At 39.6% G+C, this 72,089-nt stretch overlaps 1 pseudogene; it reads right to left on the reverse strand.

Moving 5' to 3' along the window:
• Nucleotides 1-47,740: 47,740 nt before the first annotated feature.
• LOC134292558 (kinesin-like protein KIF2A) lies at nt 47,741-55,476 on the reverse strand (annotated as a pseudogene).
• Between the last annotated feature and the right edge of the window lie 16,613 nt (nt 55,477-72,089).

Raw genomic sequence — 72,089 nt, forward strand, 5'->3', positions numbered from 1 at the left:
TCGCTACTGTAACATCCCAAGAAATGAGAGATTTTGTGTCTGGGGAGATCAAATAGTGGAAGATATCGAACATTTTTTGATTGACTGCCCAGCATATGCCGAACTTCGACACAGTTATTTACATCCATTACTATCTAATTTTAGGTCCCCAACAGAAATGATCTTCTGACAGTCCTCTTGCAAGGACAAGAAAGATCCACCATAATTAGAGTAAGCCTTTTTATCCTGAAGGCTATCAAGAAAAGAGCACATTTCCTGAAAGAAAAATCAGGAAAATAAGATTTTGTCGGCAAACAGATGGTCAGCTGCCTGTCCTCCCATCCTTTTGCCTTATTTTTTATTTATGTTGCACTTTGAAATGGTCATATGACTGGTCAAACAAATAAATTATTATTATTATTAATCATGGGAGATGCAGCACTCTTTTGGTAGAGAAGGCCAAAGGCCTTGTAAAGCTACAACTTCCATGACTCCATCACATTGAGCCATGGTAGTTGAAACTGCATTAACTCTACAGCAGGCATGGGCAAACTTCAGCCCTCCAGGTGTCTTGGATTTCAACTCCCACAATTCCTAACAGCCTTAGGCCCCTTCCTTTTCCCCCTCAGCCCACTTAAGGGCCTGAGGCTGTTAGGAATTGTGGGAGTTGAAGTCCAAAACACCCAGAGGGCCCAAGTTTGCCCATGACTGTTCTACAGTGTAGATGCATCCCTGTTCTCCACTTACAGTATTGTTTCTTTGTGATGTAGTGATTTGAAGTGACAGACTATATTTCTAGGCACAAAGATTACTCCAGATGCAGACTGCAGCCAGGAAATCAGAAGATGTTTACTTCTTGGGAGGAGAGTAATGACCAACCTCGATAAAATAGTTAAGAGTAGAGACATCACGCTGGCAACAAAGGTCCGCATATTTAAAGCAATGGTATTCTCCATAGTAACCTATGGATGCAAGAGAGAGCTGGACCGTAACGAAGGCTGAGCGAAGGAAGATAGACACTTTTGAACTGTGGTGCTGGAGGAAAATCCTGAGAGTGCCTTGGACCGCAAGAAGATCGAACCAGTCCATCCTCCAGGAGATAGTGTCCAACTGCTCACGGGAGGGAAGGATACTAGAGGCAAAGCTGAAGTATTTTGGCCACATCATGAGAAAACAGGAAAGCTTGGAAAGGATCACGATGCTGGGGAAAATGGAAGGAAAAAGGAAGAGAGGCCGACCAAGGGCGAGATGGATGGACGGTATCCTTGAAGTGCCTGGCTTAACCTTGAAGGAGCTGGGGATGGCCATGGCCGATATAGAGCTCTGGCATGGACTGCTCCAAGAGGTCATGAAGAGTCAGAAGCGACTGAATGAATAAACATGGTTTGAATGTAGAATTATGGACTCTGTGAGACCAGGGTTTGAATCCCTGTTAGGGTGTGAGAAATCTATAGGATACCTTGAGCAAGTTCCACTTTCTCAACCTCAAAGAGAGGCAATTACAAACCCACTCTGAATCAATATGGCAGAGAACCTGAGGTAAGCAGTAGCCAACTTGAAGGCTCACAACATCATCACCATCAGTCACAATTGTTATATAATAACTAGCTGTGCCCGGCTACGCATTGCTGTGGCAAAGTGGTGGTAGTATTGGTTAAACATTGTTGTGTAATTTTTATTTGACGTTATTTGCATTTTTTTTATTAATTTTATTGTAAATTATATTTTTATTTATTATATTTTATTATTTTCTTGTATTATTTTTAGTTATTTTCTGTTATTATAGTATTTTATTGTATTAATTTTTTAGTGTTTTTTATTATTATTATTTGGGTTGCTAGGAGACCAAGTTGGAGGAGCTTAGCCTTCTAACTGGCAGCAATTGGATAAAAGCAATTATTCCTCTCTATCTAATTAGGACTTTATTTTTCTTTTCTTTTTGTTGTATCAACCTAGAGGCGTGGATGATGGGTTGTGTTGTCAAATTTCGAGGTTGGGGGGCCTGTAGGTTTGTTGTTTTGTGGGTCACCGTGATGCCATCACTCTTTTATATATATAGATTTTAGAACACAATGGCAATTCTTGGTAGCTTCCAGAGCTGGAAATAAACATTTTGAAAGAGAAGTGAGAATAAGGAGGCAAGGGAGTCCTTGGGTGCTTTAGTAGTGTTATTCCTAAATATATGATTGACATGAAATCACGCAAAAGTCCAGAGTTAACTCTGTACGTGCAAAAAGAGAAAGCATAGAAACATAGGTGCTTTTTAGAGGTTGCCAAATAATACATTGGCCCAGGGACAAATTCCTCTCCCAGTTCCATGACAGCTCTCTTCTCTATTTACATCCTGACAGTATTCCCAAGTCTAACCTCTGGGCAACCTGCCTAATGTGAGTTAAAAAGTATTTTATTGTTCATTCAGATGATCTTTCTGGCATGTTGTTGCTTCAGATGAAGGTAACCCACCTTCTTTAGAACAAGATCTTCCATCTGGGAATGTAAACCTTTGTAAAAGGCATTCTCATTTTGTACTGAAATGCTTTTAGTGTAAGGCACTTTGAGTCTCCTTGTGGAGAGAAAGGCTTTTGTGGCCGGAATCACTGAGTTGCTGTGACTTTTCTGGGCTGTCTGACCATGTTCCAGAAGCATTATCTCCTGACTTTTCACCCACATCTATGGCAGGCATCCTCAGAAGTTGTGCGGTCCTCATAATCTCTTCCAGCAGGTCATTCTACAATTTCGGGGCAACAAAGGAAAAAGCCACCTGATTAACAATATCCAACTTTGTTCCTGGATAACTAGAGTATATGTTCACCAGAAGAGCTGAATGAGATAATTTATATATCCCATTGGGCCAGGCTGTAGCACAGCAGGTTGAACCATCAGCTGCAGTAAACCTTGTCAATCAAAAGGTTGACAGCTCGAAGCCCAGGTCAGGGTGAGCTCCTGACCTTTAGCCCAGCTTCCGCCAACCTAGCGGTTTGAAAGCAAAATGTGAGTAGATAAATAGGTACTGCTTAAAAGCGGGGAGGTATATTATGGCAGTCATAAGGAAATGCCAGAAAATGCTGGCGATTCAATCAAGGAAGAAGTTTATGAACAAAACTTTTTGTCAAGGAGATGGAGCGACAGCACTCCCTATGGCTGATACTGAACACAAGCCTCCAAGATGCCAAAGATGGGAAAAGCCTATATATACCTTTATCTACGTACAATTGTCTGTCTTGTCAGTATATAAATGGCATTGAATGTTTTCTGCATATGTATGTACCCTGAGTCTCCTTCAGGGTGAGAAGGACGAAGTAGAAATTCTGTAAATAAATAAATAAATATTTAGGAGAAGGCAATCCCATAGGCAAACTGAATCAAGCCATTTAGAAGTCTAAAGGTAACAAGTCTAAAGGGAACAAGGGAGAGGGCCTTTTCTGCTGTGGCCCCCTGACTGTGGAATTCACTGCCCATTGAGATTAGGCAGGCCCCCACTTTGCTAGCCTTTAAGAAAGACTTAAAAACATGGCTCTTCCAGTGTGCCTTTGGAGAGTAACTGTCATATCTTTCTTTGGTTATTCCCTTGGGATATCTATCCCCTAGACTGTTCCACTATTTTATGTCCTTGCTCCCCGTGGTTTTACTCATATGTCTTTCTCACCAAGTTTTAACTTAGTGTTCATGTAGCCTGCCCTGGTTTTTATTGCTTTTTTTGAATTTTGGGTTGTAATGTATGTTATTATTTATTGTATTGTTAAATTGTGTTATGATATGTTGTTTTTTATTCTGTCATATTGTCTGGTTTTGGGCATGGCCCCATGTAAGCCACCCCGAGTCCCCGTTGGGGAGATGGTGGCGGGGTATAAATAAAGTGTTATTATTATTATTATTATTATTATTATTATTATTATTATTATTATTATTATTACCAATACATGATACCTTGATTGGTAACTACTTGGAAGCAAGTGGGGTGATTTTAATATAGGTGTAAAATGATCACTCCTAGATACACCAGTTACCAATCTGGCTACCATGTTTTATTAGAAGTGTCCGAATGAACAGCGCATTGTAGAAATCCAGTCTTGGGAAGCTACTGAGATATGAACTACCATCTTTTGGTCTTCCACTTCTAGGAAGGGAAAGAGCTGACATATCAGCCAAATCCGATAGTAAGCGTTCCTGGCCAATGTGTTGAAATCTTGGAAGCAGCTACAGGAGAGTTACGCTTAGCTTGGTAGCCCATATAGTCTGTGTTTTCAATAATAGGGAGTGGTGCTTGAACTGGTGGCCTGCAGACTAGTGCTGGTCCTTGAATCATCTGGAGTTGTTTCAGACAGGTTTCCATGCATCTATGCCAATAGGATTACAATGTGGTACAGAGAGATACGCTTCCCTAGAATATGAAATATGCCACCCCGTTGCATCAGATAAATGAAGGAAGACTGGTCTAGAGCATCTGTTCGGCATTTTGCTTCACCTGGCAATGTTTTCATTATGAGTAATCTCTAGGACATCTGGTACTCGGCAACAGCTATGGCTGTGACCTTTACTATTCCCCCTTCTTTCCCAATCCTGCCTCTTTTATTCCCATTTGTACTCTGAGTCTAGAGATCCCTCCTCACCCATTGTTTCTCTGAAACACACGTATTCAGCAATACAATGTTATGGTTTTACTAATGGCTCATCTAGAATTGAACAAAGAAGGTAAATACGTGCTATAAATGTCTGAAATGCAACTGCAAATTTGGCGGTGCCAATCGGCTCTCACTCTTGGTCCATGCATCCCTGCTGGCACTTTTCCTCTCTCTCTCCCATGCCCATTCCTTTTGCAATATTTTTCAATGGTTTCTTCATTCTTTGTTTCTTTTTGGGAAACCTGCCGGAAGTGTATGGCCTGCTTGTCTTCTTGGAAAGAAGCTGGCTTTAATTGAGCCAAACTGAGCCAAGCGCAAATCAAGTTGAAATCAAAGTTAGTAGCTTGACACCACTTTAACTACCATGGCTCAATGCTCCGGAATCCTGGGAGCTGTAGTTTTGCAAGGTCTATAGTCTGCCAAAGAGTGGTGGCAGGTTTCACCAAACTACAGCTCCCAAGAATCTATAGCATGAGCCATGGTGGTTAAAGTGGGATCAAATGGCATTCATTCTACAGCACCCAAAGCTAGCTTTCCATATCCATGCATTCTGCATCCTAATGGCAGGCTTTCCAATCTGCTTATTTATTAAAACATTTTGCAACGAGGAATGCCCAGTGGCTGTGTCTGCAAACCCAATTAATTAAGTGGAATCAAAATGCATGGTTCAGGTTAACAAGCGATTTGTATTTCTTGAAGCCACTGTGAATATGCTGTCAAACACAGTGGTCAAAGATCTGCAATGAGTTTTTGTAGTACAAATCTACATTCATGCAACTGTGGGATTGTTATATAGGGTGGAGCCTCCAGTGGCATAGCAGATTAAATCACTGAGCTGGTGAACTTGCTGATGGTTCAAACCCGGGGAGCGGGGTGAGCTCCCACTGTTAGCCCCAGCTTCAGCCAACCTATAAGTTCAAAAACATGCAAATGGACTAGGAGGTGTCTGTGGACAATGCTGGCTCTTTGGCTTAGAAATGGAGATGAGCACCAACCCCCAGAGTTAGACACAATTAGATTTAATTTCAGGGGAAACCTTTACCTTTACCTTATTTTATATGACATTTCTGCCAAATACCATATTAGGCAACCAGCAATTGTGTCTTAAACAATAGCTTATGTTTTGCTGCATTGAACAATGACGACGCACCCCATGGAAGTAAGAAATCACAAATTAAAAAATTACTAGTTTGATTCCACTTAAAATGATCTTAGAGAACACTTTTTGAAGAATTTCAAGGTCCTCCAACACTTTAATCAAATCCATAAATAATCAAATCTGCAAAAGTCAAACTCATAAACCCATAAATGTGGAGAGATGATCCTACACCATTAGGTCTATTTGAGCATTGGGCAATGATGATACATTGAAAATGCTGACAAAAATAACTTCACAGTATCTAAAAATGTACAACTGCGGGTGAAACAGTTATTTTGAAAACACATTGAAATAGTTCCCTTTGTGGATATCTGCTTCTGCAACCAGGGTTGTGTGTCTGATTTATAGCCCACAATTTGATGTTTTTTCCCCCTCGCACATTTAAAACGTCCATCATATAGAGCACGTTCTTTACATTTATCAGTGGGAAAATATTCCATCTCTACGAAACCCAAACATTCTTGTGTTGCCATTTCAAACGGATGGAACCTTTGGGGTTTCCGAGCATCCATCCAAGATTCATTTGCTCAAAACATCATTTTCAATCTGTCATCAATTCTGGAGACTGTCTTCCAAGAATCTTTCTAATGATTCAGGAGGAAAAAAGTTCAACCATGCCTTAACCCTGCAATCTCTCCTGCATCAAAGTACTTCCCATACATTGCAGAAAGATTAGTTTTGTGAGTTTTTTCCGAAAATTGTGAATTTCTCCTCGAGGAATAGACTTCATTACAGCTCGACTGGCCTTATGGGATGGCTATTGGAATTGCTCCGAGCGTACAGTCCCACTTTTTATGGACACCGCATTTTATCAACTGCTTATCATTCGGCAATCTCCTGCTTTAATTCAGATTTATGCAGCAACGCAACTGTGCTTGCAGAGCGCTCGCTGTTACAGGACAAATTGTACCAAGCAATGCTAATATTTATGTAATACGCCCGGTGGTATTATCTCAAGCCCAGCTTTCTTCTAATCTCCCTCTTCAGTCCTCCAATCTCCCCATTTATATCTTGTCTGCATTAAACACCCCATACCTCTTTTAGCCATTACGGACACATCTGACGAGGGAACATGATTCACCGACTGAGTCTAGTATTAGTTTGTTTTGAGAGGCATTAATGCTTCATCATTTGGAGAGGAGGAAGGGAGCTTTGCAAAAGCAGGACTTCTGCTTTCTATTTATTGGTTTAGGAACAAATTGAGGAGGAAGAGCTTTAGAAATATATACACAGGCTGGAGAGCGCTAAGCCCTTGCTTTCACCTTTTCTGCTGTCACTCCATGAACTCAACCAGTAATGGCTTGCTACCAAAATTAGTCATACTGTACATAGAACGAGGTGCATCTGCACTATAGAATGAATGCAGTTTGACTACAATTTAACTGCCATGGCTCAATGCTTTGGAATCATGGAAGTTCCAGTATGACTTTTTTATCTTTCTTTGCTGGAGTACTGGTTCCCTGCCAAACTACAAACCCAACAAACACCAGGTAGTTGATGGGGTATAATACATAACTGACTTTATTCAGTATTATTTAACATGTTTATAAAGTTGTTGTTGTTGTCACATGATGTCACATTAGTTTTGATTCATGGCAAGCCTGTGAAGAAGAGACCTTCCAGAGCTCTAGTCATCCACAACAAGGATGTGGCTTCCTTGACCATGGTCCTCCTCTATTCCTATTGCCATTACCCAACATTGACATATTGTCCAAAGAGCAATGTCATCTCTCAATGTGTCCAAGATATGATACCATCATTGTAGTCATTTCTACTTGTGTGTAGACAAATTAGACTCAATGTATTGATTGATTGATTTAGGGCCCATTAGTTTATCCTTTTGGGAGTCCATTGCATCTGCAAAGCTCTTCTCCATCACCGCATTTCAAATTTATTTATTTAATTTTACATCATTTTTACCCCGCCCTTCTCACCCGTAGGGACTCAGGGCGGCTTACAACAGTCAGCAAAATTCCATTGCCCCAAAACACATTCAATAAAAGAGTAACAAAATCAATAAAACAATAAACAACATCAAGTCAATTAAAAACTATATTAAACTCTGTTAAAACACCAATTATAAAGTGTTAAAATGCATGTGTAGTTAGATTCATCCACTGACACCTTTCGTGTATGCCTTGATTCAAGCCATATCACCTCAGATATTTATTCCTCAAACGCTTGAGCATCAGTGCTTTGTGATGTGTGTCATTGCCATTCCCAGAGAGTCTACCTAAAATAAAATAAATAAAATAAATAAAATAAATAAAATAAATAAAATAAACCAGTCACTTCAAAGATAACATCCATCCATCTTGCCCTTGGTCGGCTCCTCTTCCTTTTTCCTTCCTTTTCCCCAAACATCATTATCTACTCCAAGCTACACCATCCAACTACAATTATCTATATGTAGAAACTGTGATAGAAATACTATCACATGGATGATACATGCACACACACGAAGGATGTGTTAAGGTATACAGAAAACAGGGTGAGTTTTGCAAGAGTCAACACCAAGGTTGGAGGATAGATAGATAGATAGATAGATAGATAGATAGATAGATAGATAGATAGATGTGTTAGGGAAAAAATCTCATTCTGGTGGTCATTATATGCAGGTTCTCATTAAGCAAGTTTGGGCCACACATGGTGGAGTATAACTGGGTGTGCTTTGGGATACCATGGTGCTCGCTCACTTGCTCACTCTCTGGGGATGATGGGAGTTGAAGAAACCATGCTCTCTGTGTTCATGTGATGCATACAAGGACTATGTAAGTTTTATTATTCTGAAGGATTTATTCTTGATGCAATGCCACAAATTGATGTTCTTGACTGCTGAAAACAAATACATTTTTGTTTCCTCTTTCATCTGTTTTTTATGGACTATATTCCACTTAAACCACGATGATGAGATCCTAAAATATTTGAGGAGTTCATCCTTCGTAGATGCCCTCTTGACCACATTCCTCACTTTGGAGACTGATCCAAGTTAAGTACATCTTCTGTTGCCATTATTTTTTCATGTTTATTTACTTTCATACTAAAGGATAAAAACTTTTGGGGGATGCCATTGTGGGGAGACGAAAGAAAGAAGAATCCCAAAGACTGAATGTCAAGAGTGCTGGGAATATGTCATCTAATTGGAGGTTTTATTTTTCTAACTGCACCTTTGTGTGGCATTCTGGCTGGGTGTTTCTTGGGACTGTCATCTACTGAAACAACCTTTCCAGCCTCCTGTCTGAAAGGTAAGGATTCAACTTTATTCTCTCTAGCAATGGAGGCATTTTTATAGAATTTAAGCATCCACCACTTAACAGCATTGATTTGCCGTTCAAGTAACAGTATGACCAAATCAAATCTTCACAGGGTTCGAAAACGGCAGAATACTGAGTCAGCTAAGGAGATCCTGCAAATTAAACTTAATTCCATCTGTATGCGCCAGGAAAGTTTTGTGCTAATTTGAAGAAAAGTGCCTTGAAATGATCAGCAACTGGGGAAACCTTAAAATGGAATGTTGTGATAGCTCTGCTGCATAACAGATTGAAAAAGAGATACTGTCAGCACTCAACATTTGCAGATGCATTTCACTTTTGCAGATTAGATTATTTGCGGACTTGAGTAATATGTTCTCTCTAGAGCCTGCCATTTAATGAGATTTGAAACCACATTATGTGGCAGTGTAGGTGGGGTTGAGGTGATCCGGTGTGCTTTTATGCTTATTTTACACTATCAAAGTGTACTAGACATTCCTAAAAGAAACACTTCAGGCATTTGTGGATCCTCCAGTGTGATTCTGTGGTCAACCTTTGGAAGATGACTGGCCATATAATGGAACTGTAGAACCTAGATGTTCTTAAAGAGGTGTTTTCACAAAAATAACATTTTATTTATGTTTTTCTCACTTTTGCAAGGGTCCTGTGCCGTTAACCTCGGAGAATGTGGAGTATGACTATACTCCATCTGTGAGCACTTCCAACAACAAAAACATTCCTACTTTTGCAGTCAGTTTCTGTCATTTAGGTCTAGATATGACACAATACATATAGGAGATCTGTTCTACACATGGTTCGTACAAGGATGTTCAGTCCAAAGACATCAGAAGTGAATAGAGTTGTATCTGGATGCCTGAGCTCTCAGAAGTAATTCTGTAGACCAGGGGTCCCCAAACTAAGGCCCAGGGGCCGGATGCGGCCCTCCAAGGTCATTTACCTGGCCCCCGCCCTCAGTTTTATAATATAATATTTTATATCAGTTTTAATAATATAATATATTGTATATACATATAATATTGATGATAATCATATGTTATACAATATAATACTAGTAGTAATACCATATAATAATATTAATTATATGTTATATATTACATATTATTAGTAGTATAGTGGTATAGTTCAATATAGTAATATATAATGCTAATATTGTGTTACACTTTCCATTGAAATTCTAATAGGTTTATGTTGGTTAAAATTGTTTTCATTTTTAAATATTGTATTGTTCTTTCATTGTTGTTGTTGCACTACCATTGTGCAGTATGCATAGGAATTTGTTTGTATTTTTTTTTTCAAATGATAATTCAGCCCCTCAACAGTCTGAAGGATTGTGGACCGGCCCTCGGCTTAAAAAGTTTGGGGACCCCTGCTGTAGACTCTTCAGATACTTAGATGTAGGCATTATTGTATTGATTGTATGACTTCTTTTCATGTTTGATTTTACAATGTGTAATTTGTCACTGTTTTATTATTGTTGTGAGCCGCCCCGAGTCCCCTCGGGGAGATGGGGCGGGATATAAGAATAAATTTATTATTATTATTATTATTATTATTATTATTATTATTATTATTATTGGGTTGCTGTGAGTTTTCCAGGCTGTATGGCCATTTCTCAGAAGTATTCTCTCCTGATGTTTCATCCATATCTATGGCAGGCATTCTTAGAGGTTGTGAGGTCTGTTGGGATTTATATATCTGTGGAATGTCCAGGGTGAGAAAGAGAACTCTTGTCTATTTGAGGCAAGTGTGCATGTTGCAATAGGCCACCTTGAGATTGAAAGGCTATTCAATGCTAATCAAGGTGGCCAATTACAACATTCACAACAAACAAGAGTTCTTTCTCCCACCCTTGACATTCCACAGATATATAAACCCCACTTGCCTAGTTTCCATCCAACAGACCTCACAACCTCTAAGGATGCCTGTTTGAAGCAAGTGTGAATGTTGTAATTGGCCACCTTGTTTAGTATTGAATGGCCTTGCAGTTTCAAAGCCTGACTGATTCCTGCCTCGGGCAATCCTTTGTTGGGAGGTGTAAGCTGGTCCTGATTCTAGAGTTTCCTGTCTGGAATTCCCATTTTTGAGTGTTGCTTTTTATTTACTATCCTGATCTTAAGAGTTTTTTTTAAAAAAAAAATACTGGTAGCCAGATTTTCTTCATTTTCATGGTTTTCTCCTTTCTGTTGAAATTGTCCACATGCTTGTGGATTTCAATGGCTTCTCTGTGTCGTCTGACATGGCAGTTGTTTGAGTGGAGCAACATTTATGTGTTCTTAAATAATAAGCTGTATCCAGGTTGGCTCATCAAGTGCTCTGTAGACTTGTCCACAGCTTCATGGCATACGGTAGACTCCTGAAGAGGTGAGAAGATCCCTCTTGTCCTTTCCTGAACATAGCATTTGTTAGATTTTCTTGGTGGGTCTGTAGATCATTTGTATGTTGTGTGTCTTCATCAGCTTCCCTTGATATATGATAAGAACGCTTTTCCTCTGGGGAAGGCAACAACAGGAGCAGCAGCAACAATGGCAAAGAATTTAACTTTATGTTGCAAACATATATTTAAATGACTTGGGCTAGGAGATATTAGTGTCACCAAATTATGTTATGAAAATCTTGCATTATATGAGTTTTTCCTTCTCAGTGTTCCTGGAGCTTCTGCAATATAAAAAGGTAAAGGTTTTCCCCTGACATTAAGTCTAGTTGTGCATGACTTTGGAGGTTGGTGCTCATCTCCATTTCTAAGCTGAAGAGCCAGCGTTGTCCGTAGGCACCTCCAATGTCATGTAACCAGCATGACTGCATGGAGTGCCGTTACATTCCCTGCTGGAGTGGTACCTATTGATCTACTCACATTTGCATGTTTTCAAACTGCTAGATTGGCAGAAGCTGGGGCTAACAGCGGGAGCTCACCCCATTTCCCAGATTTGAACCATTGACTTTTTAGTCAGCAAGTTCAGCAGCTCAGCAGTTTAACCCGCTGTGCCCCCAGGGGCCTCCCCAACAAGAATATCTATCTATACAGTAGAGTCTCATTTATCCAAGCTAAACGGGCTGACAGAAGCTTGGATAAGTGGATATCTTGGATAATAAGGAGGGATTAAGGAAAAGCCTATTAAACATCAAATTAGGTTATGATTTTACAAATTAAGCACCAAAACATCATGTTATACAACAAATTTGACAGAAAAAGCAGTTCAATACACAGTAATGTTATGTTGTAATTACTGTATTTACGACTTTAGCACCAAAATATCACGATATATTGAAAACATTGACTAGAAAAATGGCTTGGATTATCCAGAGGCTTGGAAAAGCGAGACTTGGATAAGTGAGACTCTACTGTAATTTCAAATCTTAGTCTCTAATAGTGTCCTTGTGCCACGCTTTTGGGGAAAAAATGATGCAAAACACTCATACAATATTGGTTGCCTTGTGTGTCAGGTTGTAAAATTCTGCAAAAACCTCAACTCCTTTTAAAATGGGGAAAACCACAACCTGCTCCGAAGCCATGCCCCAATAAACACATGCAAGAAGCTCACAATGAGAGCAATTTGTTGTTAACAATTATGTCGCCTCCCAGTATATTGTGCTCTTACCAATATCTTTGTGACAGAGAGAGAGCTCTCTAGGGGAGCGCTTGGCTATTGCCGTGCATTAGCAATTTACATTTCATAACCATTAATGAGCCATTCAGCGATATTTGACTGCTCTGCTATGGTTCCCCATCCCATCATGTGGAGGAGGGCGGCTGCATTGATTCTTGACACTTTGCATTGGAAGGAGCCGCGGAAACTCTCGCTGGTTGTTCTGTATGTAAATAAGGAAAGTTAAGGAGTGTGAGCAGATGGAGCCGGAGCACTGAAAACTGGGGTGACAAGGAGTTTGCACAGAATAGCGAATCACTTTATTGGCCTTTGAAAGCAGATGCTCATTGTTGAGCAGATCCAAGGGGGTGGCAATTATTGATCACCCTGGAGGTTTGAGCTGATGAGGAACCTGCTAACAAACCCATTACCAAAGATGCTGGAAGAAAGGCTTGTATTTCTTTTCATTTCTTTTGCCTTCATGTACTGGCTTGATTCGGCAGGAAGAAAAGAAGTTTCACAGCAACAAAAAAGGTCAAGAACTGGAGTGGAGCCATCTTTTTTCTGTACCGTTGGAGGTTGTTGGCCTTTTGAAGATAGAATCTGCTCTAATTCCAGGACTCCAAAAGACATGAGACCCTGTTGCTTTCTTTGCTCTTGATCTCTCTTCATGTATCACATGATGTACTGATTTATCATCAATTATTTTAAATATATACATTCATGTTTAAGTCTAAAAATGGGTTGACATATCCATGGGCTGATGTTAAGTAATAAAAAAGCCATCTCTCTGAGTAGAATAGGATAAGACAAGAGTTTAGTCCATTTCTGGGGAGCTTAAAATAAATACCAGTCCTCTACTCTGGTGCAGCAGTGTTGCACTCTACCACTGAAACATCTTTTCACCCAGCACCACACCACAGTCCAGTAATTCTATCTAAAAATGTTTATTGAAGGAAGCAGGTAAAAGGGGGAAAGGGCATTTCCAAAAGGATCAGAATAGCAAATACAAAATAGCAGTAAACCAAAAATGCCCAAGTATATCAAGTCAAGAGAACCAAAATCCACAGCAGTACTTCAAACATAAATCCATATACAGGAAAACAGGAACGTTTCCAAGGTAAACGCTTCAAGGAAACAAAGGCATGGACCAGAACAGGAAACTTGAGAATACTTGAATCATGAACTTGAGAGCAGAGACAGGAGAGCCATCCCATATGACAACGTTGCCTCCTCTGAGAGGTGTGAAGCTAACACCACCTAATTTAAGCCCGTCCAAGTAGCTATGAGATCATGCTGAACACACTTGGATGTCAAGATCTTATCACGAATTCTCAGAACATTGAATGTGTCTATTTTTCACTCCCTCCATTCTCAGGCCTAATCTGGCTTCTCAGGAAAACTCTTCATCAGCTGAAGGCCATTTCTCAAGAGAACTGGAACTTTCACTTTCTCTAGTTGCCTGGGAATGGGCACAGGAATCTAAAACATCAGACTCATCTGCCTGAAAAATCTTCTACCACTTGCTGAGCTACAACAAGCACCACTACTGTCTGGCTTTTTTTTTTAATGTCTGTAACAAAAATGGTAAAAGCAGCAACAAAGGGTAACTTGCCATAATTTTGACCGCCAAAGCTGCTCTCAACTTATACATGAGGTCGATTTATACTCTGATATATACAGTACTGAAACGGGTCCATAATTTTGGCCCTAAGTCACCCTTCACTTATACATAGGGTGGACTTCCTCACAGATCAAAGTAGTTTATTTTGAAGCAGATCTGCCAGTCTTGATTCTGGTCTTTTTTGTTTGGGAAATAAAATGGAGCTTCTCCATCTTCTGCTTCTAATAAAGTAGTCTATTTGATTTCTGTATTGGCTATCTGATGATGATAATGTATCCTTGGTTACCTAAACAATGTGTCTGAAACTAATGAACTCTCGGTCTTACAAAATTCAATCCACCACTCTTGTTTCAGTTTTAAGCTAAATTTTGCTCTTTCCAACGGGGTGCATCTCCACTGTAGAATTAATGCAGTTTGAACTCCCATGTTTCAATGCTATGGAATCATGGGAGTTATGGTTCTACAAGAGTCTTCTCTTCCAGTTAGTGCTGGTGCCACAACAAACTACTACTCCTGTGATTCCATAGGACTGAGTCATGGCAGTTGGAAGTGCCATCATACTGCATTAATACTATAGTATAGATGCATCTTGAGACAAAGCTTTCCATTGAAAACTTTAAAACTTAGGTAGTCTCATTTAGGGAGATATTTATTTATTTATTTATTTACAGTATTTATATTCTGCCCTTCTCACCCTGAAGGGGACTCAGGGCGAATCACATTACACATATAAGGCAAACATTCAATGCCTTAACATAGAACAAAGACAAGACAAACACGGGGCTCCGAGCTGGGCTCGAACTCATGACCTCTTGGTCAGAGTGATTTGTTGCAGCTGGTTGCTCAACAGCCTGCGCCACAGCCCGGTCTTTCAAGCCTTATAGGGTTTCAAAAATCATAACCAGCCTTTTGAATTCTGTCCTGAGATAGACCAGTTGCCAGTGAGGCTGTTTTCCAGCACGTGGATTTGGGATACAGGCAGAGAGTGCAAGCCGCAGAAAGACAACAGCTTTACATCAGATACTAAAGAGGCTGTTTTTTCCAAGCTCCTTTCCTTTGGGGAGAGCAAGAAGGAATTAAGATGCACATTTAACTATTCTCATTAGGTCCAGGCTAATGAGTCATTCCTGCTTCCCATTTTAAATTTATATAATCCACGGTGTAGGCAGGCAATCGAGGAAGGAGGCGATGCAGCTCTCGCATGCTGATCAAAAGCATTCAGGCCCTCTGATTCATGCCAGCCCTGCGATTCACTTGTCTCGCTGAAAAGAAATCAAAAGTTCCAATCTTTTTGAGATTAAAAGGGGGTGGGGTGTCTCAGGTTGGAACAAACAAAGGCAGAGAAGTCGTGTTGAGAAATGCAGCCGCTGTAACACATGCATAGCTGTGTATGATCGTGGCTGCAATCCAGGTCGGACATGTTGGAGATGTTCCCAGCAATGCACTGGTCTTGTGTCTGCCATGGATAGCTCTTGAATGGCTTCATAAATAGGTTTGGAATTGGATGGCCAAAATATTATGTACACAAGAGGTGTCTGTTTAGGCTGTGAGATTTGGAGGTCAAAGGCTGAGACCTATGGATTGACCCTAGTGATGTCATCAAGTGTTAGATACATGAAACTTGGAAGAGATCCCCAAAGTCATCTAGTCCAATCCTATTCTGCAAAGGAGGAATACATCATCAAAGCACTCCTGACAGATGGCCACCCACCCAACCTCTGCTGAAGAACCTGCAGAGAAGGAGACTTGGTCATCATAAGCTGAAGCCAACCTAGAATCTTAAGAGTTGGAAGAAATCACAAGGGCCATCCAATCCAACCTCCGTCATGTAGGAACACACAACCAAAGCATTTACGACAAATGGCCATCCAGACTCATAAAATAAAAAAGCATAACCAAGTTATCTAGGACTGCATCTACATTGTAGAATGAATGCAGTTTGACACCACTTACAACTGCTATGGAATCCTGTAGGTTGTACCTTTATAAGGTCCAGTCTTCTCTGCCAAAGAGTGCTGGTGCTTCACCAAACTACAAGTCACAAGATTCCACAGCATTGAGTCAAAGCAGTTATAGTGTCGTCAAGCTGCATTATTTCTTCTATAGTGTAGATAAACCTTTGGTAGACCAACCTTGTAACTCTTTGAGTCAATGACTTCACTGGGCTTCCAGAAACAAGAGATGGATCCAAGTGTAGAGGACAATCCCTGGTACCGGAGTTTACATTTAAACTCTTCTGATAAAACATGTTATTCTCTGGGCATTTTCTAGGTCTTCCAAGCGATTCTATGGTATTTTTTGTCAGATTGGAGGACCTAGCGATGTCTAGAGAAGGATGTTTTTTTGGGCATTTCCTAGTCCTCCAACATGCTTCCAACAGAAATAATTTGTTCAATAGGGTTCATTATTGCCTGCCATTTTGGGTATCCACATAAAGTCCTAGAGCATATACCCTTTGGATAGTCATACTATACTCTAAAATTATATTTTCTAGAGAAAGTGGAAACTTCCCCAGGCCATTTAGCCATTTCCCAGATTTGGAAACCCCTAATTCAGAGCATCTCAGATGCCAAGGGAAATACAGCACCAGCACATTGATGGGTCCCTGTTCCAAGCACCATGCAAATTTGTGGAATGACACGTTCTGAATTGTATCTTCTATGGCTGTGAACTGCAGTTTATGTTGTTTGCCTTAATGATTACAGAATGAAGTGTTCCAAGCTGCCACTTTCCTCAATAAACTTGTCATTTGTTCTAATTAGCCAAATTATATGTTCCAAATCTCCTTGCTTATTAAATTTGTCATTTTTTGTTGATGTGGTTCATTTTGGTGGTGTCTTTTAAATAGGATCTGTGGCTACATAAGGCCCAGGCAGCATGTTATACTATTTTTATCTATAAGCTAAAAGCATCAAAACTAATTATTCAACACAAACGTGTTTGACAGAAATCTGAATTAATAGGAAAAAGTGTGAGCATTCATTTTGCTAGGGCTGCCTCTACACTGTGGAATTAATACTGTTTGGCACCGCTTTAACTGCTATTGCTCAATGCTAAAGAATCCTAAGAGTTAGGCAATGAGAAGACCTTGTAAAACTACAACTTTCAGGATTCCATAGCATATTGTTGATTTATTGTTGTAAATTTGTGTTTTTGTTTTGATTTTATATTGTGATGTTGGGCAAGGCCCCATGTGAGCCGCCCCGAGTCCCTTCGGGGAGATGGGGCGGGGTACAAGAATAAATTATTATTATTATTATTATTATTATTATTATTATTATTATTATTATTATTATTATTATTTGGCTATGGCAGCTGAAGTGGAGTCAAACTTGCACCCATAGTTATTAGCTTCTATGGCTTCGTGGAAAGGCAAAACCTGTGCCAAGATTGCAAAGTCACCGTTGAAGATATGATGCCAAAGCTTTTGCATTTCTATTCTCTCTGCATCTGATTCCCTGCCATTTGGGATTCATTCACGGCACAATATTTATGGCAGCTGTCGGCTTGAGCTGAAGCCGATGTGGGGAAGTACTAAAGCTCTTTAATGAACTCTGCTCCTTGCAAAATGATTGCCTGTAATAAATAAAGCACTAAATGGGAGCTTGCTTGCAATTTCTCAGCATTGGGAGATATACGGTGGAGTGGAAATGTTACCTCCACCTCCAGCCGCCCACTAAGTGCAGGAATCCAGAGAGAATTTCAGAAGACGGAACATGAGGAAAGTTCATCATTGTTTCCGAAAGGCCTGTTATAGCAGTGGAAAAGGCGTTAAAAGGATCATTTCGTATCTGTCTGCTTTCCTTTTATCACTAGTATCTTCTTTTAATCCAAAATGAATGGAAAAACTTAAAAGAATTCTACAATTCTATATATTTAAAACAACAGTGGGTAAAATATGACTTTGTGCTCCACTTCTCAGTCCCCAAAGTCCTTTAAAATGGTGAATTTTATTTATTTATTTATTTATTTATTTACATCACTTTTACCCCGCCTTTCTCTCCGAGGGGACTCAAAGCAGCTAAATAGGCAAAAATTCAATGCCTAAAAACAATGTAAAAACAACAATTCATATAAAACAATCTACAAAACAACAATTCATATAAAACAGATAGACCAATGTATTTATTTAATACATTTATATCCTGCCCTTCTCACCCCGAAGGGGACTCAGAGCGGCTTACAAATTAAATTTACATACAATATTATATTATTAGCATAGCACAATACTGGCAATAAATTACTATATTGTACTATATCAATGTATTGTAATATTATTATTATTTACAGATGATTCGTACCCTCAAGAGTTGTCACATGTTCCCAAGAACATGTGAAAATGTGGAAAAACACTCCCAACTACCATCCATTTACTTCTATATTCATTATAGTCCCTCTGAAAATGGTGTCAGTTTATTATTGTTGTTATTGTATTTATTTGTATGCCACTTTTATTTGTTGACTGGGACTCATAGTATTAAAAACAATACATGTTAAAATCTACTTCATACCAATATCAAAATAATTAAACAGCTGGTCTATTAAAACACTTAAAAAACATTAAAATAATCTTATATGACCATTTTTGAAGCACTCCAGAGATATTGATATTTTGGTAGGGTTACAAGCTTGGTAGATGCAGGGAATGCTGTAGATGTAGCATATCTTGATTTCAGTAAGGTCTTCGACAGTCCCCCATGACCTTCTTGCAAGCAAAGTAGTCAAATGTGGACTAGGCAATGCTACTATTAAGTGAATTTGTAATTGGTTGAGCAACCAAACTCAAAGGGTGATTCTCCCTGATGGTTCCACTTCATCCTGGAAAGAAGTGACTTGTGGAGTGCCATAAGGAGGGTTTGGTCCTGGGCCCAGTTCTGTTCAACGTCTTTATTAATGACTTGGATGAAGATTTAGAGCAGGGGTCCCCAAACGTTTTAAACAGGGGGCTAGTTCATGGTCTCTCAGTCCATTGGAGGGCCGGACTATAGTTGAAAAAAAACAAAACCCTATAAACAAATTCCAATGCAGACTGCACATCTCTTATTGTGAAGTAAAAAAAAAAAATCAAATGGGAAGAAATACAGCCTCAATGATGATGATAATAATAATAATAACAACAACAACAACAACAATAATAATAATAAATTTGGAAACAATAGACATTGGCAAAATCACGATCTGCCAACTGCAAAAGGCCACCCTACTGGGATCTGCATGCATCATCCGAAAATACATCACACAGTCCTAGACACTTGGGAAGTGTTCGACTTGTGATTTTGTGATACGAAATCCAGCATATCTAATATCTATCTTGTTTGCTGTGTCAATAATAATAATAATAATAATAATAATAATAATAATAATAATAATAATAATAAGGGTTGGAAGAGACCCCTTGGGCCATTGAGTCCAACCCCCTTCTACCTTTGTCCACCAAAAGCACAAGCAAAACACCCCTAACAGATGGTCACCTAGCCTCAATGTTAATAATAATAATAATAACCATCATCATCATCATCATCATCATCATACACATCGCACAGTCCTAAACACTGGGAAAGTGTTCAACTTGTAATTTTGTGATACGAAATCCAGCATATATATAGATATAGATATAGATTGATAGTTTGCTGTGTTATACTGTGTCTTTGTGTCAATAATAATAATAATAATAATAATAATAATAAAATAATAATAATAATAATAATAATAATAATAAGGATTGGAAAAGACCCCTTGGGCCATTTCGTATATATATATTGTTTGCTGTGTTATACTGTGTCTTTGTGTCAATAATAATAATAATAATAATAATAATAATAATAATAATAATAATAATAATAGGGATTGGAAAAGACCCCTTGGGCCATTTCGTCCAACCCCCTTTTGCCTTTGTGCACCAAAATCACTGCCAAAGCAACCCTTAATAATTAATTATTAATTAAATAATAATTAAAATACCCTTATAAACAAGCAGAGCTTTGGAAGGCGCACCACGGGGGCCGGATAAATGGCTTTGATGGGCCGCATGTGGCCCCCGGGCCTTAGTTTGGGGACCCCTGGTTTAGAGGATGTGATTATCAAGTTTGCTGATGGGACCAAGTTAGGAGGGAGAACTAATACTCCAGAGGACAGGATCAGAACTCAAAACGAGAGTTGGGCCAAGACTAACAAAATGAATTTCAACAAGGAGAAGCGTAAGATACTTCAGTTAGGCAGGAAAAAAATGATATGCAAAGATACAGAATGGGTGATGCCTGGCTTGACCACAGAGTCACATATGAAAAAGACCTTGGAGTTTTAGTGAACAACGAGTTGAACACGAGCCAAGAGTGTGATGCAGCAGCTAAAAAAAGCCAATGGATTCTAGGCTGCATCCAAAGGAATCTAGTGTCTAGACTGAGGGAAGGAATGGGGCTGCTTTATTCTGCTTTGGTTAGACCTCTTTACCTGGAAGATTGTGACCAATTCTGGACCGCACAGTTGAGAAGAGATATTAACAAGATGGATGGAGTCCAGAGGAAGAGGGAGACTCTAAGGATCAAAGGTCTGGAGACCATGAATTATTATGAGAAGTGTCTTAAAGAGCAGGGTATGTTTAGCTGCAGAAAAGAAGGTTGGGAGGAGACATGAGAGTGTGAAAGGATGCCATAAGGAAGAAGGAGCAGACTTGCTTTCTGTTGCCCTGGAAACTAGGACTCAACGGAGCCATGGGTTCAAGTAACAGGAAAGGAAATTCCACCTGAACATTAGGAAGAACCTCATGAATGTAAGAAGAGCTGTTCAGCAGTGAAACTATCTCAGAGTGTGGTGGAAGCTCCTTTCATGGAGGCTTTTAAAGAGAGGCTGGATGACCATCTGTCAGGGATGTTTTGATAGGAGCCCCCGGTGGCCAAGGGGATAAAAGCCTTGTGACTTGAAGGTTGGGTTGCTGACCTGAAAGCTGCCAGGTTCGAATCCCACCTGGGGAGAGTGCGGATGAGCTCCCTCTATCAGCTCCAGCTCCATGCGGGGACATGAGAGAAGCCTCCCACAAGGATGGTAAAACATCAAAACATCCGGGCGTCCCCTGGGCAACGTCCTTGCAGACGGCCAATTCTCTCACTCCAGAAGCAACTCCGGTTGCTCCTGACACGAAAAAAAAAGGGATGTTTTGATTGTGCTTTTCCCGCATGGCAGGGGCTGGACTGGATGGCCCTTCAGATCTCTTCCAACTCTATGATTCTATATTTTGGCATTTGGCCTTCAAAAGAGATCTGATAAGAAGAAGTGGCCATGGATTTGATGCAGTTGCAAAAAACTTAAAATACAATTTTAAGCAAAAAAAAGGAAGTCAGGGTTTAATTTTCAGTGTGGCAGAATGGAAACTGGTTGCAATGTGAGACTTTTTGTATGAGTTCACTGCATCTAGACTGTAGAATTAAACCAGTTTGGCAACACTTGAACTGTCATGGCTCAGTGCTACAGAATCCTGGGATTTATAGTTTGGTGATACACCAGCACTTTGGCAGAGAAGGCTAAACACCTTGCCAAACGACAACTCCTATGATTCCATAGCATTGGTCCAAGCCAGTTCAAGTGGTGTCAAACTGCAAGAATTCTATAGTGTAGACAAACCCTTCTGTCAACCTTCCTCAATTGGATGCCTTTTAGTTATTTCGGACTGCAGTTTCCATCAGCCCTGGTTGACATTGCCAATGGCAAATAATATATCTGTAGGATAATAGTTTGGGAAGGTGCATCTATATACTAAACGTTATGGAAGCGAGAACCTATAAAATCACATTTAACACATAACTGTAGCTTAAGGATGTTTAACTCCACTCTTTACTATCACCTGTATTTCTACGAATCCACAAGTTCAACATTTCTCCTGTATAAGTCATCCATTCTCTTTTATTTGCTTGCTTCTTGCAATCCTTCTGAAAAGGGAAATACTGGGATGAGAAAGTTAAGTGCCAATTTGCAAAAAATATGCCCAGCCAGGCTTCTCGGGCTATTCCTTTCAAAGCACTTGAATGTGTAGCAGCTAATGACAGAAATGGAAAACAAACTCTTCTGGGTTAGAGGACATTATCACAAGGCCTTTGAATGTGGGGAAATTGGTTCAGTTGCAGCGTTGCCATTAGCAAAAGAGTCAATATAATCAAGTGCGTGTTGGGTAAAAAGAGTGTTTCATTAAAAAAAGGATGGGAAAGGTTGAGGTCACATTGTACCTTTACAGACAAGCTGGACACACAAAAAGGCAAAGTATGAGTGCTGAATGCAAGTTCAAAGGACACCTATACATCTGCACTATACCTGGAAATACAGGTCTTTCGTAGCAAACACTGTTACTGTGTGTTCTAGGAATGGAAAATATATTTGTTATTATAGTACAGCTCCATTTCCAGATTTTCCAGTTAGCAAAAATCATGGACCATAGTGAAACTTATTGAACAAATGACTTCTGGCATAAGTGTGCCATAGAGTTACACAGAGAATATATATGTTCAATACAGGTAAATTATACTAAAGTTAAAGGTAAAGGTTTTCCCCTGACAAGAAGTCCTGTTGTGTCTGACTCTGGGGGTTGGTGCTGATCTCCATTTCTAAGCCAAAGAGCTGGTGTTGTTCATAGACACCTTCAAGGTCATGTGGCTTTGCATGGCTGCATGGAGTGTCTTTACCTTCCGGCTGGAGCAGTACCTATTTATCTACTCATATTTGCATGTTTTTAACTGCTTTTTTGTGTCAGGAGTGACTTGAGAAACTGGCTGTCTGCAAGGACATTGCTCAGGGGATGCCTGGATGTTTTTTAAAAATGTTTTTACCATCCTTGTGGGAGGCTTCTCTCATGTCTCTGTATGGGGAGCTGGAGCTTCCAGAGGGAGCTCATCCATGCTCTCCCCGGGTTGGATTCGAACAGCAACCTTCAGGTCAGCAACCGAACTTTCAAGTCAGCAGTCTTGCAGGCACAAGGGATTAACTTATTGTGCCACCGAGGTTGCAATGCTAGCTTGCCAGAAGCTGGGGCTAACTGCAGGAACTCACCCCACTCCCTGGATTCAAACCACTGACCTTTCAGTCAGCAAGTTCAGCAGCTCAGCAGTTTGACCCGCTAGTTCCTGAAGAACATCTTCTATTTGAGGAGGAAGCTGGTCTCTGGAACCAGAAACCTCTCCAAATCCAATTACAGCAGGTGAGTTATGATACATAGGAGGCCTGGGATTTGTAATCCAGAGGCGAGTATCTTGTGGGATACAAGAATAAAGTTTATTATTGTTGTTGTTGTTATTGCTGTTGTTATTGTTATTATTATTACTATTCAGGGACCTACAAAAAAGGAATTTTCAAGGTATTTTTCCCGGAGAAGTATACGACAAAGACCCACCGTGGGATACAAGAATAAAGTTTATTATTATTATTATTATTATTATTATTATTATTATTATTATTATTGACACAACAACATAGTATGACACAGTAAACAAGAGAGATATGCTGGATTTCGTATCACAAAATCACAAGTCGAACACTACCCAAGCGTTTAGCACTGTGTGATGTATTTTCGGATGATGCACGCAGATCCCAGTAAGGTGGCCTTTTGCAGTTGACAGATCGTAACTTTGTCAATGTTTATTGTTTCCAAATGCCGGCTGAGATCTTTTGGCATGGCACCCAATGTGCCAATCACCACCGGGACCACCTGCACTGGTTTCTGCCAGAGTCTTTGAAGTTCAATCTTGAGGTCCTGATAGCGGCTGAGTTTTTCCTGTTGTTTTTTGTCAATCTGACTGTCACCTGGGATGGCAACATCAATGATCCAAACCTTTTTCTTTTCCACAACTGTGATGTCTGGTGTGTTGTGTTCCAGAACTTTGTCAGTCTGGATTCGGAAGTTCCACAGTATCTTTGTGTGTTGATTTTCCATTACCTTTGCAGGTTTGTGATCAGTTCTTTACTGCTGGGAGGTGGTACTTGAGGCATAAGTTACAATGATTCATGTGGGCCACATAGTTGTGCCTCTGTTTGTAGTCCGTCTGTGCGATTTTCTTACAGCAGCTGAGGAGATGATCAATGGTTTCGTCAGATTATTATTATTACTACTACTATTACCACTACTACTACTACTATTACTATGGGACCTACAGAAGGGGATTTTTCAGCTTATTTTCCTGGAGAAGTATACGACGAAGACCCACCTGCAACCAGAATTTACAGTCCAGGAACCCTTTCAATCTACAAAATTACAGTGCTATAATTCCACTTTAACTAGTAGTTAAAGTGTCCAGAATTTTCCACCAAGGGAGCCCTTGAACCTCGTTCAACTACAAATCCATAGGATGTTGCTATGGCAGTTAAAGTGGAATAATAGGATATAATTGGGCCATGTGGTCAGAACCCAAGAAAAAACCTCTTACCTCCTAAATATTAAATTATTTATTATTTATTTATTTACAGTATTTATATTCTGCCCTTCTCACCCCGAAGGGGACTCAGGGCGGATCACATTATAACACACATAGGGCAAACATTCAATGCCCATAAACACATCAAACAGAGACTGAGAGACACACGCAGAGGCAAGTTAACCTTCTTCTGAGGGGATGTTCGATTCTGGCCACAGGGGGGAGCAGCTGCTTCATCATCCACACTGACGGCACTTCCTCATTCCAGGTCGTAAATTAGTTAATCTTGGGTAAATTAGTTAAAGTTGGGTCTAATAATTTAGCTACAGAAGTTTAGATCTCTGTGTACTAGGTATTTGTTTTTTGGCCTGTTGTCGAGGCTTTCTTTGGTAAAAATATGCTTTGAAATTAATTGTAAACAGCTTGCTTTTTGAACTCAATTTCATCCCTACAAGGGCGACAACGCTGCCAAGTGCTGATTTAGATTCACAAAGACAGAGACAAAGGCTGCCTAAAAGGCATCTTCTCAACCAGTGAGCGTCAAATGTGCCAAAGGCAAGGAAGCACCAAGATGTGGAAAAACCTTGATGAAATATCAGACGAGAGATGTCTCCAGGCAATGGCAGGAACTAAGAGTATTTTGCTTTTAATCAGTTAACGGCACAGAGGAAGGAAAGAAATCTAGGACTATGAAATACGCTTCCTGGCAACAGGTTGGAGGTTTTTAAGTAGGTTGGATGACCATCTGTCAGAAATGCTTGGTTGTGTTTTCCTGGATGTATTTCTTGGGATTGTCAAATGCTCAAACCATTAAAACAGTCTCTATAATGAGGCATGGGCCAACTTGGGCCCTCCGGGTGTTTTGGACTTCAACTCCCACAATTCCTAACAGCCGGTAGGCTGTTAGGAATTGTGGGAGTTGAAGTCCAAAACACCCGGACAGCCCAAGTTGGCCCATGCCTGCTTTATAACCTTAAGATTTAAATACATGGCACTAGGCTATCACAGTCTGCACATTTTATTTGAAGATAAGATAGGAGTCTTGCTGAGGCTTTGGGAAAAAGATAAGGTGTTTCACAGCATGAAAAGTGCCTTGTACAAGGAGATTGAGGATATGATCTGCGTTAAGAAGAAAAACTCAAGCTGAGCTGGAGGCTTGGATGGATTTTTCAAACGGAAAAGAAAATACAAGGTACTTTGCAAACTCTGAAACCTTGATTCCTAGAACGAGCTAAAAAAAAAGGCATATGGGATTGTCAAACCAGAATCCTAGAATGAGATTTAAAAAGCAGTGTAAGATTCCTGTGGTGCAGAGTGAAATGCCCCAGAATCAGAGCTTGAAAGGTAGCCATTTCTGACAAACCAACCCTAGGAGTTTTGATGCATTTTTAATGTTTTAATGACACAAATGGATCAATTCTTTTGTTAGATTTTATATTTATATCTTAGAGTATTTGCATCGCTTTTGGAGCCCACAAAGGCACAGTGGATTAAACCGCTGAGCTGCTGAACTTGCTGAATGAAAAGTCGGCAGTTTGAATCTGGGGAGCGGGATGAGCTCCTGCTGTTAGCCCCAGCTTCTGCCAACCTAGCAGTTCGTAAACACGCAAATGTGAGTAGATCAATAGGTACTGTAGGGGCAAAGATGTAAAAATACTCCTCTTAATCCAAAGTCAAAAGCAGGAGGCCCCTTTTCTGTGAAGAAGGTGAGGAAGGACACCACGAAAGTTGGATCTTCAAACTGCAAAAGAACTATTTATTGCATGGCCATAGCAATGTGACAATGCATGCATACATGCAATCAAAGGATTCATCAAATTTTCAAAATGGTTACAAGGGGTGTTGTCACTTCCACAGAAAATAGCAAGCATATCCTTATTGGCTTACAAAGATCATTTACCCCATTCGTCTGATGTTGGCTACATCACAAACATCTTAACCATCATGCAATTCCATTGGTTTTCTATGCTGTAACAACATGTGACTCTTTAGACCAGGGGTCCCCAAACTAAGGCCCGGGGGCCGGATGCGGCCCTCCAAGGTCATTTACCTGGCCCCCGCCCTCATTTATAATATAATATTTTTATATCAGTTTTAATAATATAATATATTGTATATACATATGATACTGATAATAATATTATCATTTATACAATATAATACTAATAATAATACCATATAATAATATTAATTATATGTTATATATTACATATACTATTACAGTATAGTGATATAGTTCAATATAGTAATATATAATGCTAATATTGTGCTATGCTAATAATATAATATATTGTATGTACATACAGCTGCTCTGAGTTCCCTTTGGGGTGAGAAGGGTGGGATATAAATGTAGTAAATAAATGTAGTAAATGAATAAATAAATAATTTTGGACTTAGGCTCACCCAAAGTCTGAAATGACTTGAAGGCACACAACAACAACAATCCTAATTAACCTGACTATCTCATTGGCCCAGAAGCAGGCTCACACTTCCTATTGAAATCCTGATAGGTTTGGGTTGGTTAAAATTATTTTCATTTTTAAATATTGTATTGGTCTTTCATTGTTATTGTTGTTGTTTTGCACTACAAATAAGATATGTGCAGTGTGCATAGGAATTTGTTCGGTTTTTTTTTAAAAAAAAAAATGATATTTGGCCCCTCAACAGTCTGAAGGATTGTGGACCGGCCCTCTGCTTTAAAAGTTTGAGGACCCCTGCTTTAGACAATGGTGCTTTCATGTTATTGGCCCTGATCTCGGTATCTCCTTATCTAGTCCTTGTTGCAAATATAGGTTCAAAACCGTATGAGAATCCTAGGGAGTAGTGGGTAAGGTTCTGACTTGATGTTATTGTTATTATTTGAAAGTACAGTAGAGTCTCGCTTATCCAACATAAACGGGCCGGCAGAAAGTTGGATAAGCGAATATGTTGGATAATAAGGAGGGATTAAGGAAAACCCTATTAAACATCAAATTAGGTTATGATTTTACAAATGAAGCACCAAAACATCATGTTATACAACAAATTTGACAGAAAAAGAAGTTCAATACGCAGTAATGCTATGTAGTAATTACTGTGTTTACGAATTTAGTACCAAAATATCACGATGTATTGAAAACATTGACTACAAAAATGCATTAGATAATCCAGAACGTTGGATAAGTGAGACTCTACTGTAACTTCTTTTCTCTGGAACCACTCTTTCCCCAAACATCAGCATTTTCTCTCAAGTGCAGGCCTTTCTCAAACATAGGCCTTTTGCAGCTTAGGTCAATCAAAACATATGGGACTTGTAGTCATTACAAATATCTTTGAAAATTCTCTTTTTAAACCCACGTCCCTCTCAGTACCACTCCAGCGGAAAGGTAATGGCGCTCCATAGCAGGACTGCATTTTGAGGGGACCCTTGGTCCTTCTCTTGTCCCCTTGGAGGCTCCCTGGGCCTCGAGCCCCGTTGGAAGGGCCTTTTTCACAGTGCCAACTGCTCCTGGAGGAAGGCCTGCTTGGCAGGAGCCTAACTCCCTGGGGAGTACCCCCCCCCCTTTAGCAGGGTGGCCATTTTGATTTTGGGCCTAAGCACATGTCCAGCAAGAAGCCTGCCTAGGAGTACGGCGGCCATTTTTGTCCATACCTTTGCTTGGCAGGGCAGCCATTTTGATTTTGCGCCTAACCACATGGCTAGCAAGAAGCCTGCCTAGGAGTGTGGTGGTCATTTTGTCCTTCATACCTTTGCTTGGCAGGGTGACCATTTTGATTTTGGGCCTACCTCATGGCCAGCAGAGACCCTGTTTGGTAGTAGGGCGGCCATTTTGTTGTAGCTTTTTAAAGTCTGATTTTACGGCAGCCATTTTGTGCCATTGAACTCAACTTTTTCCATTGCATTGGCAGATAGTGCCATTAGGGCATAGGCTATCATTTAGAAATTGACATCTTTATCTCCCTTTTCCTAGTGTAGTATGGCTTCCAGGAAGGGACAGGGAGGACCGAAGGGTAAAGGGCCTGCCAGGAGGGCCCTGCCCCAACAGCCTCTTCCACAGGAGACTACACTTGAGGAGGACACGGCTAACAGTGAGGGGGCCCTTACATTATCACCAGTGGAGGAATTTGAAAGGAGGCCTGGTATCCCTCCTCAGGCTTGGAGCCAGGCGTCAGATTTAACATTGGTAGAAGCATTTAACAATGTGCTTTTCTCTTGCCTAGGGGCCCTAGTGGATTGCTGGAGACGGCATCCATTACCAGCGCCGTCATTGGTGGTGGAGAACATGCCAGATTATGATTCAGGTGTCACTGTTCCATCAACTTCCGGTGTTTCTTCCCAGCCTCGGCAGGCAGTGCCTTCATTGGTCAGTGTGGGGGTTACTCCTCAACCCGTGGAACAGTCCACGTTATCAACAGGTAGGGAACATCAGGGAACCCTGGGGCCACTGGGATTGTCACACCTAGAGGGGGAACCTCTCGTCCAGGAGGCCCCCTCGGGGACTGCAATAGTTTCTGATCTACAGGAAGCTCTTGTGCTCCAGCAGTTGAGCAATGCTGTGAGGGGAGCAGCTTCCAAGGGGAGCCCTGTTGTACAGCAAGTGGCCACTACTGCCTCTGGAGCAATGGCTGGGCAGCAGGGGGCTCCACAGGTTCAGCAGGAGGCTGCAATGGGGGCTGCACTGGTACCCCAGCCGCCTGCATAGATGTTCCAACCCGGCATTCAGCAGAGTATGGGTGCAGCCACACTTTCTCAGCCACAGTCCTTGGCAGAGACAGCAATATTAAGCCCTCCATTGTCCTCTTAGCTTTTACCCCCCCCTCCCCGAGAGCTGTAGCAGGGGCTTGGCCTTGGGGAAGTGTGCAGGCACCTGCAGCCTCTGCAGTGCTATCGCTGTTGCCTTAGGCTCCTGCTTATTCTCAGGTGGCACCTCCAGTGCCTCAGGCTCTTGTCTTCTCCCCTACAGTACTACCAGCAATGCTTCAGCCTCCTTCCTATTTTCAGGTAGCACCCAGGCTCCTGCCATATCTAGCACTATGGCTTCCTCAGTACTATCTACAGACTTCTACCTATTCTCAGGTAGCACCAATGGGGCTTCAGGCACCTGCCTTTCCTGGAGCAGTGGCCCCTGCAGGAGTTTCTCCAATGCCTCAGGTTGCACCAGCGGTGCCCTATGTGCCTGCCTTTATGGTTACAATGACCTCTGCAACAGCATTATCAGTGCCCCAGGCCCCTACATATTCTCAGACGGCATTGTCTATGCCCAGGCCCCTCCTTATGTAGGTGTTACGCCCTCGGTTTCTACAGCAATAGGCACACAACCAAGCTTAGTAGTAGGACCTGGGTCACTTTCTGTCGGAAATGCTCTGGCAGCTTTGACATCAACAGTTTCATTAAGTGGCGCCAGTGCACACATCAAGAGCTTGGTGGGGCAACAGCCCACCTTGCAAGCCTACTCGGTCATCCCACCAGGTGATCTGACTATGGAGTTAGATCACCTTACTCAGGGAACCATTGATAAAATCTTGAAGGGTGAGTATGTTGATATATTTTCATTATTACATAGGGAAATTGAGAAAAAAGATTGGGAACTGGATGACAAAGAAAGGCAAATGATGAAGAAACAAAAAGTTACGCAGACTATCAAAGCCCCGCATGGCTCTCGTATGATGAGGCTTTCCATATGAAGGCAGCCTCCTTTCCTACGTTGCTGTGGAATAGGCCATTTTCTGAGATGTGGATGAGGATCATGAACCCTGCCCGCCCCATGCTAGGGGACAGGTCACACAGTGGCCATTTGTTGGCAAAGACTAGTTTTCCCCCTAATAACACTAGCTTGAAACAAGGGGAACAGAATAAACGCTGCTGGGAATTTGGGATTCAGGGTAGTTGCAATAGAAAGATGTGCCGATTTAAGCACGAGTGTTCATTGTGCAAAGGACCACATTCCTTTGATAACTGCTCAAAAGGACGTGGCCATAGTTTGTTGTTCTGGGCGGAGAGAAATGTCTGACGAAGTTACTTTGGGACCCAGTTGGGTTTGAGTGACCAGGTTATAGTTGAGGAGAGGGGGGGACCTCCTCCTGATATGGTAATTGTACATTTGGGTGGCAATGATTTGGGTCTCTTCCTCAAGCCCAAAAAGATTTCAATCACTTCAGGCAACGGTGGCCTGGAGTTCTGATTGTCTGGTCGGCACTGTTGCCACGAGTGCGGTGGCTAAGGGATTGTGATCCCAAGAAGCTTGATGTGGCCAGGAGGAAGGTCAATCGGGAGATGAAAACTGCCATGGGGCAGAGTGGGGGCTGTTGAGAAACGGCCAGAGTTGTTTAGGGCCGATTGAATGTTTTTTTTGGTCAGAGGGAGTGACACCTGGACCCAGGACAAGGCTCACTAGGTGGCCATTCACCCATGATTTACATTTTTGTGCTTTTACAGATTTTCCCTCTACAGGTTATTACCAGTTCTTTCAATAAATAGGTCAGAGAATGGCCCTTTAGATACATTTTCTTGTGTCTGCATCTTTATTTCATGGTGGGAGTTCAATTTTAGGTCCTTTCCTGCATCCCTCCCTTCCCCGCACTCCATCATAAAATGCCTCCTTATTTTATACTCCTTCCTTTCCCCACTTTCACAAGAAGGGTCTTGTGCACCAAACTGTTGCAAATGTGGGGAGTCTTTCAGAAATATATGTCTTTAGACAGTCAGAAATAGGTTTGGAAATGTATACCTTTAATTATATATTGTACCGCAGTGAGTAGAAAGCTACAAATTACAGTGTCGGTGGTATCTGACTGTACAGAGTTGATTAAGATCCACCCAAGTGTTACAGATAATTGCTGGAGACAGGCAGCAACAGAGGCAGATAAGAGACTTTTCGTTTTCTGTTTTGGAAGGAATGGGAAAAAATTGACAAGGTTACATTTTTCACTGGATCCATTCATAATTATTATGTTATGCTATGTGAAAGAGATAATGGAATCAAAAGATGTAGAATTAATTGCCCACATATTAAAATATGTACAAATAGGTATTTCTAACAGACAAGAAAAATATATAACCCCAACAAAGCAGAATGAGTGTTTGGATATGGAATAATGGCTTACATGATCAAACTGAAACACTTTATTTATTGACTCTGGGCGGATCACAGAACATACATATTCAGCAAATATTCAATTCCATTTGTACACTGACAGGACAGACAACTGAACATAGAAAGAGGTATATAAGGCAAGATTTGTGCTCGGTTCCGGCCACGGGGGGTGGTGGTGGTGGGGGGGGGGGGTGCTGTCACGCCATCTCCCTGCCGAAGAGCTTTGTAAGTTTCTTCCTTGGTCAAATCACCAGCATTTTCTAGCATTGCCTTATGGGTACCTTAAAATACCCCTCACACACTTTAAAGTGTTATCTGCTCACATATTGCTTTTGAACCGGAAGTTGGGCTGAAGGCCAGGAGCTCACCCTGACCCAGACTTCGAACTATCTAACTTTTGGTTGACAAGATTTACTGCAGCTGATAGTTTAACCTGCTATGCTAAAGCAGCAAGTTAGGTAGTAAAACAGCAGCCTAAATCCTAGTCAATCCCATCTAAGTCCCCATCTACACTTCCATATAAAATCCAGATTATCTGCTTTGAACTGGATTATTTGACAGTGTAAACTCAAGTAATCCAGCTCAAATCAGATAATCTGGATTTTAAGGGTTGTGTACATAGGGCCTAAGTGAAACCTACTGAATCAATCGGATTGACGTATGTGTTGACTCAGCATTCAACACTTAACTCAAGGGGCCTAATCTTGAAGTCCAGTCAATTTATTTTATAACGTACAAGATTAAAAATAAAACTGGTCGCCATGTTGCCTTTGCAGATGATATAAGCAATACATTTGAAGATTTTTTTATCATGTCAGAAGTGACTTGAGAACATACTGCAAGTCGCTTCTGATGTGAGAGAATTGGGTGTCTACAGAGACATTACCCAGGGGACACCCGGATGTGTTATCATCCTGTGGGAGGCTTCTCTCATGCCCCGCAACTTAGATCTGACAGATGGGAGCTCAGCCTGTCTAGCAGATTCGAGCTGGCAACCTTCAGGTCAGCAGTCCAGCTGGCAAAAGGGTTTAACCCACTGCGCCATCGCAATGGGAATCTAAGCCTGTCTTAACAACAAAAGTTGCTCTTTATCTTCATAAAGGTATATTTGGCTACCAGTTGGCCTCCTCACTTTTTCTTTCTGTATATGTATATGTTATGTATATTTTTATTTGGACTAGATGTATACTGTTTGTTGTGTTTAGATTGTGTATTTTGATAAAGCCAATTGGCTGATTAATAAAATCGTTTCGTTTTCGAAAACATTATATTTGTAGAAATGTTAAGTGATTTCAGCTTCCTCAAGAACCACAGGTTCGGAGCTTGGCATGTCGAGCTTTCTAGAAGGTCAAATGAGACACAGATTGGTTGAAGGCAAAATCAGAGGCTTTATTCTCAATAGCCAAAGAGGATGTCAGCAGAGACAGCACTACAAAGAACTGACATACCGTAATTGTGAACATACATTTTATTGTATTGTCAAAGGCTTTCAAATCCAGAATCACTGGGGTGTTGTGTGGTTTCCAGCTACATGGCTGTGTTCTAGAAATGTTTTCTCCTGACATTTCACTTGCATCTGTGGCTGGCATGTTTGGAAGATGCCAGCCACAAATGCAGGTGAAACCTCAATACTGCTAGAACATTTTATTCAAAGCACTTGTCCAGAGATATAACACATTCAAGTAATAGAACACAGAACATGACCATGCAAAATCCATAAATAATAATGCATTCAGCTGGCAGGTGAGAGTATTTCAGAGGTCCCGATTAGTTCTAACTGAATCTGAGGTCAAACATCTATATAGAAAACAGAAGCAAATACAACAAAGGAGTCAGAAGCTATGGAAGTCATACCACCAACCACACCCCCCCTTACTTCATTTTTCTTTCTTCTTTGACCTTTTTTTTCCTTTTTCCTTTTTCTTTCTCCTTTCTCATTCTCGCTATTTTCTCTTTTTCCTCTAATTCTCCTATTGGATTCTATCCCTCTAGTCTGTCTTATATATGTAAATATGTACATTTATATATGGATACCTAATAAAAAGTATTTTAAAGAGAAGCTATGGGGCAATTTCATAAAGTGTTTTCAAACTTATGATGTCCTTAAGACAAACTTTCCATTGTGTTTTCTGGAGCGGTGTGTGACTCTCCCAAGGTCAGCCAGTGGGTTTCCATGACCAACTGGGGATTTGAACTCTGATCTCCAGGGCCATAGCCTAATGCTGGCTTCCCATGAACAGAGAGGTTGGACTGATAGATTTCATGGAGCAAACTTTTACATTGCATTACTTAGCATTTTAACAGAGGTCTCAGCTGTACCTTTTGCCTTTAGGCCATAGAAACATAAAACCTCAACTGCAGTATTTCCTGTAATGAATACGTAGCCAGATAATCTTTTTTTTAGGCAAACAATTCCTTCAGTGTGCAAATGAGGAACTGCCGTAGCTGGGAAAACAAGAGATAATGGCTGTAAACATGATTCATAATTAGCCTTGAACTCCTGATACTCTCAATTTTGCAGTGGTAAATGACTCTTTGTAGATAAACAACCTGTTGAAGTCTTTTCTAAAACTGAATCAAGGGGCATGGGATCAAAGTTGTTCATTTTCCTCAATGCAAAGATCAAAGGCTGTTAACTGGAGAGTCCCAACAAATCCCTCAATAGTCTCAGAACTTCGGTCTAAATCAGGGGAGGTCTGGGGTGGCCTTGCAGATGGGGTTGTACTGCAATGAGTAGACCAGCACAGCTCAGCCCACTCTGGGTTTTATCCCAGATAATAAAGCAGCCACTAAAGATGCTGAATCTATTTTTATGAAAAAGGTTCAGAAAGTTGGAGAGCTCTTTTTAAAAATTATGTTGAAATCTAGAACAGATTTGACACACGTTTGGTTTTTTTTCATGTCATGGGCGACTTGAGAAACTGCCAAGTCGCTTCTGGTGTAAGAGAATTGGCCAACTGCCCGGATGTTTGATGTTTTACCATCCTTGTGGGAGGCTTTTCTCATATCCCCGCATAGAGCTGGAGCTGACAGAAGGAGCTCATCTGTGCTCTTCCCGGGTTGGATTCGAACCAGCAACTTTCAAGTCATTAGTCTGCCGGCACAAGGGTTGAAGCCACTGCGCCATGGGGGGCTCCAGGCTATCTGATGATAGTTAATTTACCTCACCTTTGGATTAATCTACACTGAATTCACAGTTTGTTTGGTGATACTCTGACACTATTGGACAGAACAGGCTAACAGCCTTGTAAAAACTAGACCTCCCGTAAGCTTGTCATTGCTTCTTGAGGCTGAGTGTAGGTGACTAGTGTAGGTGATTACTCAATGAGTTGTCATAGCTGAGCAGGGACTGGGACCAAAGCCTCCCAAAATCCAAGACCACAGTTGTTATATTATGTAATTATTATTATTATTATTATTATTATTATTATTATTATTAATGTTTATAAAGCACTATTTTCAAAGTGTTCAAAGTGCTCCACATACATTGATCATCCTTACAATAGCCCTATATGTCAGGCTCTCTTGCATCATTTTTACTATGTTTTAAATACGTCTTTTAAATAGACTTCTACTTAACTGTCCCTTAATGTATGTAACTAGCATAGTCTCTCAGTCTTACTTTAACTCATTGCAAGCTAGAAGAAGGCAGGGTGTTCATTAAACAAATAAGCAAATAAAGTAATTGTGGAATTATCTTTCCTTAGCCTTGAGTCACAAAAGTATAAGAAAATCTGGAGCGCTCGCTGTGAAGCACATAGAAGCAAAGCCGTTGCATCTCCAAGTGACACCTGTCTCTTCCTTGCACTGAAATCATGAAAGCTTTTTCTGAGTTCGAAGAAACCTGAATCCTAGGCATAACACCTGCCCCTTCCAATTCTAGCAGATCTGGTTCTCCTTCTGTATGTATGCAATGCCAGTATGTGAAAAACCAGGTATTATTCCCCCTCTCTCCTAATCTCCTTCTCAATTCCCTCCTGCCTAAAATAAGCATCCTTTTTATTTCGTTAATTTCAGAAAGCCTTAACAAAGCAGGTGCCTCATTTAATGAGAAGTCACCCTGACTGAGAGCTGCAAACTGGAGCTGGTCAAAGACAAAACCGCAACGCAGGACTAATCCATGCAGCCGGGCACCGTAATTGGCTTTTAGCTTAGCATCTGCTTGTTGAAAAGCCGAGCCCTTTCAGAAACGGGGCACCTGGCTGACAAACAGGACTGGGAGGAGAACAGTTACTCAATGAAGATGGGAAGCAGTGTGGGTCAGGGAGACCTAGGCTTTGGTTTGCTGCGATGTGCCAAAAAACAAGCTCAGTTTTCATGGGATCCATTAAATATCTACCTGGTAACGGTTAAAGCATGGGATTGTTTACAGCAGAGGGAAAAGTTCACCGTGAGGGTTTGTAAGCCTTCCAGTTTCTCAATGGGTCCAAATGCAAATATAATAATAGTAATAATAATAAAATTAAAATAAATGCTTATATTAGGTGCATCGACACCAGAACGTTTCAAAAATTTCATATCAACATGCATCATTTCACAACACAGTGATTTCATTTTACAAGAAAACTAGAAGTTAACTTTTTATATGAATAGGAATAATTACTACGAGCCAATACAATTTAAAGCCCGAAAAACATACAAACATTTAAAATAGAATTAAATATTAACAATATTAACAATAAACAGTTAAAACACTTAAAATTGATTAAAAACCTACTCATATCTATAAGTTGAAATAACGCATCTATTGTTTATTTCTTATTTCACGTAGTCTCAGAGGTTTCTCATTTGCATGGTGCACTTACACACCGCAGCCGACACAACAATATATCACAACACAGTTTTGGAAAGCTCTGGTCTACACTGTAGAATGAATGCATTCTGATGCCACTTTAACTGCTCTAAGTCAGTGATATAGAATCCTTAGAATTGAAGCTTTACAAGGTCTTTAGCCCTCTTTGCAAAATAATATTGGACCCTCAGCAAACTACTAACTCCCATCATTTCATAGCATAGAGCCATGGCAGTTAAAGTGGTATCAAACCAAATTTATTCCAGTGGAGAAGCACCTGAGACCCTTCAGTATGATTCTGTAGTCAACTTTTGGCAGCACAACCCTGCAGATGCATTCCTGAATTACCTACAAAGAGGAAGCAGTTGATAATAGAGAATCCTATTAAAATCAATGGATTCTTTAGGAAATTACCACAGAACGGACCTGGATGGTCGGGACACCTTCTTGCCTCCACATCAACCAAAGGGCTGATGGTCAAAACCATTCTAGGGGTTGATGTTGAATTTGACACTCCAGAGCAGCTTTGAAATAACGTGACAGTGTAGACATGTCCGAAGATATTCCTGTGTCCCAGTTTACATTTTGATGGCAAAACAAAATACTTCTCTACATCAGGCATATTGGGAACGGTCCATAAATGTTCTTATTCTCCATTCAAGTTGTCCAGAATCGATCATGTAGTATCAAAATTATGCTGGAGAGGATGCAGAGCCTTAGAAGACTGGAATCACATGTAGCAGAAAAGTTGTAAGAAGTCTTTGTTAGGTAGGAATTGAAAACCTGGTGGTTTCGGCAGGTTTTTGAATAATCCATCCTGGTATACTGCCGATTTATTGCCTTGAAAGATGCTGTATAAGACCTATCTACCCCTAAAAACAGCTGATGTCAATTATTTGGCCAAGGATGTTCGCCCCCTCGATCGTAGGTTGCTGTAACTGTCACATATTGTTTCTATTGTAGGTTTTAAGTTGTTTAATAATGTGTTTTTATGCTGTTTATGTAATGTATGCTGTCTTTATTGATGGAAATCGCGCTGAGTTCCTTTGGGGAGATAGAGCATTATATAAATAAAGTTTTACTTACTTACTTACTAGATAAGGCTCTGTTAGATAGAAATGGATTGTTTGTAACTCCATTGTGCATTACTGTTGGGAAAATACAATTCTAATGGATATGTGGTTACACATACATCCACTGAAGGGTTATGTGACGGCGCGAGTGGCGCCATCTATATGTTGAACTATAAGTTGCAAGATTTGAATTGATGTATCATGCCTGATTTTGCCCTTACCCTGTAAATGTAGTTGGATTGGTTATTTATATCTGTCAATCAATGTTGTTTGCACCTGTTATATTGCTCCCTCAGCAAAATTGTTTGGCTCCACCTCTTCCTGGAGTAGGACAGTGTTTCCTCCCTTTCATTCCACCAGCAAGCTCTCTATCGGATGGACGTGAAAGAGAGGCTTGGCTCTGAAAGCCCTTGAAAAGTTACCTCTCAGCACCAATTCTGAGGTTCTTACCCTTGGGACTCACACTTCATGTTCGGGGCCAACCTGAACAACGTTGAGGAGTCTCAAGCGCCTTCACATCAGTCTTTTGGCAACAGAGGAAGACTCTGTCTTCAGATATAGGTCATTGGATTGAGGCTGAGTTTGCTCCGGCATTCACAGCCAGAGAAAGAGGGATCTGGAAAAGCTCCACGGACTTAAACAATCAAAGACTGTAATGTATATTTTCTTTTACCCCCTTTGTGAACAATAAACCCAGTTTTTGAGTTATCTACAGTGTTTTGGTCCTTGGGATTTCCAGTTTCCCTAAAGGAGGGCAAGAAGCAATCACCTGGGCAAAGATGTCGCGTCCATGCCTCTTTCACTAAGAGTACAGCCCCAGGCGCAACAGCACAGGTTAAGCAAGTGGTAACGTGGAACCAGGAGAGACAGGAAAAGAAGCTGAGTCATGATCATGTGACAGGTAGAACGAGGGCTATGTAATTCAGTGTTGTCCTTATTGAATGATGAGAAATCTATGGGTATTAAAAAGTAAGTGGCAGGCACATGTGCTCTCTCTCAGCATGATCTCTTGCTTGGATGTTCTTGCTACTCTTCTCACTGTATTATTGCTGTGAGTTTATCTTTGTATATACCAATTTCAGATCAGAAGATCCTGATGTGTATATAGCTGTACATAAGCAACTAATCAAGATTAAAGCCTCTAATGTGAGTTTGGATGAAAGTTAGAGTTCAAGTGTTTCATTAAAACAGTGAATGGCAACAAGGTCAGGGGTTGTGCAGTAAAATCTTTGCTTACCTCTGATAAAAAAAACTCTGCAGTGTTTTGGTTTGATTTAATTGCTTGCTCTGAGACAGAAGAAAAAGTCAACTTTAAGAGGGAAATTAGCGCTCATCTTATCTGAAATCAAAAATCAGAATCAACCCCCCAAAAAGGCCACATATTATTTTGGATATGCACTGCAAAGATGGAGAGAGTCAATGTATGGTAGATTTATCATTAAACAGAACAGGGAGCATAGCTTTATCTGAAAAAAATTAACATACAAATTAAGATTGGAGAGAGGAGAAATAAAAGAGAATTTCTTCGAGGTTAAATAGAAACCATTTATTAAGTACATTGTGTCAGAGCCACAGTGGATTTGAACCACCCTCAGAACATGAGATTTTGCATAAATGACTCAAGAGAAGATATGATTATTAATAAAATTAGACAATTGAGTAGAGAATCATTTATTAGTAGGAGGATAGATAAGGAAGTAAGTTTGTAAACATTTATTACTTGGGGAGGGATGGTGGATGAGATAAGAGCAAGATTTTGAATCATGATTTACTGCTGTATTGTAATATTGTAAACAAACATTTTGTTTTTTAAAAGGTGTTTTAGATGTCATTTTCCTGATATGGAAAGGTAACGAGGAGTGCTCATTACAGGTGAGATAAATCTTAATGCTATTCATATAAGTATCAAGTTTACTTATATATAAAAATATATTGAAATCATGAACAAAGACTGCTCAGAGTGTACCAAGAGGAAACCTACAGATGATGGCTTTTTCCCATAAGATATGATAGTTGCCACTCTTAATAACTATGTCATACAATAGCCCCGTATTCTGTTATACACAGGAATGCCAACAAGGAAAATAGAGATTCCTATTTGTAAATGCACGTACGCACCAATAGTGATAGATTTTTAGAATTAAGCATGAGTTTAGAGGTGTTAAATAAGTATATAATAAACTGAGGAAATTATGTGGGATGAGTACCTATTAGTTCACCTACTTGCATCTGATAAAATACGTTCCCTCTCTGGGTTTTTCTAAGCCCTCCAAAATCTTCCATGATATGCTTCACCAGACAATACCAAACAAGATATAAATAAATACAAATTAATAATGATCCTCCATAGGAATCTTCTATGTCTTCTAGAAAGAGCCTGTGATTAACTTTTGGTAAAAATGTTTAATTTCAGTATATTTGCTATTATGCAGTTTCCTATTTCTATTCTAAGATTAGGAACACATACAGCAAGGATATGGAGGTATTGAAATCACAATTGAAATAATCTTAATTCCCAGTGTCTTAAACGAAGATGTAGACTGGATGGCAATATTCTGGTTATTTCACTTTCACTGTTTTTTGTTTTAGAATATTTATTTACCAATAGGGCCCAGATATTCCTATAGAGAACATTTTAAGTCACATTCATGAATAATCAAATCTGCAAAACTAAAAATACAAATTTGGAAGGATTGACTACAGCTACCTGTCATTCCCACCATTGTCTTTGAAGTCTTGTATTTTATAAGGAACTATCTATGCCCGGCCACGCGTTGCTGTGGCGAAGTCTGGTGGTATGGGAAATAAAGTATTGAGGAATTGGTGGTAGTTAAGGTAAAGGGTAACGGTTTTCCTCTGACGTTAAGTCCAGTCGTGTCCGACTCTGGGGGTTGGTGCTCATCTCCATTTCTAAGCTGAAGAGCCGGCGTTGTCCGTAGACTCCTCCAAGGTCATGTAGGATGACTGCATAGAGCGGCGTTACCTTCCCGCCGGAGCAGTACCTATTGATGCACTCACATTTGCATGTTTTCGAACTGCTAGGTTGGCAGAAGCTGGGGCTAACAGTCGGGGCTCTCTCCGCTCCCCCAATTCAAACTTGCGGCCTTTCGGTCCAGAAGTTCAGCAGCTCAGTGCTTTAACACGCTGCGCCATCAGGGGATATTATTTCCTATAGTTTGTGAATATACAATATTTCTGATTGTTTTTTTTTGTCTGTTGGAGGCAAGTATGAATGCTGCAATTAGGAAAAATGATTAGGATGTAATGGCCTTGCAGCTGTAAAGCCTGGCTGTTTCCTTCCTGAGTGAATTTTTTATTGGGAGGTGTTAGCTGGCCCTGATTGTTTCCTGTCTGGAATTCCCTTGTTTTCAGAGTGGTGTTGTTTGCGATATTTTATGTGCTTCTACTGTCTGTGGCCCTGAGAAAACAGAGGATTTGCCAGACTTTGATGATGGGAATACTTTGTTGGGAGGTGTTAGCTGGCCCTGATTGTTTCCTGTGTGGGATTCCCCTGTTTATTTACTGTCCTGGTTTTAGAGATTATATTGTTCTGCATTATTCTATCCCAGTAATTATTTCATATTAAAGTAGAATCTCACTTATCCAACATTCGCTTATACAATGTTCTGGATTATCCAGCGCAGTCTGCCTTTTCATAATCAATGTTTTTGTAGTCAGTGTTTTAAATTCATTGTGGTATTTTGGTGGTAAATTTTCTTCCTGGTCTATTTTTTTTCAAAGTTGGCACGAGGAATCAGAAGAAGAAGTCTTCTTTACAACAGCTCTGTCCTCGCTGTCAGAAGAAACCCGTGAGGAGGCCCCGTAAGTAAAAGTTTATTTGTATACCACCCTCTCCCCAAAAATAAAAAAAATCAGCATAAAACATCTATATGTATAATAAAAGTGAATGTTTGTATTTTTGTTTGTGGGTGTTATACTATTATATAATATGTAATATATAACATATAATTAATATTATTATATGGTATTACTATTAGAATTATATTGTATAACATAAGATTATTATCAATATTATATGTATCTACAATATATTATATTATTAAAACTGATATAAAAATATTATATTATAAAACTGAGGGTTGGGGCCAGGTAAATGACCTTAGAGGGCCGCATCTGGCCCCCGGGCCTTAGTTTGGGGACCCCTGATATACATAATATTAACTATTATATGACATTTAAATACATGATAATATAATAGTAAATATAATAAATATAATAAATACAAATGTCCAGATTTGTATTTATTATATTTACTATACTATAATGTATTTATATTTCTTATTAAGTATTAATATTAGTATTATTTTATTTAACATTATGTATTTATAATATACATAATATTAACTAAATATGACATTTAAATACATTATATTAAATATAATATTCACTATAATATATTATAATGTATTTATATTTCCTATTCAGTGTTTTGTGCCATAGGTTTCGACAAGCCTTCCCATAAGGAATGGAAGCGGATCAAGGACGCTTATTTATCTATTTATCTATTTATTATTACATGTATTATTTTCCTGTATTTATTATTACATGTATTATTAATGTAAATGTAAATATATACATGTAAGTATATTCACTATAATGTATTATAATGTATATTTCATATTATATTTAATATTATGTATTAATATTACATAACATAACATAACATAACATAGGACAGCCCTTCGTCCTTCTGGAGTGGGGTGAGTAGCTGTTTATTTATTTAAATTCGTAAATACAGTAATTACTACATAGCATTAGTGTGTATTGAACTACTTTTTCTGTAAAATTTGTTGTCTAACATGATGTTTTGGTGCTTCATTTGTATAATCATAACCTAATTTGATGTTTAATAGGCTTTTCCTTAATCTCTCCTTATTATCCAACATATTCACTTATCCAACATTCTGCCGGCCTGTTTACGTTGGATAAGCGAGACTCTGCTGTAATTGATATTATTATATTGTATTATTATTAGTATAATATTGTATTACATTATAATATTGTTTTCAATATTATATGTATATACAATATATTATCTATATATATAAAAGAGTGATGGCATCAGGGCAGTGGACAAAACAACAAAACTACAGGCCCCCCAACCTCGAAATTTGACAACACAACCCATCATCCACGCCTCTAGGTTGATACAACAAAAAGAAAAGAAAAATAAAGTCCTAATTAGAGGGAGAGCAATAATTGTTTTTATCCAGTTGCTGCCAGTTTAGAGGGCTAATCTCTGCCCACTTCGTTGCCTACCAACCAAGGGGCAGCCAGGTTTCAGTTAGGGGACAGGCAGATTTAGGCCTCACTTAGACTTCTTCCACAGATTATCTAATTTGCACTGGATTATATGGCAGTGTAGACTCAAGGTCCTTCCACACAGCTATATAACCCACTTATAATCTTATATTATCTGCTTTGCACTGGATTATCTTGACTCCACACTGCCATATAATCCACTTCAGTGTGCATTTTATACAGCTGTGAAGAAAGGGCCTCATATAATCCAGTTCTAAGCAGATAATATAAGATTAGAAATATACAGTAGACTCTCTCTTATCCAACATAAACAGGCCGGCAGGATAAGTAAATATATTGGATAATAAGAAGGGATTCAGGAAAAGCTGATTAAACATCAAATTAGGTAATCGTTATACAAATTAAGCACCAAAACATCATATTATACAACAAATTTGACAGAAAAGGTAGTTCCATGCGCAGTAATGCTATGTAGTAATTACAGTAGAGTCTCACTTATCCAACACTCGCTTATCCAACGTTCTGGATTATCCAACGCATTTTTGTAGTCAATGTTTTCAATATATCGTGATATTTTGGTGCTAAATTCATAAATACAGTAATTACTACATAGCATTACTGCGTATTGAACTACTTTTTCTGCCAAATTTGTTGTCTAACATGATGTTTTGGTGTTTCATTTGTAAAATCATAACCTAATTTGATATTTAATAGGCTTTTCCTTAACGCCTCCTTATTATCCAACATATTCGGTTATCCAACATTTTGCCAGCCCACTTATGTTGGATAAGTGAGACTCTACTGTACTGTATTTACAAATTTACCAGTAAAATATCACAATGAATTTGAAACACTGACTACAAAAACATTGATTATGAAAAGGCAGACTGCGTTGGATAATCCAGAACATTGTATAAGCGAATGTTGGATAAGTGAGATTCTACTTTGATATGAAATAATTTCTAGGATAGAATAATGCAGAACAATATAATCTCTAAAACCAGGACAGTAATAAAGAAATAAAGAAATAAAGAAAGTAAATAAAGCAAGGAAATTGGAAATTCCACAAAGGAAACAATCAGGGCCAGCTAACACCTCCCAAGAAAGGATTCTTCCAGAAAGGAAGCTGAGAAGGCAGTGAAGCACTATGTATTACCAAAGTCATTATTATTACTATCCTTACTATCCTTACTATTATTATTATTATTATTATTATTATTATTATTATTATTGTGTTGCGGTCAACCGTGAAAATGAATACAATCTGGCTCCAAGTATTCAAAAACACTAAAATCAGAATATAAAAAAATTAATGTGGTATAATAAAACAGAACAATACAATCTCTAAAATCAGAACACTAAATAAAGAACAACACTCTGAAAATAGGGGAATTCCACACAGAAAACAATCAGGGCCAGCTAACACCTCCCAACAAAGGATTCCCATCATCAAAGTCTGGCCAATCCTCTGTTCTCTCAGGGCCACAGACAGTAGAAGCATATAAAATATCGCAAACAACACCACTCTGAAAACAAGGTAATTCCAGACAGGAAACAATCAGGGCCAGCTAACACCTCCCAACAAACAAATCACTCAGGGAGGAAACAGCTAGGCTTTAAATCTGCAAGGCCATTACATCCTAATCATTTTTCCTAATTGCAGCATTCATACTTGCCTCCAACACTCAAAAAACAAAACAAAACAATCAGAAATATTGCATATTCACAACCTTTAGGAAATAATATCCCCTGATGGCACAGCATGTTAAAGCGCTGAGCTGCTGAACTTCTGGACCGAAAGGCCGCAGGTTTGAATTGGGGGAACTGACAGAGCCCCCACTGTTAGCCCCAGCTTCTGCCAACCCAGAAGTTCAAAAACATGTAAATGTGAGTGCATCAATAGGTACTGCTCCGGCGGGAAGGTAACGCCGCTCCATGCAGTCATGCCACATGACCTTGGAAGAGTCTACAGACAACGCCGGCTCTTCGGCTTAGAAATGGAGATGAGCACCAACCCCCAGAATCAGACATGACTGGACTTAACGTCAGGGGAAAACCTTTACCCTTGACCTTAACTACCACCAATTCCTCAATACTTTATTTCCCAGACCACCAGACTTCGCCACAGCAATGCGTGGCCGGGCACAGCTAGTATATTTATAAATTATTGTATTATATATGTATGTATGTATATATATAAAATATATTTCTAATATATTAGAAATATATTATATATGTCTATATAATATATTTAGAAGGGGACTCAGAGTGGCTTACAAATCAAATGTACATGCAGTATATTATTAGCATAGCACAATATATTTATAAATTACTGTGTTATATATGTATATATAGCATAGCATGTTGCTATGGCATAGGGGACAACTGCTTTTTTTGTCGATTTGTTGTAAACCATGGTGCTTTGGTGCTTAATTTTTAAAAGCATAACATAATTTGATGTTTAATAGGTTTTTCTTTAATCCCTCCTTATTATCCAGCATTTTGGCTTTCTCCCACATCTGTGGCAGGCGTGTTCAGAGGTTGTGAGGCATGGATAAGCTAGGCAAGGAAGGTTTATATATATCTGTGGAGAGTCCAGGGTGTGGCAAGAGCCCTTTGTCAGTTGGAAGCCAGCGCTAATGTTGCAGTTAATCACCCTAATTAGCATTGGAAAGGTTTGTCTCTTGCCTGGGGGGCATCCTTTGTTCAGAGTCATTAGCCGTCCTTGGGGCTCCTCTGCCCCCAGAGTGTTGCTTCTTATTTACTGTTTTGAGTTTTGAGTTTTTTAATACTGGTAGCCAGGTTTTGTTCATTTTCATGGTTCCCTCCTTTCTGTTGAAGTTTTTAGAGGGCTGAGAAGATTTAAGGAATTTTGTTGACAGATATACTAGATCCCCAATGTTAAACTTCACTTGAGGTGCCCTTTTTTTATTTGCATACTTTTTATATGATTCTTGTGCTTCATGTAGAGTTTGTTGTATTACTGGCCAATTCTCTGAAATTTTAAAACTCCAGTCCATCGGTGTAGTAGATTCCAGCTCCCCTTGCCCCAGTTCTGGAACTGGCATGGCGTCTTGTCCTGATACTGCCTTGAAAGGAGAGACTCCCGTAGATGAATGTACTGAATTGTTGTAAGCAAATTCACAAAAAGGCAGCAATGACACCCAGTCATCTTGCTGATAATTGGTATAACACCTTAGAAACTGTTGCAAAGTCTTTTGAACTCTCTCTGTGGCTTCATCTGTCATGGGATGATAGGCTGAGCTGAAAGCTTGTTTGGTACCTAATAGACGTAAAAAGGCCTTCCAATAGTTAGCAGTGAATTGTGGCCCTCTATCTGAAATTATCCGTTCTGGGGCCCCATGTAATCTATAAACGTGCAATAGCAGCAGGTTAGCTAACTGCTGTGCAGTTGGGAGTCGCTTTAATGGTACGAAGTGAGCTTGCTAAGAGAATAAATCTACCACAGTCCATATCACAGTATATCCTTTGCTGCGGGGTAGTTCGACTACAAAATCCATGGCAATTTGTCTCCAAGGTTTACATGGGTCAGCCACTGCCTGTGAAAGTCCCATAGACTTCCCCACGGACTGCTTGGATTTGGCACACACCACACATTCTGTTACATAGTCCTTTACATCTCTTCTCATTCCAGGCCACCAAAACTGCCTGTTCAGTAATTGTAAGGTCTTTACAACCCCAAAATGTCCAGCGGTTTTGTGATCGTGTGCTCGGTTGAGAACTTGCCCCCTCAATTTTTCCGGGACATAGAACTTCTCCTTGTAGTACCACAAACCCCCTTTCTCTGTGATTTCAGTTGGATGATCCTGCAACCAGGGGTCAGAACCATACTGAGCTTGGAAAGCCTCCTCCCACTCGGAGGGAACACTGGCTGGATTCCCTAGACGGGCTGACTGGGACCGCATTTCAACTACTAGCCCTAATTGCTTTTCTGTGAAAATTGTCCCAATGTCCTCTTGTGGTCGACTGTTATGCTGAGGCATACGTGAGAGAGCATCTGCCATGCAATTACTTTTCCCTGGGAAAAAGTTTAGTGTAAAGTTAAACCTGCTAAAAAATTGGGCCCACCGCAGCTGCTTTGCATTCATTTCCTGGGGGGGTCTGTAATGATTTCAAGTTCTTATGGCAGGGGTCCCCAAACTTTTTAAACAGGGGGCCAGTTCACGGTCCCTTGGACTGTTGGAGAGCCGGACTATAGTTGAAAAAAAAAAACCCCTATAAAAAAATTCTTATGCACACTGCACATCTCTTATTTTGAAGCAAAAAGAAACAAATGGGAACAAATACAGCCTCAATGTTATCATAATAAAAATAATAAAGAAGGTTGGAAGAGACCCTTTGGGCCATTTTGTCCAACCCCCTTCTACCTTTGTGCACCAAAAGCACAAAGCACCCCTGACAGAAGGCCACGCAGCCTCAATGTTGTTAGTTGTTGTTGTTGTTATTATACTTCACACAGTCCTAAACGCTTGGGAAGTGTTCAACTTGTGATTTTGTGATACGAAATCCTGCATATATATCTTTTTTGCTGTGTTATACTCTGTCTTTGTGTCAATAATAATAAAAATAATAATAATAATAAAGAAGATTGGAAGAGACCCCTTGGGCATTTTAGTCCAACCCCCTTCTGCCTTTGTGCACCCAAATCACTGGCAAAGCACTCCTTAATAATTAATTATTAATTAAATAATAATTAAAATACCATTATAAACAAGCAAAGCTTTGGAAGGCGTGCACCAGGCGAAGGAGGAGGTGGGAAAGGGGCGTGCCTTTCCCTCCTCCCTCGCGCCTTCCTCAGTAGAGGAGGGAGCCACCACCACGGGGGCCGGAAAAATGGCTTTGATGGGCCGCATGTGGCCCCCGGGCCTTAGTTTGGGGACCTCTGTCTTATGGTCTGTCCACACCTGGAGGGGTGTTTTGCCCCCTCTAAAAAATGCCTCCATGTTGTCAGTGCCCCTTTTACCGCAAATGCCTCTCTTTCATACACTGGCCACCCCTTTTCAGTATCTGAAAACTTCTTGGATAAATAAGCACATGGTTTTAAAACCCCTTCTGATGTTTTTTGAAACAGGTTAGCTCCATATGCAACATCCGAAGCATCGCACTGGACCACAAAAGGCTGTTCCGGATCTGGGTGTGCTAACACTGGTTGCTGAGTAAACATTTGTTTACTGGCCTGTTCTTCCTCTTGTACTGCTGTGCGGAAGGACTTCACTTTATCTTGAAGTTCAGTAAACACGTAAATTTTTTCTTCCAGGATTGCTTCAAGCTGTGTCGCATAGGAGTCCGCATCATAGTCTACTTCTTCCATCATTTCCAGAAGAAATAGATTCCTGGAAGACAGCTCTGTGGTCTTCTACAAGCAGTTTCAGATAATCTCGCTGAGGTGAGCTCCCAACACCCCACTGTGCTTCCAAGTCGTCAATCTGATTTGGAGCATGATTGGACGGATATCACCAGCAGCACTGGGATCAACTGTCAGCTCCTTTACTCTGTTTGCATATCTTAATGTATTTAGTGTGTTTTCACAAGATGCCATCCCAAGAGAAATAGTAGCAATCATACATGTGCGAGAGTTTTCTCCTATGAATGAATCTCTCAGGACGTAAGTTTACTCGCTCTTAATGGCGTATGAGGTTTATTTCGGCCTAAGGCTCTGATGTACTCCTTGAGTGCTAAAAGGCTCTTGTTGGGGGCGGAGTTTGGTCATGGCTGGCTAAGGAGGTCAGCCTCTGAGCTCCTCGTGGAAAAAAAAGCTATTTGCAGTAAAATGAATTGTTAAAGAACTGTTTGCACCATAATCCATGACTGGAATGCGGAAATAAACATCTGATCTCCTGAAAGAGAAAAAATTCTACATCAAAGGGTAAGAAACCCTGGAATTTTTTGGCTGATTGTTTGCTGAGGGCAAGCCATCCCAATTAAAAGTGACCGGGTAGAGTTCTGACTCCCTCCTCACAGTAGATTGACGCAAGAGGACAGCGAAGCCCAAGGGCAACAGCCAAAGATCCAAAAGGGTCTTTCCCTCAAGGAGGGATCCCATAAGGATCTTGGCAGTGGTGTCCACGGGGCAAGGCGGGTCACGGTGGAGTAATTTGGGATTTGGACGCCCAGAGAATCACCAGCTCTGCATATCAAAATAAAGAAAGGAAAAGAAAGGAAAACTACAAGAAGTAAGTAAGAAAGATTTTTGGAATTGTGGAGAGCAGCTTCCCCCTCCCCTCCAAAGCTGGGGAGAATAGACTTTTAATTATTGTACGAAAGCATGTGAATGTAATTCTCACAACTCTCTTTAGTTAACAAAAATTTGCTGGGATAACTTAAAAAAACTTTTAAAAAAATCCCTCTCCTTCCCTGATTTATGGACATTGTTGAGATTGGGTAATGGCGGAGAGGAGGCTGATTTAAGAACAGAGAAACTTTTACTGACCTTGAGACCGAAGATTGTTTAAAGAAGCTGAATCATAGACATAACAAAGAGAATCAAACCGGAACTAAAGAGAACAGTCTGCCTGGGACATAATTGACGGACTCGAGGCAAGTCAACTGGTAACTAAGACGGAACACAACCAGGAATTGGAAGTGATGTAAGGAATATAGACTTATTATAGACCTTACAGGAAGAAAAGAAAGGGAAGCAACTCTAGTAGAGCTGTCAAGATTGAAGGGAGAGAGCAGGAGTAAGTGAATGCAGAATCAAAAAACGTGGGTTCGGAATCGTGAAAAACCATCAGATAAGACATTAGGTAGATTACAAAGAATTGAAAAAATTGAAAAGACCCAACAAAACATTGGAATGCAGAGAACTCCACCTCAAAAGAAGCCAGAAATAAAAGGCAAACAATCATCCCCTATTGCTCCCACTTCAAAATCGCTTCCTACTCTCCCAAAAGTAAAAAGTATGACGGAAAAAGAGGACAGGAATTTTGACAAAATGATGGAACAAATGTCAATGATCCTGAGAGAAGAAAATAATAAAAGATTTATGGAACTGGATAGCAGGTTCGAGAAAGAAAGGAAAGAAAGAGAAAAGGAAAGAAAGGTGGAGAAAGAGGAGGAATCCAGAAGAAGGAAAGGAGAAATGGAAGAGATAAAAATTGCTTTTAAATCAGACTTACAAAATGTTATAAAGGAAATGAAAGATGTAGAGGCACAACTAGCCCAAATGGTTCTGGATGGGAAAAAGACGGATGAGAAATTTCAGAGTATACAAAAAAAATATTCAAGATGTATATGGGGATATACAAATAATAAAAACAGAGGTCGGGAAAAATAAACTAGATCAAGAATCAAATAAAAAGCAAATACAAGGACTTGGTATTAAAGTATCAGAGATGGAGAAGAAGATGGTGTATATGCAAGACGCACAAAGAAGAAATAATATAATTTTGAGAAATTGGCCAGAGGGAGAAAAAGGAGAGAAAAAGGAGGATTTGAAATCAGAAATATTAAGATGGCTACAGAATACCTCCACATCATTGAACTGGGAAGAGATGGATATAGAACGTGCACACCGGTTGCCAGCAGGAAGGAATAAGATGATGCCAAGAAATGTAATAATTCAAATATTACATTATTCAAAGAAAGAAGCTCTAATGAAAATAATGAGGAAAAATCCAGACAGATTAAAAATTGGAAGAACAAAACTGGAAATGTACAATGACTACTGCCCAGAGACTAAGAATTGGAGACACGGAATGAAGTTAGTTACAAGTAAATTGATGGAAGCGGGTATACCCTAATGTGGGGATATCCATTGTTTTTGAAGTTCCAATGGGCAGGGAAAAGACACAGCGTAAAGTCTGCCGAGGAAGGATTGAAACTACTGAAGGAACAGAATATAAACAAGAGGCAGAATGCAGTGGGACCGGAGAGAAAAGATAGAGGAGTACGAGAACCGGCTGGAGCAGCAAATGAAGAGAGAAAATTGGAGGAATTGATTGGAGTAGTTGGAGGAAAGGAGCAACAGGAAAACTACTAGTAAACTAGACACTGCAAGAAGAGAAGGTGGAAAAATGAGCACTCGGGGGGAGGTCGACCTTGGGCCATGATCTGATTTCGTCTCCACCCATCTCCATTTGGGAAGGCCAGGGGGCCATGGTTGGGTGGAGACCCAACAAATGGGAATGGGGAAAAGGGAGAAGAAGGGGAAGGGGGGGAATAAAGGGAGGGGAGGAAGGGATAGAGGATAAGGGGAAAGGGTTCACATTAATCCGAGCCACAAAAAAGGAGAAAGTAAATAATATTTGGGATGTCCACTAAACTAAAAATATTGACGTTGAACACCAAAGGCCTAGGAACTTTAATGAAACGGAGAATTGAAGCCCTATTGAAGAAAGATGCAGCACATGTGATCTTTTTGCAAGAGACCCACCAGGCCAGAGAAGGTACAAATGAGTTGAAATCAAATTGGATTAGATGTTATGAAAAATCATTTGGGACATCTAAATCTAAAGGAGTAGCAATAATAATTGCCAAAAAATGTAGTATGGTTGTAAATAAAGTTGTGAAAGATGAGGAAGGAAGATATATAATAATGTATGGGGAAATAGGGGAAGAAAAGTTAGTATTAATAAATGTGTATGCCCCAAATGTTAAGCAGCGGGAATTCTATGAAAAAGTATTAAGTCAAGTAGAAAATTATCATCAGCAAAAAATAATTTTTGGAGGAGATTGTAATTGTTGCATGGATGAAGAAAAAGACAAAACAATGCAAAGATCAAATAGAGGATTAACAGAATTAAGTAATGTTATGAATAAATGGCAATTAAAGGATGTATGGAGGGTGGTAAAGTGAGATGAAAAAAATACATTTTATTCTGCTGTACATAGAGTATACACAAGAATTGATTATTTCTTTGTTTCAGTAAACATGGTGAACAAGTTGTTAGACGCAAATATTAGTAATATAAGGGTCTCGGATCATGCCTTAGTGTCAATGGAAATTGGGTTAAAGTGTGATTATGAAAAAATGAGAAGGTGGAGGTTAAACACTAGGATATTGAATTATAAAGCTATTGTAGAAAAAATAAAAGCCGAATGGCAAGAAACATGGGGAATAAATGAAGGAGGTGTGCCAAAAGGAATTCTGTGGGATACAATGAAGGCGGTGATAAGAGGTTTATGTATAAAGGAGACAATTAAGCTAAAGAGGAAACAAGAAGAAAGGAAAAGGAGCTTGAATAAAGATATAGAAGAGCTGGAAAAGGATTATATTAGAAAGGTTAGATACACAAACATATATAAAATGAAGGGCCAAAAAAGAAGAATTGGATAAAATTGAGATTGATGAGGTTCAAGAAAATTTAATATATTTAAAAAGAGAATTTTTCGAATATAGCAATAGGAACTCAAAAATGCTAGCTAGATCAACGCAAAAAAAGAAAATGGAAAATTTAATAAATATGATAAGAAATAAAAAAGGAGAAATATGTAGATCAGTGAAAGAAAAAATAGAGGTTTTTGAAGAATTCTATAAAGAATTATACCAAACGAAGGCCTGTTCCATAGAAGAAATTAGGAAATATGTAGAGGAAAATTGGGAGGGTAAATTAGGAGAAGAAGACAAAGAATTATTAGAGAAGCCCATAGAGAGATACGAAATAGAAGAAACTATTAAAAAATTAAAAATTGGGAAGGCCCCAGGTTTGGATGGACTGGGTCCAGAATTTTATAAATCTTTTAAAGAAATGCTGATTCCCAAACTATTGGACCTATATAACGGAATAATGTGCGGGGAGAAAATACCGGATTCGTGGACGAAATCTCTGATAATATTGATACTGAAACCAGATAATGATTTGACAGATACAGGTTCATATAGGCCTATATCGCTAATAAATCAAGATTCAAAAATATTATCAGCTATAATGGCGAAAAGAATGAATAATTGTATGTATAAATATATAAAAACCGATCAGTGTGGTTTCGTGAAAGGGAGGGAAATGCCAAATTTAATGGGGAGAGTAATAAATAAAGTTTGGGTATCTCAATATGAAAAAACAAAAGTAGGGATATTAGCTCTGTACATATTAAAGGCATTTGATTGTGTGGAATGGAGAACATTAAAAACAATTAAGAATAAATTCGGAATAGGGAATAAAATGAAAGGATTGATAGAACAATTTTATTCAAACAATACAGCGATAGTAACCATAAACGATGGAGTGACAAGAGAAATAAAGGTAACGAGGGGAACAAGACAAGGCTGCCCTTTGTCGCCAATACTGTTTGCCATATCAATAGAATTACTTGCAAATGTAATAAGAAAAGATGAGAAATTAGAAGGGGTTGGAACAACAACAAAACAAAAAATAATTTATTTGCAGACGATACGCTATTGACAATTAAGAATATGTGTGCCAATATGGATAGAATAACATTACATTTAGAGATATTTGGAAGAATAACAGGTTTACAAATCAATTGGAATAAATCAGAAATGATGTTACTTAACTATACAAAAAAGGAAGAAGACTTTATGAAACAAGCTAAAATGAAAATGAAGATTAAGAACAAAATAAAATACTTAGGAGTAACTATAACCAAGGATCTACATGAAATGGAAGAAGTAAACATTACAACTTTAAGGAAAGCAATTCAAAAGAAATTACTAGAATATGAAAATATTAAATTATCATGGTTCGGAAGGATAGCGTTAGTCAAACTGAAAATTATTCCAAGGATAAATTTTATATTTAGAATGGTACCACTACAAATTTCAGAAGAGGAATTAAGTAAATGGCAACAAATGATTAATAAATATTGCAATGGTAACAAGAAAAATAGGTTAAATAAACAACTGTGGTATAAATCACAGAAGGCAGGAGGTCTAGCACTCCCCAATATTAAAAATATTACGAAGCAAATAGGATGAGATTAGTTATAGAAAGGATGATAAATAAGGAGGATTTGGAATGGTTGGAGGAAGATTCGGAAGAAGCAGAGGAAAAAAAATGGAATATATTTTTCAAAGATTTAAAAAGGAAAGAAATTAAGGGAGTAAAAAACCCAATGTTGAGAAATGTGCTAGAAATTTGGAATAGATATAAGAAAATATTATTGTCAGAAAGTTCAACATTAACACCAATAATAATGGATAGGAAATTCCCAAAAAACCTAAATAATATTTTGGATGAAAAACTAAGAGAAAAGAATATAGACAAAATTGGAGATTGGATAAAGGTGGATATGAAGAAAGAAACTATACTGAAAGAATTTAACTCTTGTGGTTCCATTGCTTACAGTTAGAGCAATGGTTCAAGAATTGGAAAAAAAGTAATGGGGAAGGAAGCAAATTTACACAATTTGAACAAATGACACAAAAGGAAAGAGCAATGGGAGAAGGCCACAAAATGAAAGGAATAACTAGCAAAATATACAAGATAATAATTGAAATTAAAGGGGAAAAAATAAAGGATGCAATATTAAGAGAGATATGGGAAGAAGATCTAGGGACTAAGATAGGGGAAGTGGATTGGATACAGTTATGGGATCAAAGACATTTAACGAATTTATCGATACGCGTTAAAGAAAATTATTATAAATTGGTTTGGAAATGGTATTTAACACCAGTAAAGATAGCAAACATCAATAAGAACGCCACAAAAATTGTTGCAGAGGTTGCCAGGAAGTGGGCACATACATACATATGTGGTGGCAATGTAAATATGTAAACGTATTTTGGGGGAAAGTATTTAGAGAAATAGAAACTATAATGGATATGAAGATAGGAAAAAGCGCAAGTATTGCATTGTTGTCATTATATAATGTTAAGAAATTGAAAAAAAACAGAGAAGGATGCAATAAATAACATGCTAACCGCAGCAAGGTTGTTGATAGCAAGGAACTGGAAAGGTAAAATAAATATACAAATAGAAGAATGGTACAAAGAACTATGGAAATTAGCAATAAACGATAAGTTGACTTGTAGGTTAAGAGTTAAGAAAGGGGTATGGAAGAAAAATGACTTTGACGAGGTTTGGGGAAAATTTATTGAGAATGGTTTAAAAGAAGTAGATGGGAAATTACCTCCACAAGAAGAAATGGTATTTTGGAAAGAGAATGCAAATTGAAATGGCTCGGAGGGGGGTGGGCACAGAGGTGAATAAAACAACATACAAGATACATGTACATATATTGTTGATGCAATGAATTATGTATGGAATAGAAGAATATGTAATGTACTGAGGTAGTGATGTATTATAAGAAAATTAATAAAATTTTATAAAAATAAAAATAAAAATAAAATAAAAGGCTCTTGTTAATTCCAGCACCTTCCAGTCGTGTTTGTCTGTCTGCACTAGAAGTGTCTGCTCCTCTTTCATTTCCAGCCAAGTCAATCAATGAAAATTTACCATGCAGTTTTCCTTTTCTCCTGAGGATGATCTGAAACACTGCATGACTCCGAGATGAGTGTGCATTTGCAGATATCTGACCAGATGTTCTGCAACTGTTGCCTATCTCAATAAGCTTTAATACATCTTCAACACATTTAACCTCTCGCTCCTGTAATCCCACCACCTGGACTTGCTGTTTACCATCTTCTAAAACTCTTAATTTGGTCTTCCTGTTCAATAAGTCGAAAACCTTTCCACTTCCTATATCGTGTATTTAAAAATCTGGAATCAATTTTTCTATTATTATTATTATTATTATTTTATTTATTTATATATTTACAACATTTATACCTTGCCCTTCTCACCCCGGAGGGGACTCAGGGCAGCTCACAAAAATTGGCAAAATTTAATGCCCAGAAATGCAGTCATAAAAAACAGAACAATACATACAGAGCCATTAACTACATTGTTAAAACATTGTTTCCCTTGTCTTTCCTCAGCTCTTCTGGATCTGCCCGTGAATTATGGTGAAGTTCTGCAGGAAGTGGAGAGGGTCAAGCGTCTCTCAAACAGCCAAGGTTTGTATTATTTTATTTTATTTTTAAAACTATATTTTTTATTATTTTATTATTTTATAACACAGCAAACATGAGATATGCTGGATTTCGTATTACAAAATCCCAACTCAAATACTTCCCAAGTGTCTAGGACTGTGGGATGTATTATTATTATTATTATTATTATTATTATTATTATTATTATTATTAAATTTATCTCTCCCCTCCCTCCCTCCCCTCCTTTGCAGTCTGAGGTGGCCCAGCTAGGGAAAGAAAAGGATGGCTGGGCCCCGAAGAGCTGGTAGCTGCAGGGTTCACATTCACTTGCCTTGGAAAGAGTTGTCCCTGTACTGTGAGTATATATTTTTACATTATTACTGTATATGCTCGAGTGTAAGCCTAGTTTTTCAGCCCTTTTTTAAAGACTGAAAAAGGCCCCCTTGGCTTATACTCGGGTGAGGGTCCTGGTTGGCTTAGATTTGGGTCAGCTTATACTCCAGAATATACGGTACATTTATTATTCTCACCGGAAGCTAGTGCATGTTCCCTCTGTGCTGACAGGCACATGCAGCTTGAATAAATCAAAAGCCTAGATATTGACAGGCAAGGCAACTAAATGTAAAATCCCCTGCCTATGAAACCTTTGATATTTTCAAATGAAGTGAAGAATATTCCAGACTGGAATGGCTCAATACGGAGCCCTGATTGCTTGGTTTAAAGACCAAGGATGCCTAGTGTCCCGCCCAGCCAGGTATTTCCTCGGGTACACAGCTTGTTGCTAAAGTGACACCGGGAAGGATCAATGGAATAGGAGTTTGTTTGGGGCCTATTTGTAGCCTGCTTTCCATTTTCAAAATCAGGGCAGTATTTTAGTCTCACCATAACCTAGAGTGGATGGTTAGACTAAATCCCACTGGCTAGCCAAATGGCTTTGCAGAGATTCAAGGGTTGTTCTTCCACATCCAAATCTGAATGTGTAACTGCTGGATGACTCGGGCAGTTATCACTGCCCACGCTCTAAAGAACTTTGAATTGAGAAGAGGTTGAACTTCTCATTGAGTGGAAACTACTCCTTGGGAGGGAGTATGATGAGGTTTTTATTCTGAGTTTCCACTGATGGCAGCTCTCCCCATTTGATATGAAGGATAGTTGACACCAGAGAGAGCTTCAGAGCTTTCTCTTTTTAGACTCCAGTGCCCAGAATCCCCAGACCATGTTCCCACTTCAAAGACCTTGATACTCTTTAGTTCTGAGTTCAAGAAGGATCTTGACAAGCTGGGATGTGCTCAGAGGAGAATGACCTGTCAAGGTTGTACAAGGCTTCAAAATGAAACCCTGCGAAGAACAGCTCAGGGAGTTTGGTGCCTTGAGCTTTCAGGAAAGAAGACGGAGAGGTGACATGGTAGGAGGAGATGTCATGGAGAAGGTGGGAGTGTGTTTGTTTGCTGCTGGGAGGTGGTACTTGAGGCATAAGTTCCTCCCTCGGCGGTGCCTGCCCAGGGGGCATGGGAGTTTGTTGCTCTTTCCCATCCCATGGGGGGAGGCCTGTGGAAGCCGTCTCAACCCAGCCTTCCCCATGGAAAGATGGGAGTCTCCTCTTGCCTGCGGCTGGCAGTTTTTGGGGTACGGCAGGGTCCCCCCCCCCCCCCCCCCCCGTTTGCCATGGAGCCACCCCAGAAGTACTTTTCTGGAGTGTGATGGGAGCCATGGGGCTCCGTCGCTGAACTGCAAAAACCCTGTCACCTCCTCCGCCAAAACCAAGTCCGCTTGAAGAGGTCCTAGAACATGAAGAAATGGATTCAAACTACGAAAAGCAAAGGTTCCGTCTCAGCCGCAGGAAGAACTTCTGGAATATTTGGACCATTACACTTGTTTAGAGAATGAAGTATAGGCTGCCTCTCAAAACAAGTGGAATCGTCACCTGGCCTCAAAAGGTGGTGGTGGATTCTGCTTGGAAGGCCTTGAAAAAGAGATTCCGTGTACGTACTTGGGTAGGGAATGCTTTGGTTGTGTCTTGCCGATTGGCCTCTTGTGATTACAAGTTGCTGAGCAGGCTGAGAAAACTACTTCTTTGGAAAGAAAGACTGATTCTCTGGGATCAAAGGTGGAGACAGTTCAGCAGCAGATGGTGGCCAACACTAAAGATCTGCATCAGCTGCAAATTGTGTCTCATAGACACGATTTAAACTTTATCTCAATGGCAGACAGAGACCGCCGAGTGAATGTCAGGATCGGAACTTTTCAGAAATTCGTGGTGAAACTTTCAAAAATCTAAGAGAAGCAGTTATAAAATGGATTCAGGAAATAACGAAAGAGGAATGGCAGCAGTCTCAGTTTGATCGTATCCATCGTGTTGGACCCTGGAAAACAACTTCTAATCCCAGGGATATCATAATAAGATTCTCAAGCTACTATTACAAAGATCAATTTATGCAAGCCATCAGAAACCAACCTACTTCACAAATAATCAAAGAAAGTAAAATTCAAATTTTTCAGGACTTATGTCCAGAGACTATAAGCTGGAGAAGGACTATGCGCCCATGTACCACAATTCTCCGTGATAAGGGCATACCATATAAATGGGGGTACCCTATTTACCTGAAATTTAGATACACGGGGGAAAAGCTACAACATAACATCAGTGCAACAAGGACTGGATTTACTTGAGACATTATTTGAAGAACTGCAATGCCCCCCTGATGGAAATTTGAGAAACACAGAAGAAAGAGGTCCAGGAGGTGCAGAAGGAAAAGACAGAGAAAAGAAGAAAGAAACTCCAGATAAAGAGAAACAAAAGGACAAAGCAAAGAAGCAATAAAAAGAAGAAGAAAAGAAGACAAGAAAATAAGTACTGTGTGGGCTGTGATCCTAATTAATAATCTTAAAGAAATAGTAATAATAACATCAAGCAATATAAAGTGATAATTGGATTAGTTGGGTAGATAAATAGTAAAGTGGTGAATTAGAAATGTAATAATAACATTGAAGATTATATATATACAGATTTTTTACCCTTTATATTGAATTAGTAATATTTTAGAAATGATATAAATAATTTGGAGGGGAAGAAATACAAATATAATATAGAATCCTCAGGAGGTTGTGATTTGGCTGCTGGTCGGGAGGAAAATGGATCCGCCCCTCCCCCACCAAAAGGCTATGATTAAGCCATGCCCTGGACAAAAAGCCACAGGGCTCGGTGGGAGAGGGGATACTTGGGGAAGAAGGGAGGGGGAGGCCATTTGGGGAAGGAGTGGGAAGAAAGGGGGGGGAGGGGGCGAAGACAACACATTGGGGTGACTTTCTTTTCAGGGACCAACCAAGAAATAGAAAAATGCAAACAGATGCTGGATTGAGTTAAGCTGATATCTTGGAACTGTCGCGGTCTAGGATCATGCCATAAGAGGAGGAGGATTACCAACGAGATTCTGAAAGCCAAAGGGGACATTTTTTTTTGCAAGAAACGCACCAGGCAAGAGAAGGTTTAAATGAACTGAAATTAAAAGGGACTATAATATATGAAAAAGCTATGGGTACTTCAAAAGCGAAAGGGGTAGCAATTATAATTAAGAATAGTAGTGGATTTAGCATGGTACAAACAAAAAAGGATGAATTGGGAAGATATGTGATGATCCAGGGGTCTATGGGAGGGGAGGATTATACTTTGGTTAATGTTTATGCACCAAATACAAAACAGAAGGAATTTTATGAACTAATTTTTAAAGAATTAGAAGAAATCAAAAAGGGATATGTAATAATAGGAGGGGACTTCAATGGAATTATGGATAGAAAACTAGATAAGTCTCACCCCACAAAAGAAGAAAAGGGGGAAAGGAATATAACAGAACTTAATAAGGTAATAAAGAGGGAAGGATTGATAGATGTATGGAGAATGATAAAGGGTAATGATAGAAGATTTACCTTCCATTCCTCAGTGCATAAAAACTATTCAAGAATAGATTATTTTTTTGTTTCAAAAGACCTAATTTCTAAAACTCAAGATGCAGAAATAGAGATTATAAAAACCTCTGACCACACACCAATTAGTATTATAATACAAATTTAAAAAATTATTGATTAGCTAAAAGATGGAGAATCAATAATAGAGTATTAGAAGATAAAAAATAACAGAAAAAATAATAAAAGAATTAAAGGAAATTTAGGAGATAAATGATAATAATCAATGTCCTGTTACAATAGTGTGGGACACAATGAAGGCAGTGGCTAGGGGACTCTTTATTAAAGAATATAATACTTTAAAAAAGCAACAGGAGGCAGAAGAAAAAAAATTAGAGATGGAAATTAAGGAACTACGATAGAACAAGATAGAATGAGTTATGCAAAATTAATAGCAAAAAAGAAAGAACTTGAAAAAAGAGGAATTGAAAAGGCACAGAGAGATTTGATTTATTTAAATAGAGAGTATTTTGAGTATAGTAATAGAAACTCTAAATTATTAGCTAACGCAACGCAAACTAGGAAACAAAAAAATTTAATAACTGTAATTAAAGATAAGGATGGAAAACAATGCACAGGAATGGAGGATAAAATATTAATTTTTCAGGAATTTTACCAGGATCTATATACAGCAAAGGAAGGACCTAGAGAAAAAGTTAAAGAGTATATACATAAACATTGGAAAATAAAGATTGAAGAAACAGATAAATTAATTATGGAACAAGCAATATCAGAGAAAGAGATTGAGGAAATTATAGATAAGTTAAAACCTGGAAAGACCCCAGGATTGGATGGGCTAGGACCAGAATATTACAAAAAATATATAATATTATTGATACCTAAATTAAAAGATTTATTTAATCTATATATATAAAAGGGTGGTGGAATCGCGGCACCGAGCAAAACAACAAAAGTAAAGGCCCCCCAACCTCGAAATTTGACAACACAACCCATCATCCATGCCTTAAGGTTGAAACAACACAAAATCACTTCACGCACCTCCACATGGACAGAACCCACAACGCACCATCGGGAGCCATGTCGGGAGGGAGGGAAAGAAAAGTCTCATGGCCGCCGGCAAGAGGAAAGGCAGGCAATGGGAAAAAGCTGTCCCCTGGGGCCTAGCTCCCACCCATCATCTGAATCATTTCTCTCCACTATACCCGGGCAAAGAGGCAAAAGCCCGGCAGGAGACAGCACACCTCAGGAGCCTAAACTACCCATCCTGCAATCCCCTCGGCTTACCCTTCCCCGCAGCCTCCTCCCGCCCTTCCCTCTGTTTTACATCCTCCAAAGCACTTGGCCGCAAGCCCCGTCCCTTTTACACCCCGCCTGTCCCCAAGAGGCACTGGTAACCGTGAGTCCTCCGGAGGCAGCGGGGCTGGCCTTTCACTGCCCTGGCTTCTGGCTCTCCCTCCTGAACCGGCGATGGCGATGGCGGCAGTGCAGACCCTGCGCGCCTCCCTCAAGGCCTCCCTCACAACCTCCTCGCTGCTGAAACTGCAGCCCATGGACTTGCTGGAGGGCGAGCTCCTCCTCCCGCCTCCGCCACCCAAACAAAGCCAAAAGGAGGAAGGAGCGCACGACGAGGACAAACGGGAACAGCTGAACCCTCGGCCACCTCAACCCCCCTCGAAAGGCAGAGGAGGACCAGGGACCTCCCTCCCGCCTCCCAGCAGGGCCTACCGGTAAACGCACCCTTTCAGGAGGGCTTTCATTCACTCCGATATAACAGAATGGGGCCCAACTGCATGACCTTTGGAGTAAACCACTTTTCTCTTCAACGTTGTAATTGCTCCACTGGATTACCATTGAATCCCCTTGGGGCTTCAAAGCCTGGCTACATCCTGCCTGGGAAATCCTTTCTGGGACATGTAAGCTGCCCCTATCATTCTCTCCTCACCTTTCCCCCACATCTACGTCAGGTATCCAAAGGTTCTCCAATGTGTTGCAAACAAGGCAAATGGCCTTCATATATATGTGCTGTAATGTCCAGGGTACAGAAAAGGACTTTTTGATGTTTTAATTCAACCACTTGATTACCATTGAATATCCTTGCAGCCTCAAACCCTGGCTACATCCTGCCTGGGAAATCCTTTGTGGGGACATGTAACCTAGCCCTATGATTCTCTCCTCACATTTCGCCCACATCTATGTCAGGTATCCACAGGTTATCAGGTCTATCGCAAACTAGGCAAGCAGGGCTTTATACATATGTGCAATAATCCCCAGGATCCATTAAACCATTTTTGTCATCAATGTTAGAATTGGTAACCTTTATTACCATTCAATACCCTTGAAGCTTCAAACCCTGACTGTATCCTGCCTGGGAAATCTTTTCTGGGACATATAAGCTGACCCTATGATTCTCTCCTCACATTTCACCCACATCTATGTCACATATCCACAGATTCTGGAATGTGTAGACAACTAGGCAAATGGCATTTATATATATATACAATAATGTCCACAGTGGAGAAAAACACTTTTCTCTTCACTATTGTAATTGGTCCACTTGACCATTTAATACCCTTCCAACTTCAAACTCACTGCATCCTCCCTGGGAAATCCTTTGTGGGGACATGTAAACTGACCCTATAATTCTCTCCTACGTTTCGCCCACATCTATATCAACTATCCACACGTTCTCAAATGTGTTGAAAACTACGCAAATTGAGTTTATATATGTCTGCAATCATGTCGAAGGTGGAGGAAAGGACTTTTCTCTTCAATGTTGTCATTACTCCACTTGATTACCATTGAATAACCTTACAACTTCAAACCCTGCCTCCATCCTACTTGGGAAATCCTTTCTTGGGACATGTAAGCTAACCCGATGGAACCCCCGCTCCCCGGGGTTAAACCCTTATTACTTCAACATGACCTTCCTCTTCCGAAGGCACATAAGCTCCTTCTATCACCTCCACCTCCATGCGGGGACATCAGAAAACCCTCCCACAAAGATTCTAAAAAACATCAAAACATCCCACCAACGTCCCAAGGCCAACGTCCTTCCACATGCCCAATTCTCTACCCAACAAAACATTCCTACAGCCACAGCAACGCGTGGCCGGGCACAGCTAGAGCCTACTATAGATCAATCTCAACTGTCTCTGTTTTCTTCTCGTCCTGCCAAGGAGGCTAGCCATGGAGCACAAGGCCAGGAAGGTGAATGTTGAAAGTATTAGAATGTTTGCAAAATTATATAGTTCATGTTCATGTACCTTTAACTGGTAGTATGTTTGTACCTTGAGCTTTATCAACTAGATACAGGTGGAGCTATGTTTGTCATTTATATATTCTTTGCACTCTGCCTGTATTCTCTCTCTGAGTTTTGTTTTGTTCCTGTATTATGCTTCTGTTATAGCATTAAAGTAAGTTGCTTTTATGTGTCAGGACCCAGGCTGCAGAGCACCAATAACCTTACACAGAGGCCAGAATCTATCTAATATCTTTATTAAAGAAATATATAAAGTCAATAAAAACAAGTGAAGAATATAGTTCAGAAGTAGACCTTTCAGATGAGGTCAAATATAGTCCAGAAATGTATTGTCCAATATAAGATATTAGAGTCCAAAGTTTTAATCCACTTGACCGAAACACACACTTTGCCAAGCCATAGTGTGGGGAAAACAACAGAGTCTTTAAAGTCCAATGTAGCTAGACATCAAGGCTGGAAAATAAACTTGATTCTTGGCTGGATCCGTGACTAGAAGACGAGGTAAACATGAAACATGAACAGAGTCCAAGGAAGTCCGTGAGACAAGACAAGGCTGGAAACTTGATCTGGGAAACAAGGAACTGGATTACGAAGTCCACACACGATCTCTCTCCTCAAGCTGAACAATTGACTCCGCAAAGTATCCCTGGCGTTAAGCACCTATATTGGGTCTCGTTTTCCCGCCAACAGAACTCTTTCCCTAGAGAACGAGAAGCGAAACCCAACTCTGTCCAGATGTGTGACTCCTTAGAATTTCCTAAGGGAAGCAAGCCTAATCAGCTTGATTTCTGGCAGCAATGCGTAAACTCCTCCGATGAGCCTCTCTGTTTCCCCTTTCCTGAGAATAAGATTCTTTTCTGGGAAACGGGGGGGAGTTCTGCCCGAGGCCTGTTTGGCTGAGTTCTTGAGGACAAACAACAACATCCTGCAGGTGAGGAGACTCCGGCTCTGGCTGAACCGGCAAAAATCCCATGTTTTCCTCTTCGTCTGTCACAATAGTACTAGGAACAGGACTACAAGGCCCATGAGTCATCACATTATGCTACAATGTAGTTTTTATTTTTTGACCACATTACTTCGGGGCTTTGTTTCTGCTGACTCTGCAACTTAAGGTTTTTACTTTTGCGAACAGGTTATGGGCCCAGAAAACTACAAAGCCAATGTGTCTGTGGTGATGTTTTATTTTGAAGTGTGTGGTTTGAAAAATTGAAAAGTTTTTTTATTGAAGGCAAGTTTTCAGTTTTTTGCTCCTGTTGTTTTGAAGAGCAGCGAAGTTTAAAGCGACAGCTTGCTGCTGAATGCTGAACCTTGGGAGAGACCTGGAGCCATGAAGATTTATAGCCTGCTACGGCAGAGTTTGTTTGGTTTTGCCTTCCTTCTACATGCTTGTGCAGCTAGGGCCATCTTTTTGTTGCTTTCCTTTTATGCCTTGCATGGAAAGTTTTCTCTTCAGTAAATATTTTGGAAGCTGAAAGAAGAAACTAAAAGTCTGCGAGTCAGACTCTGCTTGTATTCCAAAGAAATACAGTGAAGTTTGGAAGAAACCAGTAATTTCATGGAGGAGTGAGTATAGACTGGCTGGTCTGAATTTTTTTTCTGGAACTTTGGAGCTTTAAAGTAAAAGAACACAATGGCCTTGCCGCCTGTTCAAGTGAGTTCACTCCCGTTTGAGAGACTGAATGATAAGAATTGGCTGAGCTGGAGTGTTAGATTTAAAGCTTATCTGGTTTCTCAGAATTTATGGAAAATAATTGAGAATTTGCCAGCTCAATTAACTCCTGCTGAGCAATACCAAGATGAAAGAGCATTGGCGCTGCTTCAGTTGTCTGTGACGGATTCTTTGTTGGTCCACTTTCATAATATTCCTCATGCACAAACTGCATGGAATCTGTTTAAAGACATGTTTCAAAGACAATCAAGTGGCTCAAAGATAATTCTTATGCGCCAGCTGTTTAACCTCAAACATGAGGAAGGCACTCCAGTTCAATCTCACATTACAAAAGTTGTGGCTCTTTTTTCGGAATTGAGAGCAAGAGATATTATTTTTCCTCCTGTGCAACAAGCATTAATTTTAATGGGGTCTTTATCTCGCTCTTATTATGCGTTTATTGACTCTCTTCATGGAATTCCAGACACGGATCTCACGATACCGTTTATTTCGGGGAAAATAATGGAATTTGAAGCTCAACGAAAATTGAGAAGTGTTGCTTCTATACAGAAGAATCCGGGAAATGTTCCTAATGACACTGCTTGTGTTGCTAAGTCAAAATCACAAGTTGTATGCTATAAATGCAAAAAGAAAGGGCATTATGCTAAGAATTGCTGGCAGAATCCAGGACAATGGAAAAACAAGCAAGTGGAGAGACCTAGTTCTTCAAAGGATTTTCAGCATGCTTTCCTGGTGACCTCTAAAATGGATACCATGAACTCTTTCATCATTGACTCGGGCTGTTCTCAACATTTGGTAAAGTGTAAGGAACTGTTATCAAATGTGAGAGACTCTGATATAAATTTTATTTCTTTGGCAGATGATAGAAAAGTACAAGTAATTTCTTGTGATCTTTATATTGATTGTCTGAAATGTACTTTTGAGAATGTGTACTATGTAAAAGAAATTGTGTATAATATTCTCAGTGCTAACATACTTTTGGATGAAGGTTTTGAGGTGTCTTTAAAGAAAGAAAAGTCTATGCTGGTTGATCCTCAAGGTAACAAAGTGAAACTGATACAAGAAAATGGATTTTTTATTTTAAAGTCATCTGATAATGTTAATATGTCTGCTTGTATTAATCAGATACCTGATAATCCCAGGCCATTACATAACAAATGTATTCATGAATTTCATAGAAAAATGGGTCATTTGTCATGGCTGTATCTAAGGCAGACAGCTGAGTTGTGTGAGATTCCTATTCAAGGATGTAAGAATTTTCTAGATTGTGAAATTTGTGCATCAGAAAATCTTAAGAAAGCTCCTATTGCAAAATATAGTACTAGAGTTTCAAAAAAGATCTTAGAGCTTGTTCATATTGACATATCTGGTCCTCACCCTACTTCTGTAGGAGGGTCAAAATATTTTTTGATTTTTGTAGATGATTTTTCAAGGCTGAAATTCACCTTCTTTCTAAAAACTAAAGGTGAAGTTTTTCAAGAACTTTCTGTTTGGCTGAAGTTAATGCAGACACAGTTTCCTAAGTACCCGGTAAAAGCTTTTCAGAGTGATCGTGGTGCTGAGTTTATGTCCAAACAAATGCAGAATTTGTTTAAAAAGTTTGGTATAGTCCACAGGTTAACAAATCCTTACTCACCCAGTGAAAATGGTGTTGCAGAAAGGTGGATAGGCGTTGTAAAGGTTGTGGCTAGAAAAATGCTAAGAGATGCTAGTTTATCTGATGGATTGTGGGCTGAAGCCATGGCAAATGCCACCTATGTGCTCAATCGTTCGTTTTGTAGAAGTGTTAATAGTATTCCTTATGTATTGTTTTTTGGGAAAATTCCTGATTTGAGTTCAATCAGAGTTTTTGGAAGTGACTCATTTGTCTTAATTCCTTCTCAACAAAGACATAAAAAGGATGCTATCTGGAAGAAATTGAAATATCTTGGCCCTGCATCTGAATCAAAAGGTTGGAGGTTTTGGTGTGGTGACAATCGAGTGATTGTGTCTAGAAATGTGAAGTTCCAACAATATAGTGGTTGGGAAAGGATACATTCAAATAAGGAAGTGTTTGTGCCTTTTGAAACTGCTCAAATGCACACACATCAAGTCACACAGCCAACTACACAACAAGTTTCACAGCAGACTGCTACACAAACGAATACACAGGTGCAATCAGTGTCACAACAGACTGCACAGCAAAATATACAACCAAGCACTTCTCAAGATACACAATTGGGAACACAAGTGCGAGTGAAGCAAGAATCTATTGCTAGTCAATTACAAGTTAGTAGTCCTGTGAGTAAACGAAGTGAAACTCAAAAGAGAAAAGCTGAAGTTTATAGTTCAGAAAGTACTAGTTCTAGTAGTTCTGAGAATGATGAGACTAATGGAGGAGATAATACTAGGACCATTCCTAGGCGCAGTTCTAGGAAAAACAAGGGTATTCCTCCAAAGAGGTACCATTGTGAAGCTGTGAAAATACAGGAACATGACTGGTCTTGTTGTGACTGCGCCTTCGGGGATTATGGTTGATGGTGATGGGATCCGAAGAGGAAGAAAAAACCCTCGTGATGAGGGTTCACTGGAGGAGTTGCGCAGGAAGCGACTTAGAGAGCTATATGGGGGATCTTCTGAGGAAGATTCAGATGGGGAGTTTGGGGAAATGGATGCTGAAGAACAGGTGGTGGCTGGGGAAGTGGGCACTGAATGGGCACAGCCACCAGAGATGTCTGGGGATTTGGGGCCTATGGATACTACTGAACCTGGGGTTTCTGCAGGAGCAGATCCCACTTGGGATGCTTGGAGAAGGGAGGATGGTTCTTTAAGTGTTCATGGGGCTAAGTGTGGGCAGGATGATTGGGACTCCGATGAATTGCTAGGTACTCCAGATCCACGAGCTCTAGCTGTGTGGAGTTCGGACTCTGAGTAGATTTGGGACACCTGGTGTTTGGGTGTGAGTGTTTGGTCACTGTACAGGACTGATGTGACAGGGATGGAATCCTTTTATTTCCACCACACAGTTACCACGGTTACAAATAGATATGAGGTGTTCCAACTTTCAAAATACTCCTTTCTCTCAAGACTAACTAAAACCTGATCTCTTGGATCCACTGGGATTAATTCCCTTCTCCACAGCCTCTACAAATGACCCTAAACAAGTCACCCCACTTGCTTAGTCTGGCCTATGAGAGGTCTGCCTCCCTGGTTTCCTTAACTTGGAACCAGTCCGTTCCCTGTGACTAGAAATCACAGACTAAACTGGGTTTTTAAACATTCCCTCTTTTCTTTAACTGGTAGTATGTTTGTACCTTGAGCTTTATCAATTAGATACAGGTGGAGCTATGTTTGTCATTTATATATTCTTTGCACTCTGCCTGTATTCTCTCTCTGAGTTTTGTTTTGTTCCTGTATTATGTTTCTGTTATAGCATTAAAGTAAGTTGCTTTTATGCTACAATGTAGTTTTTATTTTTTGACCACATTACTTCGGGGCTTTGTTTCTGCTGACTCTGCAACTTAAGGTTTTTACTTTTGCGAACAGTGAATTCCCCGCAGCCGTTGCAGCCCTCCTTCCCTCGCCAACGGCTCTTCAACGGAATGAAGCGGGCCCCGTCCGGAGAGAGCGCTGCCCGGTCTGCGGCCGAAGCCAAACGCGGCTTTCTTGATTCGCCTGGGGCCCGGCTGCTGCGCCTGGAGCGCAAGGTGGCAGTGGCGGAAGAGAGGTGGTCCGACTATGAGAAGAACGCGTTGGAGATGGGGAACCATGTGGAGGGCAGGCTGGCAGCGCTGGGCACCCTGATGGAGAACGGCCTGCTCCAGAGGAGGCTGGAGAACCTGGAGAACCTGCTGAAGAACCGCAACTTCTGGATCCTGAGGTTTCCGCCAGGCAGCAATGGGGAAATCCCGAAGGTAATTTTGGCAAGATTCTCCATGACATTCTTGCAAAAAAGCTAGTAGAATAATAAAGGGAGAAAAAATTCCACCATCATGGGAACAATCGTTAGTCACTTTAATTCTAAAACCGAATAAAGACCCTACAGATCCGGGGTCGTACAGACCCATCTCGTTAATAAACCAAGATGCAAAAATATTAAGTGCCATAATGGCTAAAAGGATGAATAAATTTATATATAAATATATCAAGGAGGATCAATGTGGATTTATAGGAGGAAGGCAAATGCCAAATTTAATGGGTAGGGTATTAAATGTAATTCATAGTATTAAAAAAAGGAATTTGGTGGCTGGAGTATTAGCTTTGGATATTTATAAGGCATTTGATAGTGTCTCCTGGCAGACAATGAAAATGATACTAGACAAATTTGGATTTGGAGAAAAATTTAGAAATTTAATTGATAAATTATATTCAAAAAATTATGCCCAAGTTATGGTGAATGATGGTTTAACAGGGAAAATAAATATAACACGAGGCACAAGGCAGGGATGTCCCCTTTCCCCAATTTTATTTGCAATTGTAATGGAACTATTGGCTAATGTAATAAGAGAAGAGAGTAGTATAAGAGGAATAGGACTAAAAGAGAAATATAAAATAAATTTGTTTGCTGACGATACCCTTTTATCAATGGAACAGCCAATAAAACAATGGGAGAGAATAGAGGCTCATTTAACAGAATTTGGATTCATAACAGGTTTACAAATTAATTGGAATAAATCAGAAATGATGATATTTAACTATCAAGAAGAAGAGATAAAAAAAATAAAACAGGAGGGGAAAATCAAAATCAAAATTAAAGAAACAATTAAATATTTAGGGATAAATATAACTAAAGAATTAAAAAATTTGGAAATACACAATTTAACCAAATTAAGAAAGGAAATTAATCAGAAACTGGTGGAATATAATAAATTATCATGGTTTGGTAGGATATCATTAGTCAAAATGAAGATATTACCCAAATTAAATTTTTTATTTAGAATGCTACCTGTAGAAATTTCAGATCAAGAAATAAAAAATTGGCAAAGTATGTTAAATTTATACTGTAATGGGAATAAAAAAGCTAGAATAAATAAAAGCTTATGGTATAGACCACAGAAAGAAGGTCTCGGACTTCCAAATCTTAAACTGTATTATCACTCCAATCAAATAAGATATATAGTAGACTGCCTAGCTAAACAAAAGAGCTTGGAGTGGCTAGAAGATGATAAAAATTAGAATTGAAACTAGAATATATTTTTTACAGGAGCAATAGAGAAAAGGATAAAAAGAAATGGTATAGTAATTTAAACAACCCCTTTCTAAAAAATATCTTGGAGATTTGGGGAAGATACAAAAAAACCCTAATGCCAGGTATTTCTCCTATCATGCTAGTTCTAATGACAGAAAACTTCCCAGTAAATTTGAAAAAAGAACTAGAAGTAGAATTTAATGAAAGAGGTATAGTAAAACGTTGGGATTTGAAGATGGTAAATATGGAAAGGATTAAAAATGAATTAAGAGGAAGAGACTTTGAGTGGTACAAATATTTACAATTGGGGAAATGGTCAAATGATTTAAGAAAAAAGTATAATGGGGGTAGGGAATATACAAAAATAGAAAAGATGATAATTCAAAGGGAGACTAAAGAAGAGAATGTGGCATTAAAAGGTACAGTAAGCAATATTTATAAACTATTACTAACGGATGAACAGAAACAAGTCCATTTGAAGGAAATATGGGAAGTAGATTTGGGGGAAAAATTGAATAATCAAGAATGGGGAAGGATATGGAGTATGAGATTATTAAAAAATATGTCCATAAGAATTAAGGAAAATTATTACAAAATGGTATGGAGGTGGTATCTAACTCCTGGTATCTAACTCCCATCAGATTAAATCAGATAGATAAAAAAATACACAAATCAGTGCTGGAGAGGCTGTCAGGAAATAGGGTCATATCTTCATATGTGGTGGTCATGTAAAATTATACAAAAATTTTGGGAAATGATATTTAAAGAAATAAGAGCAATATTAAAAATAGAGATAATGAATACACCTAAATCAGCATTATTACTTATGCATGATAACATCCTCTCACAAGAGGAGAAAGAATTGGTTTCTAATTTGATAACTGCAGCAAAATTGCTGATAGCAAAAAACTGGAAAGAAAAAAAGGAAATCCAATTAGAAGAATGGTACAGGGAAATTTGGAACATGGCAATCAATGATAAGCTGACTTGCAGTATTAAAATTAAAAAGGGAATATCGAAACAAACAGATTTTTGGAAAAGATGGAGAAAATTTATTGAGTATATTTTTAATGAGGGAAAGGGGTATAAGCCAGCAACAGAGACAATGAAATTTTGGACTTGTGAAACAGTATGAGTTGGTTGGTCCTGGTGAAGGTGGCACAAAATAAGGGGAAGGGAAGAGGGGGAAAAGGTATAACAATAATAACGATAATAATAATAAATAAAACATGTATAAGTAGATAAAAAGGTGTAGTAGAGAGATATGTAGTAAAGTTGTAATGGAAAAGTCTAAAACTGATAAGAAATATGCATAAAGATGAAAAAAAAGAGCAATACATGATGGTGGCATGCCATGAGATGTACTTCATGCCATTCCAAGACACCCTGCAAGTGTGTCGAGAGCTACTGTCCGCTAGGAATATTTCTTAATCAGAAGGATCTCTCTCGGATGCAGAAAGTGGTTCAGAATGACAGTATCCCTATCTGCACCTGGTAATCAGGGCCTCTGAACTATAGTGTGGTCGTGTTAGTGTGGAAAGGCTGATTCAGAGTGGAATGTTCATCCTCTAGTGAGAGCAAACTCATGTGGCCCTTGATATGCATGAACAGGCAAACACAGAGGACATGTAAGAAACCGCTTAATATCACCATCAAGAAAAGATGGGCAGGTGTGTGTCTCTTTCTGCCATGTTCCAGAAGCAGCATGCTCTCCTGACATTTGGCCCACATCTATGGCAGGCGTCCTCAGAGGTTGTGAGGCCTGTTGGAGAAACTAAGCAAGGAAGGTTTATATATCTCTGGACTGGAGTCACTGGAGGAACCATGGGAGCTTCCTGGGGTCTTGTTGTGTTTTCAGCCACGAAAGGGTTCAAGACGGAAAGGAAACTTGGGGGAAATCTTGCCAAGGAGCAAGAGAGCCCTGGAATTGGGAGGTTTTTCTTGTAACAAAGTAGCTTGGGGTCATTTGAGAAAGGCATGATTTGTCATTCAGTGTCTGTATTCTGTTTGGAGTGGGTGAACTACAATTCCCAGAATCGTGGCTCAATCCTCCCCAAACCCTGCCAGGATTCAAAGTCGGCTCTCTGGATAGGGGTGAAGTACTACAACTCCTAGAGTCCCGGGGCAATTGTCCCAAAACACCTGCCAGTCTCCACAGCAGGCAGTGTTGAGTCCGTGTGCCCAGCTTGGTCCAGATCCATCATTGTTGGGTTCAGTGCTCTTTGGATGCAGGTGAACTACAACTCCCAAAACCAAGGCCCCTTCCCATAAACCCCTGCAGTATGTTCAGATGGTCGTGCGGCTTCTC

The sequence above is a fragment of the Anolis carolinensis genome, chromosome 6, assembly GCF_035594765.1.
Source record: "Anolis carolinensis isolate JA03-04 chromosome 6, rAnoCar3.1.pri, whole genome shotgun sequence".
Lineage (NCBI taxonomy): Eukaryota > Metazoa > Chordata > Lepidosauria > Squamata > Dactyloidae > Anolis > Anolis carolinensis.